The sequence below is a fragment of the Myotis nattereri genome (assembly GCF_964212035.1).
Source record: "Myotis nattereri genome assembly, chromosome: 20".
Classification (NCBI taxonomy): domain Eukaryota; kingdom Metazoa; phylum Chordata; class Mammalia; order Chiroptera; family Vespertilionidae; genus Myotis; species Myotis nattereri.
This window is the reverse complement of record NC_138096.1, coordinates 15,471,561-15,542,475: the sequence shown is the minus strand read 5'-3', so window position 1 is coordinate 15,542,475 and position 70,915 is coordinate 15,471,561. Positions and strand designations below refer to the sequence as shown.

The window sequence follows — 70,915 nt, the reverse complement described above, 5'->3', positions numbered from 1 at the left end:
TAGAGAGAGAGGAAGGGAGAGGAAAGAGAGAAAGAGAAACATCAATGTGAGAGCTAAACATTGATTGGCTGCCACACAACCAACCTCACCACAGAGGCCAGAGCGAGAGATCCTGTTTCTTTAGAATAGCCCAACCCCTAGGAGGGTCATCAAATACCTGTTTTCCTGGAACCCAGGTAAAAGCGTCATTTGATCTAAAAATAACAAAAACAGAGGCGGGAATTCTTAGACCTATTTCCTAAGGTGGTAGTGAGAATTAAATGAGATCACTTATGTAAAATACTTGGTCCAGATCCCTCCCCCTCCCCACCACACACACATAAACACCAGCTCCCTGCCACTCTTTCCTATATCCTATTTCCCTAAATGGTACCTATAACTAAATGTTGTTGATTGTATTTCTAAGACACAGCCTTTAAAAATACTATGCTGCCCTAGTTGGTTTGGCTCAGTGGATAGAGCGTCGGCCTGCGGACTGAAAGGTCCCAGGTTCGATTCCGTTCAAGGGCCTGTACCTGGGTTGTGGGCACATCCCCAGTGGGGAGTGTGCAGGAGGCAGCTGATCGATGTTTCTCTCTCATAGATGTTTCTAACTATCTCTCTCCCTTCCTCTCTGTAAAAAATCAATAAGATATATTTAAAAAAAGAAAAAAAAGATACTATGCTTGGCAAAACTTACCGGTGCATCTCAGGTTACTTGTGGAGGTCTCTGTTTTTCAATCTGCAAAATGGAGCCAACGTTAAGGAAGAACACCACCTCTGTTAGGGAATAATAGCAACCTCTTTCATCAGATATCTTGTGTAATAAAATACGAAAAAGTTATGGTTATCCCATGGAAGGGACGTAGAGAGACACATTTCCCCCATACAGGAACAGACTCAATCACTGTCCAGAATTTTCTAAGTGAATGGGGCACATCAACTAGGGAGCACATGCAAGCAGGCTCCCCAAAGAGCCTTGTCGTCAGAGCTGCCCAAACCAGAAAGATCAGATGGCTCAGCACAGTGGATTTGTGGACTCTAACCCAGAAAGAGCTGGCATACGCCCACATGATCAGCTCACGCTAAGAGAGCCCCACCCCAAGTCCGTTTTGGACTTCTTGGTACTCGTGCCAGTGATCTTTGAGAACAGAAAGACTGTTCCTTCCGGACACATATGTGTCCATTGGAAGTAAGGAAACATTAACAGCCGGATAATAATTGACTTTGCCTTCTCTTCTTAACCTCCAGTATTCTAAGCAACTTAATAGGGTAGAATTACCCAGCAGTTGGTCAGCAAATATTTACCTAGTCTGTGGCAGGCGCTCGGTAAAATTCAATGCAACGTTGCGATTTCATCGTCTAATGCAGGGATGGTGAACCTGTGACACGCGTGTCAGCGGTGACACGCGAACTCATTTTTTTGGTTGATTTTTCTTTGTTAAATGGCATTTAAATATATAAAATAAATATCAAAACTATAAGTCTTTGTTTTACTATGGTTGCAAATATCAAAAAATTTCTAGCCTGACCTTTTGAAATATATTTTTATTGATTTCAGAGAGGAAGGGAGAGGGAGAGAGAAAGAAACATCAATGAGAGAGAATCATTGAATGGCTGCCTCCTGCACGCCCCCTACTGGGGATGGAGCCCAAAATCTAGGTATGGGCCCTTGACCGGAATTGAACCCAGGACTCTTCAGTCCGCAGGCTGGTGCTCTATCCACTGAGCCAAACCGGCTAGGGCTACTGATGTTTCTATGTTTCCTTCTCCATTCCTCTCTGAAATCAATGGGGGGAAAATATATATATATAATTTAAATGCGATATCATATATATATATGTGTGTGTGTGTGTGTGTGTGTGTATATATATATATATATATTTTTTTTTAAATGATATCACATTTCAGATTTGGTTTTTAAGTTTAATGTGGGCAAGTTTTTCAGTACTTGTAAAATCATCCAGCCATGCCTTCACATTTCATGTTCTTTTCATGTTCAACGAACTGATTCAAATAAAGTCATCTCACCATGTAAAGAGAGAAGTCTGTGCAGTCATTTTAAACCATGACGTTATCTTGATTTAACCACTGGCTGCTCTTCTCGGAAGTTCTTCTCCTTCTTCCTCTGACAGGTAAGAATAGCTCTTAATCTCACAGGGATCTCGGCCTGAGGTTAGTCGTCCTCCCAAACACAGTGGAGTCAATGTCATGTTCTCCCCAAATATCATCAGATTGAGCTGGTAGTGAATTTGTGTTAAATAATTAACGTCTTCGGGGGAAGGCTGCTCCCATGGGGATTTTTAATTCACCTTCTAATGGGCTCTGTGCCCCCTTCTGCCTCCAGTTCTGCAGTGGCATTATTTCCTTCAAGTTCTCCTGGAAAACTTAATGAATAACTGCAAATATTGGTGAAACAACCTGAAAAGAAAGTTTTAGCGTCTCACCTCGGCTGCCACAGTAGCTTATTTTCTGTGTTGAATAAGGTGATGCTTCAGGTTCGAGGCAATAGTCGTTTCTCAACGTTTTCATTCAAGTGACAATGTGTTTTGGTTCTAGGTCCAATTTTATTGTTACTTTCGTCAACAGGAACACACATCCCTGCCCGAAACGGGACGGGTTGCACATCAAAGTTGTCAGTAGTTATTTCAGAAATGTTAACTCGGGTCTGTGGTGTCCTAAATGTCCGTGATCTCGCTGCAGCGGAGGGTCCAGGGCCCATCAGACAGCAAGCGCCCAGCAACGCTGCGGCTTACAGTGCGTCTCCCTGGGGCACCCGAGGGTCCGCCCTCACCCTTCCCACAGAGGACGGTTCCGGACAGGGGCCCGTCAGCGCGCCCCTCCTGCAGGGACTGTAGGTGGGGTCACTTTCCAGGCGACTACAAACTAAGGCAGAAATTAGCTTTCCTCTTCCCATGGTTTCTGCTCTGGGGCTAGAAAAGCAGAAGAAGCCAGTCCACAAAGAAAAGAGTGGTGGCCTCACAGGGAGGGACGCTGGGAGCCGAGGAGCGCTGCCACCCGCAGGGATCCCCCCACCCCCTGGTTCCACTACCTCCTGGTTCCACTCCCCCCCTGGTTCCATTCCCCCCCTGGTTCCATTCCCCCCCTGGTTCCACTCCCCTCCTGGTTCCACTCCCCCCCTGGTTCCACTCCCCCCCTGGTTCCACTCCCCCCCTGGTTCCACTCCACCCCTGGTTCCATTACCCCCCTGGTTCCACTCCCCCCCTGGTTCCACTCCCCGCCTGGTTCCACTCCCCCCCTGGTTCCATTACCCCCCTGGTTCCATTCCCCCCCTGGTTCCATTCCCCCCCCCCTGGTTCCACTCCCCTCCTGGTTCCATTACCCCCCTGGTTCCATTCCCTCCCTGGTTCCACTCCCCCCCTGGTTCCACTCCCCCCCTGGTTCCATTCCCCCCCTGGTTCCATTCCCCCCCCTGGTTCCACTCCCCCCCTGGTTCCACTCCCCCCCTGGTTCCACTCCCCGCCTGGTTCCACTCCCCCCCTGGTTCCACTCCCCCCCTGGTTCCACTCCCCCCCTGGTTCCACTCCCCGCCTGGTTCCACTCCCCCCCTGGTTCCACTCCCCCCCTGGTTCCACTCCCCTCCTGGTTCCACTCCCCGCCTGGTTCCACTCCCCCCCTGGTTCCACTCCCCCCCTGGTTCCACTCCCCTCCTGGTTCCACTCCCCTCCTGGTTCCACTCCCCGCCTGGTTCCACTCCCCCCCTGGTTCCACTCCCCCCCTGGTTCCACTCCCCTCCTGGTTCCACTCCCCTCCTGGTTCCACTCCCCCCCTGGTTCCACTCCCCTCCTGGTTCCACTCCCCGCCTGGTTCCACTCCCCCCCTGGTTCCACTCCCCCCCTGGTTCCACTCCCCTCCTGGTTCCACTCCCCCCCTGGTTCCACTCCCCTCCTGGTTCCACTCCCCCCCTGGTTCCACTCCCCTCCTGGTTCCACTCCCCCCCTGGTTCCACTCCCCCCCTGGTTCCATTCCCCCCCTGGTTCCACTCCCCTCCTGGTTCCATTCCCCCCCTGGTTCCACTCCCCTCCTGGTTCCATTCCCCCCCTGGTTCCATTCCCTCCCTGGTTCCACTCCCCCCCTGTTCCACTCCCCCCTGGTTCCACTCCCCGCCTGGTTCCACTCCCCCCCTGGTTCCATTCCCCCCCTGGTTCCATTCCCCCCCTGGTTCCACTCCCCTCCTGGTTCCACTCCCCCCCTGGTTCCATTCCCTCCCTGGTTCCACTCCCCCCCTGTTCCACTCCCCTCCTGTTTCCACTCCCCGCCTGGTTCCACTCCCCTCCTGGTTCCACTCCCCCCCTGGTTCCATTCCCTCCCTGGTTCCACTCCCCCCCTGATTCAACTCCCTCCCCATTTCCGCCCCCCCCCCCCCACCGGTTCCATTCCCAGCCTTCCTGAGGCCTGGCTGCCCAGGTTACATGGAACCCGAGGCCTCACTAACCTGTATTTCTATGCTGTGGTTCAACTAACCTGCATAGGTGCAAAGGGTGGGGGGCCAGGAAGAAAGGTTAGAAGAGCTTAGTTTACTTAAGAGGTCGGATTGTGGGTGAATGTTGGTCTTATTTTTACAAATAGTTTGTACCACAATCAATTTTAAGAATCTTAAATTGGCCGAAGCCAGTTTGGCTCAGTGGATGGAGCGTCGGCCTGCGGACTGAAGGGTCCCAGGTTCGATTCCGGTCAAGGGCATGTGCCTGGGTTGCGGGCATATCCCCAGTGGGAGATGTGCAGGAGGCAGCTGATTGATGTTTCTCTCTCATCGATGTTTCTGGCTCTCTGTCTCTCTCCCTTCCTCTCTGTAAAAAATCAGTAAAAGATATTAAAAAAAAAAAGAATCTTAAATTGAAACATAATATATAGTTAGTAAAGTGCACAAGTCTTAAATATATCACATCTTGGCAATTTTAAGAAAATCAACTTGCCCAGCTGGTGTGGCTCAGTGGTTGAGCATCGACCTATGAACCAGGAGATCATGGTTCAATTCCTGGTCATGGCACATGCCCGGTTGCGGGCTCTGTCCCTGATTGGGGCATGCAGGAGGCAGCTGGTCAGCGATTCTCTCTCATCATTGATGTTTCTAATTCTCTCTCCCTCTCGTTTCCTCTCTGAAATAAAAAAAACAAAACAACAACCCCCCCAACTTTATTGAGGTAAAATTTATAGTTATAAAATGTGCACCTTTTAGGTGTAGTTTGGTGAATTTTGACACCTATGTATACATCCCCATAAGGTACATACATTCCCATCACCAAAAATGTTTCACGCATTCTCCTCTGCCGTCAAATCCAACCCTCCCAGTGCTGGACAGCCACTGAGATGCTTTCTTTATTTTTTCTTTTTTTTTAAAAAAAATATATTTTTATTGACTTCAGAGAGGAAAGGAGAGAAATAGAAACATCACTGATGAGAGAGAACCATCCATCAGCTGCCTCCTGCACGCCCACACCTGGGGTCCAGTCCACACCCTGGGCATGTGCCCCACCAGGAATTGAAGTGTGACCTTCTGGTTCATAGGTCGACACTCAACCACTGAGCCAGGCCGGTGGGCTCATCTGCTTTTCTTTCGGGGTCTTGATGCTTTCGCTCAGCAATATATTTTTGAAATGTATCCATGTAGTCACACGAACCCATTTAATCCTTCTCATTGCCGACTAGCATTCCACTGCGTGGACATACCACACTTTGGTTGTATATGTGCCTGCAGGTGCACGTTTGGATTGTGTCGTGTTGGTGTATTATGAATAAAGCTGCCAGGAATAACAGGTGTGGACAAGTCTTTTTGTGATTATGTGTTTTCATTTCACTTGGGTTAAAAACCTCGGAGTGAAACGTCTAGGTCATATGGTCGGTGTACGTTTAACTTTATAAGAACCTACCGAACAGTTTTCCAGTTGACGCCCCATCAGCAATGTCTGGGAGCTCCGGTTGCTCTGTATCTTTGTCAGCATGTGGTGCTATCATTTTTTGTTTGTTTGCCATTCTGGTAGATGTGTAGTCATATTTCTAGATTCTTTTGTGGTCAAAGAACATACTCTATATTGTTTCTGTCCATTTGTTTATTTATTTATTATCCTCACCTGAGGATATTTTCCCATTGATTTTCAGAGAGAGCGGAAGAGAGAGAGAAAGACAGAGAGAAACATCGACGTGAGAGAAACACATTGATTGGTTGCCTCCTGCATGCGCCCTGACCAGGACCCGGGCCGGGGAGGAGCTTGCAACCAAGGTACGTGCCCTTGACCAGAATCAAACCTGGGACCCTTTGGTCCACAGGCCGAGGCTCTATCCACTGAGCCAAACCGGCCAGGGCTGTTTCTGTCCTTTTAAATGTGAGACTTATTTTATGCCCAGGATATGGACCATCTTGGTGAATGTTACGTTTGCACTTGAAATGAAAGTGTATTTTGCAACTGTTAGGTAGAGTGCTCTATATCAGTTAGGTCAAGGTGATGAATAATGTTCAAATCTTGGCCTATTGATTTTCTCTCTACTGGTTCTGTCAATTACTGAGAGAAGATTGTTGAAATATGCATCTGTAATGGTGAATTTGTCTATTTCTCCTTTCTGCCTATAATTTGAACTTCTGTTATCAGAAAATACAAGTTTAGGACTCTTATCTTCTTTTTTAAAAAAATATATTTTATTGATTTTTTACAGAGAGGAAGGGAGAGGGATAGAGAGCTAGAAACATCAATGAGAGAGAAGCATCTATCAGCTGCCTCCTACCCCCCCCCCCCCCCACTGGGGATGTGCCTGCAACCAAGGTACATGCCCTTGACCAGAATCGAACCTGGGACCCTTCAAGGACTCTTATCTTGTTGATGAATGGCCGCTTTTGTCATTATAAAATGACTAGAGGCCCAGTACACAAATTCGTGCATGGGTGGGGTCCGGCCAGCCTGTCCTGATCAGGCCGATCAGGGTGGCGGGCCAATTGAGGATGGGGCTGGCCGGGGGGAGGGACCGCAGCTGGCTGGGGGGAGGCCCCAGGTTGGCCAGTCAGCCCTGCTCCTTGGTCGAACTCCCAGTTGAGGGGACAATTTGCATATTAGCCTTTTATTATATAGGGTTTTTAAAAAATCTCTGGTAGTATTCCTTAGGTTTACCTTATCTGATATTAACTTAGATGCTTATGATTAGTGTCTGCACAGTACAGCAGTCCCCCTTATCTGCAGGGGATACATTTCAAGACCCCCCAGTGGATGCCTGAAAGTGCACAGGACCAATCCTACATATACGATGCTTTATTTTCCCTATACTTACACACCTTTTCACTCCAAGTGTTTTGTTTTATGGCTTCTCTTCGGCACATCCCAATTCCCAGCATCACTCCTCTTGCACTTTAGGGCCATCACTGAATGAAATAAGGTTCCTTGAAACCAGCACTGTCTACCTCCACAGCCGATCTGATAGCTGAGGTGGCTGGGACGTGACCACCGGGCGGGGCAGCTGGACAAAGGGATGATTCCCCTCCCAGGCAAGTCGGAGCTGGATGGCTCGAGATTCATCACGCTACTCAGAACAGTGGGCAATGTAGCTGAAACTGTGGAAAGCAAAACTTCTGTGTATCTTTTTAAATGGGTGAGAAACTGTGTCTGTATTTCAGAGTACATTTCCTTAGTGCATATTGTGGTCTTGCTCTTTTAATCAGTCTGACAATCTCTGACTTTAGTTGAAATGTTTAGGGCATTTATATTTAACACTAGAGGCCCAGTGCATGAAATTCGTGCACAGGTAGGGTCCCTAGGCCTGGTCAGCAATCAGGACCGATCAGGTTCCCCACCTCCCGGCCTCCCCACCTCCTCCTTCCCTCACTCCCTCAGTGCCCTGAGGCTGCCACTGGTCGCCTGCCATGTTCTACACTGCCCCCTGGTGGTCAGCACGTGTCCCAAGGGGACAATTTATATATTAGCTTTTTATTATATAAGATAATTATCATACGGTTGAATTTTAGTTTGCCATTTGATTGTTTTCTGTATGTCTCATCTATTCTTTGTTTTTTAGTTTTTGTTGCTTTCTTTTGATTATTTTTTTTAAATATATTTATTTTTTATTGATTTTTTACAGAGAGGAAGGGAGAGAGATAGAGAGTCAGAAACATCGATGAGAGAGAAACATCGATCAGCTGCCTCCTGCACATCTCCCACTGGGGATGTGCTCGCAACCCAGGCACATGCCCTCGACCGGAACCGAACCTGGGACCCCCCCCCAGTCGGCAGGCCAACGCTCTATCCACTGAGCCAAACCGGTTTCGGCTTCTTTTGATTATTTTTTATGATTCCATTTTTTTCCTTCTCTACTGACTTATTAACTATACCTCTTTGTTATTTTTTTTCCTCTGATTGGTTGGAACTTGCCATTGACTGAATATTTGTACCTCGCCAGGATTCCGATGTCGAACTGGGTCCTCCGTGTGGGGCATTTGGAGGTGGAGCCTTGTGAACAGCATTGCTGCCCTAGACGGGAACCTTGGAGCGCTCCTGTCCTCCTGCCATGTGCGGACACAGGGAAGACAGGCATTGACGAGCCAGGGAGCAGGCCCTGGCCGGACACCGGATCGCGACACCTCGATCCTGGACTTCTCCGCTTCCAGGCTGTGAGGACTAGATCTGTTGTTTGTAAGCCACCCAGTCGTGGTATTTGGTTATAACAGCATGGGCATCCGAAGACAGAACTCAAATATCTCTCTGTACAGTGTGAGCTCTGGGAACTGTCCAACTCACATCTCCCCATAATTACCATGCCTGGCTTTGTGGAGTTTTATGTTAGGTACACACAGCACAAGACTCAAAGGGTTCTTTCCCCACGCCCCGTTCTCTCCGCTGCTCTGCCTCGCGCATTCGCTTCCAGCCTCCTGGAAGCAGTGTCTGTCCTTCCACACGGGGAAGCTGCCGCGATGGGAACTGCCCGGGTCCTCTCTTCCCGCACCACAGCGGTCTGGGAGCTGTCTCCAGGCAGAAAGCCTCGGTGGCCCTGGCTCGGGGCTCATTTCATTCCTTTTTGTTGCCGACTGTACAATGCAGAAGAACATTTGCTTCTTATGTTTTGCTCCGTTTCCTTACAGCTGGAGAGCATGCCTGGTCCCTGTCATGACGGGAAGCAGAAGTCCCCTCAGTAATTGAGAGCTCGGACGTTTCATGCACTCACATGCCCGCTGAGGCCGGCCTCCCTTCGGCTCCTTTTAATGCTCGATGAGTGAACAAAACAAGAGACCACCCAAGTGGACACTACTTATTTCCTTGGAGATTCCCTTCCAAATGTGTCCATCTGTTCCCTTTGTTGTGATCAGATTCATCTCTGCGTAAACAACCGACCGTGTCAGTTATTCGCTGTCGCCGCGGTGAGCAGGTACACCTGCTTCCACATGAGCAGGCAGCTCAGCTGCTGGTGGACACGGTAAAATGATGGCCTCCATCTGTGCTTTGCTGTCATTCAGAACTGAGGCTCTCAGTGGATGTTTCTATTAGAAGTAAACACAACTATATTGTAATACATCTGATGATCAAATTGTGAGCCCCCGCCCCCCCCCCCCTTTCTCCACACAGGCCTGGTCTCCGCCTCTCATCAGTCGCCAGAGTCCGAACGTGGTGCTCAGGGCTTCCCAGAGCAAGAGCCAGCAGCTCCCAGGCCGCTGGAGGCTCCGGCCTGGGCATGGCCCGGTGCTCACCTCTGCACATCCTCTGGGTAAAGTGAGCCCGAGTCATTGATGCCAGATGAAGGGAGCACACACTGGGAGGATAGTGCATGGGAGCCATCGCACAACAGACGACCACGGTGACCAGGACAAGGAAGACTTTACCTCTGTGCCTCCGTTTCCTCGTGCTAAGGCATGACTATAACGGAACCCACGTTGTCAGACTGTAATGCGGGCAGAAGAATAAGGTGCTTAAGGCCTGCCTGCCTTGCACCTACCGTAAGAGGCGGCTGACGATGTTATTCAACATACAAGACTCCTCTGAGTCTTACTGAGGTCTGACACGCTTGCCCCTCAGTAAATGCCGCCGAGGGAAGACAGCCCTTTCGGCTCCAGGATGCTGGTTCTATGTAACCGCGCTCACGGTTCACATGCCGATTGATTCCTATTCTGCATTCATTCCACTCACCTCCTCTCCTCACTGTCACCAGCATTTCACAGATGGAGACACTGAGGCCCAGAAAGTTTAGTGATTTGCCCAAGATCACATCCGTCTTCATTCACAGAACATCTGGGGGCGTCTCCTAAGTACAGAGCACGGAGGACGAAGTCCCTGCAGCTAGAGGGCTCCAGGCTAGGGAGGGAGGCCTAAGCCAATGGGCAGAATGGGACGCACACAGGATGCACTGCGCGCAGGGCCGGGTGCAGGGTGCAGGGTGCGTCTGGGGTCAGGAAACCCTTCTGGCAGGGACGGTGCTTGAGTGGAGTCTTACAGGAGGACCTAGCTAGTCAATGCAGAGGGGAAGTGCCCCAGGCCCAGGGGAAGAGGCTCGTAAGTGCTGGCCTGGGATGCCAAGCCAGGCCTCCTGATTTCCAGTAGGTTAGTATCCAGAATGTCCATTTTTGAGAGAAGAGTTAAGGTCATGTAAAAATGAGTGTCATGCCCTAGCCCAGCCGTGGGCAAACTACGGCCCGCGGGTCAGATCCGGCCCGTTTGAAATAAATAAAACTATTGAAAAAAAAGACCGTACCCTTTTATGTAATGATGTTTACTTTGAATTTATATTAGTTCACACAAACACTCCATCCATGCTTTTGTTCCGGCCCTCTGGTCCAGTTTAAGAACCCATTGTGGCCCTCGAGTCAAAAAGTTTGCCCACCCCTGCCCTAGCCGGTTTGGTTCAGCATAGAGCATTGGCCTGGGGACTGAAGGGTCCCAGGTTTGATTCCGGTCAAGGGCATGTACCTTGGTTGCGGGCTCATCCCCAGTAGGGGGTGTGCAGGAGGCAGCTGATCGATGTTTCTCTCTCATCGATGTTTCTAACTCTCTCCCTTCCTCTCTGTAAAAAATCAATAAAATATATATTTTTAAAAATGAGTGTCATAATATAGATATGATTCTATTTGGCCACGTGTGCCTAACAATGAGAGAGAGAGAGAGAGAGAGAGAGAGAGAGAGAGAGAGAGAGAGAGAGGAGGGGAGGGAGAGAAAGAACATCTAATTTTGAACAAAGCTGGCCGACCTTAAAACGGTCTCCTTTGTGAGCCTCAAGCAACCAACATCCCTGTCCACTCATGTACTCACCCATTCATTCATCTATTCAGCCGATATTTCCTCAGTGCTGCCCTGATGTCACTCGCTGGTTTGGAGCTAAGAGTGTGAAGTTGAGTCAGGTGGTGCCTGCTGCCATCATGAATCACAGAACAAAGAGCATGAATGCTGACCCTTCAGAGTCCCCAAAGCATGGGCAGGTCCACAAACCAAAGTGTGAGCAACAAGAAAGCTCAGGAGACAGAGCCTGGACAGACCTCAAAGTATACTGCAGAGTGAATTGAAGGTGGTGGATTTTTAGAAACTCCTTCTAGAAAAGTAAATTGCAAAACTGTACGTACAGTAAGGCTACAACCTAAACATCCTCTGTAATAAAGATGTAATATGCAAATGGTTGTTACGCTGTGAAGTGTAACTACCGGATCACAGATCAGCAGGAGGGTGGGGCAGCGAGCTACAAGCAGGCGGTGGGGAGCTGCAGGAGGGGGCAGGGCAGCATGAGGGGGGATGGGGGGGCGGGAGGAGTTACAGAAGGGCAGGGCAGCGGGTGGAGAGCTACTGGAGGGCAGCAGCGAGCTACTGGCGCAGGGATTCATGCACAGGGCTACTAGTTTTATATAAAAACGAGACTGGAAAGAAACATGTCAAAAATATTACTAGTAGCTAGCGTTAGTATTAGATTATTATTTGGTAATTATTGACAACTCTGACTTCTCAACAGCCAGAGCACCAAGCTTCACAGAGGCCTTCAGTTAGGCTTCTAGATGGTGCCCATTCATTAATTTTAAAAATATAAAAACTGTTCTCTGGGGGGTAGGAGTGGCAGGGGGGGTGTCAGTTGGGGAAAAAGGAGACATAGGTAATACTTTAAACAACAAAAAAACCAACCCTGCTAAGATAGGAATGAATGGCACAAGGATTATACTAGCATTAGTCACTCTCAAGCTCACATATTTTCTTTTGCATTTTTCAAATTAAACACTTAGTCACACACAAAATTCTACTGCGTCAATAATGTACTTGTCTTTCGAGCATAACAATAGGAATTAGGGCCTGAAGCCACAGCCAGGCATCTCCCCCTGAGAATTCACCCACCGGGTCCATGTCTCCCCCACTCCCTGTGACCAATAAATGCTCTGCGACTGTCAGACCGGCCCCGCCAGCACATCACAGCCCCGCCAGCCACTGTGCCGTGCCGGCTCCTCTCCACCCTCCAGACACCATAGTCCTGACCCCACAATTTGCTCTCGATCACCCAGTTTGCTAGTTGACTCAGCCAACATTCATGTGCACCTCCTGTGACGGACGGAGTGCTCGCCGACGGCCTTCGAAAGCAAACCCTGGACCGGGGTCGCGAGTGTTCTTGGGTTTATTGTGCCACCTGCACGAGCGGACACAGCAGGCATTTAACCCGTGTGTGCGTTTCCTGGCTCGCACCCCGCGCCGGCGCTTGTCTGTCTCCCACTAACTTAGTTCTTTCATTCTAAGCCTTCCTTGGTCCTTGTGTTCAGGAAATTCCATTACATCTCACTGATCATCAGCATTTTTAACTTCTCAAAGTTATTTAGCACCTTCGCTTACTTAATTTCTTCCTGCATCACCCACTTCCTCTTCTAAAGCATAACGTCCTCCCAAACGACGTATATGAAACGTTGTCGAACTTTATGTCTCTGTCCTCCTCCCCCTCCCGTCCTGTTGTTTGCTCCTCACTGTTGCTGCTATTCCTTCGATGGGAAAACACACCGTCACTGAAGTTTCCACTGAGGAAATCTTTTAAGTCCCTTACGCCCTGGCCGTGTGCTCAGTGGTTAGCGTCGACCCATGCACTGAAAGGTCTTGGGTTCGATTACCGGTCAAGGGCACGTTCCTGTGCTGCAGGTTCGATCCCTGGCTCCCGTCAGGGCACGTGGGGAGATAACCAAACAATGTGTCTCTCACATTGGTGATCTTCTCTCTCTCTCCCTCCCCGTCCCTTCCACTATCTAAAAATTAATTGGAAAAATACCCTTGGGTGAGGATTAAAAAAAAAAGTTGAGGTTTCACAGATTCCAGAGCCCCTTTGAGGAATTCCTACGTTAGATACCTTCAAGTTGCTTCCAGCTACAACAGCTGTGACCTAATAAGCCATGATCAGGAAAAGAGCAAGGCCAGGAAACGCCGGCCGGCAACACACACCGAGGCTCCATGTTCAAGCCCCCGATCCACGCATCTTCCCACTCCTCCCGCTGGGTGTTCAATCCTGTGTCTCTGCAACTCACTCTGTCATGCATTTCATTCTAAAGGGGAGCGAGGGGTGGAGCCCCTGACATTCACAGATTGGGGGGCCGAGACTCCATTTCAGGAGGAAGCCTGGCCGAGGTTTCAAGGCCTCTCTCTCCGTGGGGCTCACTGCAAGGGCTGCTGATGCTACAAGTCCCGACGGTTCCTACTGTCTCGGCAGAGAAAGCGAAGGGCAGCGGGCAGACAGGTGCTCAGGCTCAGGCACTGAGTCCCTGAGACCTTAGGGAACGTGCCCTTTAATCGGCTTGCTTTCTATGAAACATGAATCATTCATGGTGATTCCTAGAGGGTTCCTTGGAATACGAAAGAACGATTTAATTTTTTCCCTTGGTTTTCAAGGTTTTCTCCACAATCGTTTCTTCGTGATGACTTTGTTTTGAACCGGAGAGGGAAGCATCCACAGGCTCTGGGTGTCGAATGGCTCTCGCTCCCGGGCTTGGAGGGGCCCGAGGGGGAGACCATGGCACTTGGCTTGCTCCTCCGCTGAGCACTTGAGGCAAAATACCGACAGAGCGAGGGGCTCTCCGCACAGGTCAGTGTGTTCCTGACCCGGAAAAGCCGGTTTGCTTCTCGCCACCCCTGTGCCGCCTTTGGAACAGGCAGGGCTGTGAGGACGACGCAGCCCCGGCCACGCCGGTTCCCGAGACCCGCGTGTTAATGAAAGGTGCTGGCAAGTGGCATCTGTCCGTGGGGCCTCCCTTCCCGGCCCGTGGATGGGAGTGGACCGTCTGCGGCACGAAGACGCTGCGGAGAGTGACGAGTGAGCCAATTCCCTGGGAGGCAGAGACCACACACCACCCGCAATCTCCCCCCAGGAAACCTAACTCCTCACGGTGGGGCTCACCCACCACTCCTGGCATGGGCACCCATCACCAGCCACCCCATCGCTGGACACCCCGTCACCGGCCACCCCGTCACCGGACACCCTGTCACCAGCCACCCCATCGCCGGCTACCCCATCACCGGCCACCCCATCACCGGACACCCCGTCACCGGACACCCCGTCACCGGCCACTCCATCACCGGACACCCCGTCACCAGCCACGCCATCACCGGACACCCCGTCACGGGCCACCCCATCACCGGCCACCCCGTCACCGGCCACGCCATCACCGGCCACTCCGTCACCGGCCACCAGCGCACAGGACGAGCACACGGCACCCACAGGGAAAGGCCCTGGGTGCTAACAGCCTTCTCAGGGGCGCTGAGGACGCCGATTTAAGCGAAAGGGAGTTTCGCTGGGAACTCCATCCTGCACTTCCCACTGCGCAGGCCCAGGCCCCGGCAGGCCCCCCAGCTTCTGCTCTGAGGGCCTTCGTGGCCACTACTCCTCCACCCGCTGGAGGGCTGAGGAGTAGGGCGACTCCCTTGCCTCCTCTTTCCTGCTGTTAAAGACACATCAACCCCTTTCCACGCCAAGAATTCTCCTGCTCATCACCGTGGGAGCGGGAACTCTCAGCAGTTAGGGCCAACGTGGAGCAGTTCCGAGGTTCCAGAACCTCCCTGTGGTCTCCCAGTGGGGACCTGTCCCCCGTTTTGCTCTTACCCTTAACCAACCGGCAGGGCGCACAGATCCCCTCCCCTTGGGGTCCACCCTTTTCTCTGTAAAACCCAACTTCCCAGTCACAAAGGCGGGCCGTCTGTGGGTGGCTCAGGCAGAAAAGGGAATCCCGTCCCCCGCCCCTCCGTCTCTCTCCAGGGCAACCTCACCCCACAGCGGCTGAGAGCCGAGCCCTTGGTGGGAAAGCGAGGCCAGCAGCTTGCAGGCCTGGTTCTGGAAGTGAAGGCCCCGGGTGCCGGGCAGAAGTGCAGGAGGGGCCGGCAGAAAGCCGCCCTGGGTGCGTGGGCCGTGGGCCTGGCCAGTGCCTTGTGCTGGGCTGAGTGCACCCAGCGTCTGTCAAGGGGAAAGCTGACGGAGACTTCAGAATACTGTACAGTCTGTGCTGAAAGGGAAGGGTGAGAAGAGTTCCAGGACGCGGACTGGCCAGGCTCCTAAGCATGGTCCGGACAAGGGACATGGGTGGCCGGGGGCCTGGCGGCACGAAGCTGGGGGCAAATGCTTGGGTGGTAGGATTTGCACAGGTGACCACACACACCTGCCAGGTTCGAGGAGCCCCGTAGGGACCCCGGAAAAGCTGATGAGAGCATCCCAGGAGCCATGTCACATGCCTGCCAGGGCCAGGCTCCAGGCGACAGTGAGGGGAGACTCCTCCTATTCCCAGCCTTTGCACCCCCACTTCCCCGAGGCCCTGAAACAGGCTAGAAACTTGGACAGGAAGTTGAGAGGCTGAGAAATAGAGAGCAACTGCCTCCCTTTCCCAGGGCAGACCTCCAGGCTGAAGCAGGTCCAACTGAGCCAGGGGAGGGTGGGGTCATGGTAGTGCGACAAGCTCAGGCGTGACTGTCCTCTTGCCCTGGGCAGCCAGCTGCTGAGCTGAAACTGCTTGAATCTTAGTCACGTGGGCGTAGCACAGAAGGGACTGTCGCGGGGCTTGCAGTTTTCGCCAGTGACAGGGGGGTCTCTCACTGAGCAATCGGTAAAGGGCAGTGGGAGAAAGATCGATGGTTTTGATCCCAAGTTGGGCTGTTCAACATAATGCAGGTAAGATGTGTTGTCAAGTGTCCGTTAGTGTGGCAGGCGTGCGAGGCTCCTCCGTTGCTGTCACGGGCCAGGGCCTGCCTGGCACGGGTCCCGCCCCCGGGGAGGCTGTGGGAGGTGCCCCGACCTGGCTGCGGCCCTGGGAGGCCTGAGCTGGGCGCAGTCCTTGGAGCTGCTTCCCGGTGTTCTGGGCACCACCCCAAGGAATGGAATCAGGCAAAGGATTTCGACTCCAGGCAGCAGAGCAGGGCGTCCTCTGGGCAAGGACACGGGTCCCCAACACACCCCAGCTCAGGAGGCAAGGCCGAGCTGCTGTCCCAGGGCGCCCGGCGGCCGCAGGGCGTCGCTGAGCCCGTCTGAGGTCAGCACTCACACGCCACGCAGACTATTCTGGCAACTGCGCCTCCTTCTGGGGTGAGTTACATGGTTCTCCGCAAGAGGGACTGACGGCTGCGGTGGACCCCGCGCCCAGTGGCCGTGCGAAGCTGCATTTCCTCCCAGGAAGTGGCGTGCACTCAGCCTTCCCTGACCCTCGTGGTCCTAAATGGCAGAGCCCATCCCCCCTCCCTCCGGACAGGCTAGAAATCGAGGTATTCCACGCCCAAGCGCCCTTGCGGCTGGGTCACTGGCCTGTCCCAACCCCCAGAGTGGGTCCTGGGAACAATGGAGTGTTTTTCTGGTACAAATGGAAGGACGAGCAGGTAACTCTCTCCTCTCCTGCCTTTGGATGCTGGCCTGGGAGTCCAGGTGCCGTCTTGCACCTGCAGAGGGAGGACCAAGAGGACTGTCGGCCGAATGAGCCGATCCTGCCGCTGCCCACGTCTTGGCAAGGGGTCACCCGTGTCCTTATTGTGGGAGCAGCTGCTGTCGGGTTTTCCTTTTCTCGTGGCTGAACGATTCCCTAGTGACCACCAGCACCTTCCGTGAGTCCACGGACCCAGCTTAGGAAGCGGAGAACTCGGGTCTGGTCTCCTCATTCTACGAATGTCCTCTCTGGTCCTCAGCTTCCTTCAGTGGCTGGTTATCAGCGTGGAGACCGGCAAAGGCGGCCGGGCCCCCAGGGGCTGTCCTTCTGGGAGAATTTCCTATCTGGGGGGTGACGGGTAACAAACACCATTAGGAAATACAGGTCCTGAACCTGCCCAGTTGCCGCCCGTGTTGGGACCTGGGCAGTCTCCTCTGAGCCCGTTTCCACATCTGCCTGCTCCACAGAAGGGCCAGGAGGTTGACTGGCACCTGTGGCCAGTTTCTTCCTGGTCACAGTTCCTCCGCAGCATCGAGTGCCGCCCCTCCTCCCGCCGTGGCTGAGGCTGGCCCCGGAGCTCGGGCCTGGCTCTCCCTTCGAGTTGCTGAAGAGCAATGAGAGGGCAGTGCCCAGGATACGGGGCAGCCACCTGCCTGCGCTGAGCGAGGGCCAGGCGGGAGCCGGGGTCGCCGTCTGCTTCTCCCGGCCTCCACCAGCGCGGCCCCTGGCTGTCCTCGGCACCCTGCGGCCTGCCTGCCCGCTGGCTCTACCGTTTGGGCGCTTGTGGACTCAGGGAAACAAAACCCTTTTTAAAACACGGTATTTCTGGAATCCCTGGAAAGTCTAGGCAGACACAGATCACAACTCAGCCTTGTTACTGGCTCCCAAGCAGAGCTGCGCGCTGGCTCGCTCAAACCTCAGCAGCCCGGCCCGGCCGGGGGAGGACCACGCGCCTAAAATTAGCCCGCACCTGCTGAGGCAGCAGCGGCTATTCTGAGCCCCCGCGGGCCTGCCAGCCAAGTGGGCTGGGCCTGGGGACAGCGCTGGGGAGCTGGGTCCCTTCAGTCAACACGGTGACGGGGAGGAGTGGAAGGAGGAAGCCGCACCGAGGGATGACCAGTGTCACTGCACAGTTCCCCAGGAAGTTAAAGGTGGGGAGCCCCCCCCCCCCCCGACCCCGTTGGGCCGTAGCTCTTGTTTCTTTGCCCTGGTCCCTGGTTTCTCCGTTTTCAGACTCCTGCCCCATCAACACCACCCCCTGGGGTTTTAGCGGTAAGGGCCGAGCATCACTGAGGGATCACCAAGGTCAGGACCAGTGCTAAGTACCTTACGGGGATGAGCACTCATTCTCCACACAACGCAGAGGTAGGTTAGGGACCAAAGAGTTCAGGGATCACAACGGCTTGGTTCACCTTCCTGTAGCCAAGAAGCTTGGCTGAAAGGACCTGACAGTGGGAGCCCTGGCTCAGGTGTCCGGGAATACAGGGGTCACCCCTTAGAGGCCTGACCTTTGCCTGCCCCAGCTGAGCCCATACTGGTTCTGGAGGGTGGGGAGTGGAAGCATGCAGCAGCACCCCCCATAGAGGAACCCCTATCATCTAGGCCACTAGAGACTAGAAAGCCGAGAAGGCGGCACTGCTGACGCCAGAAAAGGGGCAAGAGAGGCTGCTGACCTTCCAGGCAGAGCGTCAGTGGCAGTGGGATGCCATCACTGCACCAGACCCCTGAACCAGCTACTGGCCCCAAACAGGCACCGCGTGAAAGAAGTGAAGACACCATTCCTTAAAACAGAATCTACACTAATAAAAGAGAAACATGGTAATTGGCGTACGACCGCTGCCCTTCCCATTGGCTAATCAGCAAGATATGCAAATTAACTGTCAGCCAAGATGGCGGCCTGCAGCCAGGCAGCTGAGAACAGGAGGCTTGGTTGCCCCAGCGATGGAGGAAGCCAAGGTTCCCTGTCTGCAGCTGCGGGGCTCTGAGCTCCTGAAGCAACAACTCCAAAAGATACAATGTTTCAATTATAGAAGCTAAAAGATGGCGGTTAATTTGCATACTCAGGCTCCAAGCAGAGCGAAGCCAAACAGCCCTGAAGCGGCAGGGCAGAGAGGCCTCAGGGCCCTGGGATCAGCAGAGCCGAGAGGCCTCAGGACCCCCGGATCAGCGGAGTCGAGAGGCGTCCTGGCCCCGGGGTCAGCGGCGCAGCGAGGCCTCCCAGCACCGGGGTCAGTGTGACAGGGGGCAGCGACCAAACCCCTGATCACCCTGCGGGCTCTGGGTGTGACAGGGTGCGGAGCCCCAACCCTCTGATCGGCCCTGCTCTGTGTGTGACAGGGGAGAGCTCCCCAACCCCCTGATGGGCCCTGCTCTGTGTGTGACAGGGTACGGAGCCCCAACCCCCGTGATGGGCCCTGCTCTGTGCGTGACAGGGGGTGGTGCCCCAACCTCCCTATCGACCCTGCCTTGAGTGTGACAGGGGGCGGTGCCCCAACTCCCCAATCGGCCCTGCTCTGAGCCCGACCAGGGGCTGCAACTAGGGATTAGGCCTGCCCTCTGCCACCCGGGAGCAGGCCTAAGCCAGCAGGTCGTTATCTCCCGAGGGGTCCCAGACTGCGAGAGGGCACAGGCCGGGCTGAGGGACCTCCTCTCCCCACCCCGAGTGCACAAATTTTGTGCACCGGGCCTCTAGTCTACACTAATAAGAGAAAAATGGTAATTGGCGTACGACGATACCCTTTTCATTGGCTAATCAGGGCTATATGCAAATTAACTGCCAACTATGATTGGCAGTTAACTGCCAACTAAGATTGGCAGTTAACTGCCAACAAGATGGCGGTTAATTTGCATATGTAGGCACAATGCAGGGAGGCGAAAGGGAAAGCAGGAAGAAGCCCCCTGCCACTGACAGTGATCGGAAACCCAGGGGGGAGCTAAGAGCTGGGGGGCCAGCTTTTGCCCTGCCCCCCAGCCATGATCAGAGAATCAGGCACCTTTGCCGCTCTGGCCAGTGATAGCAGGAAGTAGGGGTGGAGCCAGCGATGGGAGCTGGACACAGTCAAAGCTGGCAGTCCCAGGAGCTAGGGGTCCCTTGCCTGGGCCTAAAGCGAAGCCCACGATCGCGGCGCCCTCCACTGCCACTGCAGGTCCCCTCTGCCTGGGTCGGATGCCTAGGCCAGAGGCGTTAGGCCTGGGCAGGGGCGGAGCCTGCAACCGCGGGGAGCTGGGGGTCCCCTGCCCAGGCCTGACACCTCTGCCGGAGGCCTCAGGCCTGGTCAAGGGGCCGATCCGGTGATTGGTGATCGGAGGGTGATGAGGGTCAACTCCTCTGGCCGAGGCATCAGGCCTGGGCGGGGGGCTGAGCCGGGGATTTGGGGGATATGATGGTCCCCTTGCCTAGGCCTGAAGCCTGGGTCAGAGGCGTCAGGCTTGGGCGGGGGGTGGAGCAAGAGATCAGAGGGAGATGGGGGTCCCCTGCCCAGGCATGATTCCTGGGCCAGAGGCCTCAGGCCTGGGCGGGGGCCAGAACCAGTGATTGGGGGGATATGGGGGTCCCCTGTCCAAGCCTGACACCTCTGGCGGAGGCGTCAGGCCTGGGCAAGGGGCCGATCAGGTGTCAGGGGGTGATGGGGGTCTACGCCATCAGGCCTGGGCAAGGGGCAGAGCCAGCAATCGGAGGGGTCTGGGGGTCCCCTGCCCAGGCCTGATGCCTGGGCCAGAGGCATCAGGCCTGGGCTGGGGGCAGAACCAGTGATGGGGGGAAAATGAGGGTCCCCTGCCCAGGCCTGACACCTCTGTCAGAGGCGTCAGGCCTGGGCAAGGGGCTGATCCTGCGATTGGAGGGTGATGGGGGTCAACGCCTGAGGGCTCCCAGTATGTGAGAGGGGGCAGGCTGGGCTGAGGGACACTCACCCCCCCCCCACACGCCCAGTGCACGAATTTCGTGCACCGGGCCCCTAGTCTATAGATATAAAAGCCTAAGTGACTGAATGACTGGTCGACCGGTTAGTATGACGCACACTGACCACCAGGGGGCAGGTGTTCAATGCTGACCCCTGGTAGTTAATGTGCTCCCACAGCCAACCTCCCGCAGTCCCTCCCCCAAGCCCACCAGCCCCCCCTACCCCCCGCCCCCATCAGCCCTGATCGCTGGCCAGGCCCAGGGACCCCACCTGTGCACGAATTCGTGCACCAGGCCTCTAGTAAATAACTAAATCCCAATCTTTTTGGAATTGAAACACAGAATTTAAGGGAAAGGAAGTGACACCACTTTGGGAAATGTGAAATCCTTACCATATGTGGGGGATATTGGAGTGAAATAAAACCAGCCAGCCCTAGCTGGTTTGGCTCAGTGGACAGTGTTGGCATGCCAACCAAAGGGTCCTGGGTTTGATTCCGGTTAAGGGCACATACCTTGGTTGCAGGCTCCTCCCTGGCCTGGGCCCTGATCAGGGTTCATGCAGGAGGCAACCAATCTATATGTTTCTCTCACATAGATGTCTCTATCTTTCCCTCCCTCTCCACTCTCCCTGAAAATCAATGGAAAAATATCCGTGGGTGAGGATTAACAATAAATAAATTTATAAAACAAAAACAAAGAAACAAGAAAAGCCAGGCCAACAGGTCAAAGATAAGCCATTCCAGATACTCAGACCTCCAGTGAGAAGATACACAGCCAGTGCGCGCCCTGACCAGGCAGGTGCTGGTTGGAGCGCTGCCCGTATACCAGAAGGTTGCAGCTCGGTCTCCAGTTGGGGTGCCTCCCACACTGATCAATGTTTCTCTCTCCCCCTTCCTCTCTCTAAAATCAATGAAAAACAAACAAACAAAAAGGCCAGTGCACCATTGGCTTTCCGTGTGAAGACTTCACAGAGCTCACACACACTGTGTGAACACACGGTACAACACTGGGGCCAGGCTGCCACTGGCCTTCCCTCCGGGGACTGCCTCACCGTGCTGAGGGTCATGGGAGCTCCACGCAGAGCGCTCTGCTGCAGCCTGGGATGCGGAAGGAGCGGCTATTTCCTCTTTCAAAAAATACTCATTGATTTCGGAGAGGGAGGAGAGAATCATTGATTGGCTGCCTCCTGCTCGCCCCACACTGGGGATGGAGCCCACAACCCGGACATGTGCCCCAACCAGGGATCAAACTGTGACCTCCTGGTTCATAGGTCGACACTCAACCACTGAGGCACACCAGCCAGGCAGGACTCGAAGTTTTTTAAGGTTTAAAGTTTTAACGTGTAAATACTGGAACGTAACATGGCAGCTCCCACGTTTAGAAGGGAAGCGAAACAAGAATCTCCTTGAAGTCAGTTTTGATTACAGGGACCCCTTTAAGCAATCACTCCATCCTAAAAAGACTGTTTAATCGGGAGCTGTGAGAGTGATTGCCTCTCTCTGTGCTGATAAAACGGGCAAAGGATACAGAACATTCAGGGAGCCCGAGAGCCTTGGGGAATGGCTGGCTGATTGGGGGTGAGGGGTGGGGGCTCAGGTCAAAGGTGCTAAGGGTTCCTACACGCCAAGGACACCGAGAAAGACAAGAACTGCACTGTGGCCAAGCTGACCCGCTGTGCTTCTGCACTGGAGACTGAACGCCTCACGTGGGCTTGCCTGGCCTTCGTACCAACTGCATGCGGCACAGACACGGCTCCCCGCAGAGCCGACGTTCAGAAATGCCGCTGTTATCACTGCTCACTAGCACATAACGCTCAGTTCAGAGAAAACGGAGCTGCTGCCCCTCTTTCCCCTCGTAAGCGCCATGTCCGTGTCTCCCTTGTCAGCAAGCCCAGGGCAGCTTTGGGGTTCGAGACGACGGCTCACGCTGCCGCCTCCTCTGCCTGTGACCCCACCTTCAGGCCCACACTCCCCCGCCTCCCGTAAAAGGCCGAAAGCGCCACGGGCAGCGCCCACGCGTTCGAGGACGTAGGGTGAACCGCTGTGGTGTCGTCACGGCAGTAGCGCGAGGCCATCCTGTGCGCGTGCGTCACAGCCTCCGCAGGACCCTGTGCCGCGGGGTCCATCCCACAGCGCGTCCGACCGGCCGACGCAGTGCTTTCCAGGGTGGTGGCTGCCGTTCTCCACTCGGCAGGGCAGTGTGCCTGCCCCCGGCACTCTCTGGGGATCCACAGGCGCCGGCACAGCCTCCCTGTCGTCTTTGTGGACCTGGCACCACGAGCACTAACTAGACCTCGGGGCAGGATGAGACCACACACCCAGCTCACAGAAGCACTGAGCCACTTTCACAGTGACGGAGACCCGCCCTCAGCCCCGGGAAACCGGTGACGGAGTTTAATCGGGAAGACAAGGTGCTCACAGGGACGTCAGGGCTCACATGCAGCCTTAACTGACTCTGCTTCCCCCCGAGGGTGCCCAGCCAGGACAGGCAGCACCTTGTTTCTAAGGAGAAACGGATACTGGTCTCCTCACACCCTTCCCCAGACAAGCACCCCCCAAAGCTGGAAGGGTGACAACAAACGCAAAAGGAAAAACCTAAATATTATGAAATTAGTTTTTATTGTTACCTCAAAATAAATGCTTAACATTTTTTCAAAACTAAAAAGAACACTTGAGTGTAAGGTGGAAGACTGGTTTTTCCTGCCCTGGGGAACCAGGACCGTGGCCTGGCTCTCCCCGCAGGACTAGTCTAGACAAACCCTGCCCCTCCCCCTTCTCCACTGTCAGTTACCCACAGGGCGCCGGCTGGCAGGAAATCCCAACCAACCTGAACAACGGATTTGAAAAGTTTGGAAAAATCGGTGACCATGTGACCAGTGTTCAATCGCTGAGGGGTTCAGTGAAGGCACGAGGCCCTCGGCACCCCAGCTGCAGCCTCTGCCCGGCCGTCAGCGCCGCGCACACCAGGCAAGTTCATGCCGGCGGCGGGCTGCACCTCGGCCGCGCGTCAGCTCACCACAGGGACGTCTTAAAGTTGAACTTCAGCTTCAGCAGGTACTTCAGGTTCACCTGAGCCGTGTCGTAGACAATGTACCTGGAGGGAAGTGTGTCAAGGAGGCAATGGTTCCGAGTGCAGAGTGCGCGCCCCAATCGGCAGCTCAGGCGGGCGTCAGGCCTCCCTCGGTGTCGGGAGACCAGCGAGGGGACCATCGCCAGGCGGCCATCCGAGGGCAGCCTCAGCAGCCTCAGCAGCCAACCGGCTGCACAGGGGGCTACACGTAAAGGATACTCGTTGTACAGCAGGGACGTGTCATCCACGCCAGACGAGACCCCAGTCCCCAGAGGAACCTCCACCCCATCCAGGGTGATACTAGCGGAAGGGTCAGGGGTCGTCTTGCCCAAACCTGCGAAACAGAAGGCATGAGTGAGGTGAACTGTGAGCAGATGCTGAGAACGTCCCAGGGCGCCGAGTTCGCTTATGTTCGCTCTGTGTTCATTTTAAAGACACACACATTTCATGCTCTATCTTCCTCCAGACAGGAAACGGCCGGCGATAATCACGTTCCCAGGGCACCAGCCGTGGGTGATTCTGATGAGAAGAGTGCACACTGCGCCCGCCCCCAATTACACTAGTATTGTAAGCAGAATTCCAAAGCACTCCCTCTAACCGGGGGCCGGGGCTCCCGACTCCTCAGGTGCCACCAGCTCCTCCATCCACGATGCGCAGGGACCACCGGCCCCGAGGGGCCCTCGGCGCTGGAGCGAGGAATCGGGCTAAATCGCCCCGCCAACGCACCTCGCTGCCGGTGCTCACAGACCCCCCGGGCAGCCGCAGCGAGGGAAGCCACAGCGAGGGAAGCTTCTGAAATGGGCCTCCGGCTGTCAGAGCCGAGCCAGGAACTCGGCTTCCAGGGAAAAAGCTCCGCCTGTGCGTCCACGGGGCGGGGCCAGAGCCAGAGCCGCTGCTTTGGCAACACTCACCTTTGACACTGTGCTTGCCCTTGGGCAACTTGCTGACGTGCAAAGCGTGCTTCAGCTCATACCTGTGAGAGAGAGAGAGAGAGAGAGAGAGAGAGAGAGAGAGAGAGAGAGAACCGTCTCAGAGGGCCTCTGGGGCCGGCTCTGACTTGCAGACGAGGTCGAGGGAGGAAGGGAGATGAGCCCAAGAACCAAGCCCATGCATGGCCGGGCGCTCCGTCCTGTGGGTCCACGCCGGCTGCAGACACGAAGGCTCTTCTGCACGGCTCGTGCCAGCGATCTGCTCTGCGGCCACGTGCACAGGACGGTCCTGCACAGAACCGTGGCCGCCACGCGGGGGTTGTTCTGTCCCCCACCCCTGGGCCCACAGGTGTTCTCTGTGGGTCTCAGAACCGGACCGGCGCACTTTAGTCCGAGCTGGTCTCTGAACAGCAGTGGGAGGGGCACGGGCGACCCTCCTCTGTGTAGCAACCTCTCTGCTTCCCAGCTCCCGCCTCGGGCTTGGAGGCCTTCCTCCCCCTCCCCCGTTCACTTCCCTCCATAGCAGTGGTTCTCAACCTTCCTGATGCCGCGACCCTTTAATACAGCTCCTCATGTGGTGGTGACCCCCAATTTCATTGTGACAAATTGAACATCATGAAAGCATCGTGATTAATCACAAAAACAATATGTAATTATGTTTTCCGATGGTCTTAGGCGACCCCTGTGAAAGGGTCGTTGGACCCACAGGTTGAGAACCGCTGCTTCATAGGTTTCTGCTACCCCCCTGCCCGCCCATCCGTGGGTCCTGTAATTGTGGAGGGGAATGTCCAGGGTCACCTCCCCGCCAGGGGACCCTGCTCCCTGGAGCCCCCCCCCCTCCCCACCAAGCCCCCAGCCCCCATGCCAGGCAACTCACATGTTCCCCAGGGCAACCTCTCCCAGGAGGACCAAGCCCACCGGGTCTCCCTGGGACGTGTGGCAGTAGTTGGCGCTCTTGGAGACCATGTCGGCGAAGTAGATCCCTTTGCCGAACATGTAGCCCGTCTGCAAGGGGGAAGGGTCAACGGAGAGACTTCAGCGGGCAGTTAGCCAGCAGCACCACCCGGTACCGGTGCCAGCGAGCCGAGCCAGGCCGAGTGCTGCAGCACCACCCGGTACCGGTGCCAGCGAGCCGAGCCAGGCCGAGTGCTGCAGCACCACCCGGTACCGGTGCCAGTGAGCCGAGCCAGGCCGAGTGCTGCAGCACCACCCGGTACCGGTGCCAGCGAGCCGAGCCGAGTGCTGCAGCACCACCCGGTACCGGTGCCAGCTTGCCGAGCCAGGCCGAGTGCTGCAGCACCACCCGGTACCGGTGCCAGCTTGCCGAGCCAGGCCGAGTGCTGCAGCACCACCCGGTACCGGTGCCAGCGAGCCAAGCCAGGCCGAGTGCTGCAGCACCATCCGGTACCGGTGCCAGTGAGCCGAGCCAGGCCGAGTGCTGCAGCGCCACCCGGTACCGGTGCCAGCTTGCCGAGCCAGGCCGAGTGCTGCAGCACCACCCGGTACCGGTGCCAGCGAGCCAAGCCAGGCCGAGTGCTGCAGCGCCACCCGGTACCGGTGCCAGCGAGCTGAGCCAGGCCGAGTGCTGCAGCGCCACCCGGTACCGGTGCCAGCGAGCCGAGTGCTGCAGCACCACCCAGTACCGGTGCCAGCGAGCCAGGCCAAGTGCTGCAGCGCCACCTGGTACTGGTGCCAGCGAGCTGAGTGCTGCAGCGCCACCCAGTACCGGTGCCAGTGAGCCGAGCCAGGCCAGAGTGCTGCAGCGCCACCCGGTACCGGTGCCAGCGAGCCGAGTGCTGCAGCGCCACCCGGTACCGGTGCCAGCGAGCCGAGTGCTGCAGCACCACCCAGTACCGGTGCCAGCGAGCCAGGCTGAGTGCTGCAGCGCCACCCGGTACTGGTGCCAGCGAGCCAGGCTGAGTGCTGCAGCGCCACCCGGTACCGGTGCCAGCGAGCCGAGCCAGGCCAGAGTGCTGCAGTACCACTTCCCACTCTCCCCACGCCCCTTGCAGGGTGCTGAGCCCGAGCTCCCAACAGCCTGCTCCGACCCGGATCTGCCCGGCTCTGAGCGGCCTCAACAAGTGCTTCATCTCTCTGGACCCACGTCCTCCTCCCTCGAACAGAGGAAAGACCCGCCCGGGGCTGCTGTGAGCGTTACGTGAGTCAATAGGCCAGTGATGGCGAACCTTTTGAGCTCTGCGTGTCAGCATTTTCAAAAACCCTAACTTAACTCTGGTGCCGTGTCACATATAGAAATTTTTTGAAACTTGCAACCATAGTAAAACAAAGACTTATATTTTTGATATTTACTTTATATATTTAAATACCATTTAAAAAAGAAAAATCAACCAAAAAAATGAGTTCGCGTGTCACCTCTGACACACGTGTCATAGGTTCGCCATCACTGCAATAGATGCTCCACTGGAACCTGGCACATGTGGACACCCACTAACACTGCCTAGTATTTCCATTCCCTCTTGTAAGTGAAACGTGAGGTTCAAAAAGGTTAGGTCGCTCGCCCAAGTCACGTGCGGTGGCTCAGTGCTAGCAAGTCCTTAACCCGCTTCCCCCCACTTCCTACAACCCTGAAACCAGAGGCTCGGAGGACCCCCGCTGAGCCCTGTCCAGCAGCCCTTCCGCCATCAACAGGTGACATGACCACCCTGTGTCTGGGCAGGGCTTTCCTCATAATCACCGCACCCCCGAGGGAGACAGGGAGCTCCACGGAGCTCACCCAGCTGGGAGGGGTGCAGGCAGGTGGGAGCTCGGCTTGGCTCTCGGCCAAGGTCTGTTCTCTGCACGGCAACACCCCAATCAGCACTCACAGCAGGGCCTGGATGCTTCACACATGTGTAGCCACACCACACAGTTTGGGTCAGGAGAACGGGGGCGAAGGTCCTACTCAGGGGCTGTGCTAAGGGTCTGGCAATAGCCACCTGTCAGCCACAGCCGAGCCAAAACCTTCATCTTTACACCAGGCCCCTACTCACTGGGATGTGCATGTCTCACCCAAGTCCCTGTTAAAGCTCTCTGGGGCCAGCGGCAGAGACAGGTACTGCCCACCCCTCTCTCCAGGCCAGGCACGTACCACAGGCGCTTCCGGCGGGGCGATCCGGAGACCCTGGGACAGAATCCCAGCGAAATTGGTGGTTCTGGACCCGTGCCACAGCAACCTCCGGTTATGCAGCTGCTTGAAGGGCTTGTAGCGCTGGTTTTCCCCTTCACGCTCGATCTTAAAGATCTGGTTGGGGCATTCAGTAAAGGAGAGAGGTGACAGAAACCACGTTACTCTGGTTAACACAGGGACCTGACTCGATACAGGAGGGCTGAGCCAGGAAACCTAACAGATCTTAACATAAGTAAGGCGTTTCAATCATTGGGAGAGAGCAGCCTGGCTAGTCAATGTGCCATCTAGCAGAGACTAGCTACGAAACGAGTAATAGGTGGAGGACAGTGGTCGGCAAACGGCGGCTCGCGAGCCACATGTGGCTCTTTGGCCCCTTGAGTGTGGCCACGAAGTTTCAATCGCACTGTACGTGTGCGCCCACACGCGGTATTTTGTGGAAGAGCCACACTCAAGGGGCCGCAGTTTGCCGACCACTGGTGTAGGAGATGTATGACTAAGGCACTTCATTAAAAAAACCCTCATCAGAGGCTATTTTTCCCACGGATTTCTAGACAGAGTGGAAGGGAGCAGGGGGAGGAAGGGAGGAAGAAAAGAGAGAGCCACATCGATTGGATGCCTCCCACAGGTGCCCCAACTGGGGCTGGGACTGAACCTGCAACTGACTGGGAATCGAACCAAGACCCTTCAGTCTGCGGGCTGACGCTCTAACCACTGAGCAAAACCGGCCAGGGCAAAGCACTTCATTTTGAATCTCTGGTAATATTTCCTGATTCTAAAACCAGGTTTTAGAATAAACCCACCCCCAAACCAGGAGACTGCTCATTTTTCAGCTCAACAAATTAATGAAATTTCCCCCTGGTTACTTCAAGCAAAGTTAACTGCTTGTTTCTACCCAGGCCCAGGCTGGAAGGAGGAGCAGGAAGAGCCGGCAGAGGGCGGAGGGGGAGCCTTACCTCGAGGACTTTCAGGTCATAGGCGTTGTGTGTGGTCGCGTGAGTGTTCTTAACGTATTTCCTGATGATCTTGGCTTCCTCGGAATCTTTGTCCACCACCTGGGAGAAGGGCATCTCGGTATCAGAGCAAACACAGGTGGGAGAGCAGCACAGGCTCAGGGGATGCACAGATCACATGACCATGGCCTTCATGAAGCCCAGATGGGACTGAGCCCCGGTCCCAGGCCCACAGCTGGGGGGTCCCAGGCCCACAGCTGGGGGGTCCCAGGCCCACAGCTGGGGGGTCCCAGGCCAGCGGCCCCACTTCCTTGGACGTGCCTTCTTTGGGCTACGAGGAAACCAGAGGCCTGGGGCTCGGTCAACAGAGCCTTTAGAACAGGGAGCCAGCTCCCAGGTCCAGTCCAGTCCACGGAGGTAAGACATATGGGCCAGGAGGGGGCGCCCCAAAGCCAAGACTTGCACTCCAATGCGGCAACAGCCATGAGGCGCTGGAGGGCGGGGCTCTGGACTCCTCAGGGCCATGCACACCATGGCTCAGGGCACCCGCCCACCACCTACTGTCACTGAGTTAAGAGAATCCGTGCAAAACAAGAGCGTTATGAGACATGCTCTGTGTCCCAAATTCATGTTCGTACCCAGTGTTCAGAAAAATAGGAATTCTGCTCTTCTCCCAGCCTCTTAGCACAGCAGCCCCTCACACAGAACCAACCCAGAGCATCCCTGCTCGGACCCACAGTCCTATGCTTTGTCCCAAGCAAGGAGCAAGGGCTCTTTTCAGTGACGCAGACCCGCCCTCCCAGGCTCAGCAGACTCTAGGGAACGCGGACCCTGTCATTCTGCAGGGAGGGACACGGGGCTGAGTGGAGAGGCACCGGGGCGAGCCAGGAGCGGAGGCTGACATTCCCCTCGGTCAGCCCCAGGGCAGAGGCCAAGGACTCCGGGTGTCATGTGGGGATATGGCCAGGCACTGTTTTACTGCGGCCCCTCAGGTACTTCCACTTCTGAAACGGACACAGTAACTGACCTCCTAGGGCTCCGGCCGCAAAAGTCTCCAAAACAGACCCCCCTCTAGATAAGGAACGACCGTCCGGTAAGGCCCTCAGACCCAGTCTCTACAGCAAACAGGCCTGGGCGTGGACGCTTGCCCTGCACCCAGGTGCTCAGCTGTCGGGGAAACGGCCAGTGGCTCTCCAAGGACAGCACCTGGGACGCGACAGCCAGTCGGGGTTCGGGCCCAGCCCCTGTGCTGAGAAGCTCTCCAGGAGACCCCGGCACACATGGAGGTCTGGGGACCACGCACTTGGGGCGAGCGCGGAAGATGCTTCAGAAAGGGCGGGCCCTGTTACCTTAATGTCGGTTTTGAGTTTCTCATAGTTGACATCGATGGGGTCCTTGCTGCTGTCATCAGACCCTCCCCTGAGCAAACTGTAGGCCACCTCGATGTCCAGCAGGTTGTCCAGCATTTCCACCTTGGCCTGGAGGGACAAAGAAAACCCGAGGGAGGTGCCACACGAGGGAGGAGGACTCGCCCACTTTTGGGACAGAAAACCGAATGCAGGTAACAGCCTGAGTGGACAGTGAGGGGGGGACTCCCAGCTGACCGGGCGGCCTGTCGTCCATCGGGTGCACACCATGGAGGGCCCCTTGGAAAGCAAGGAGGGCCCCTGTGGCAGGGAGGCAGGGAGGCGGAAGCCGTGAGGCTGTGGGAAGGCCGTCTCTCCTCTCGCACACACTGGTGACAGGTGGCACGCACACTGGCTGCCTTGCTCGGACCCACAGGGAGGCTCTCCCACTCCCGGCTCTGTCCCCAGACAGATGAGGGGGAGCACCACATCCGCTCTGCCCATGGTGTCCCCACACTGTGGGCAGATCCCCACTTCACAATGACGACACCAAGTGGCCTTCCCAGAGCTGGCCCTGCCCGAGGGACCATAACATGGACCGGGAGTCGCGGGGCAGCACCACAGCCCAGCAGGCCCAGCGCTACCTGCACGCTGTCTGCGTTGCTCAGGAGCGGCGGCTTCTTCATCCCGAAGTCGTGGGGGATCAGGGTGTAGAAGCGATTGGAGAGATCCAGGATCTGGGAGTCGCTGCTGCCCTGGGACAAGGCCTTTGGGGGAGGGACAGACGGAACACAGGCTGAGGTAGCCAGCGAGGCCCCGTGCGGGGCTGGGCTTCTCCTCCAGAAGGTGGTGCGGTGGGTCCGAGGGTCCTGGTGAGCGCAGAGCCTGCCTGCTGGCGTCACAGCCCCGCAGCGCGGGACCTCCAGCCTCAAGCCCTGAGGCTCAGCACACAGCCTCCCACAGGCTTCATCTGTACAGGAGCCGTGGAGGTACAGACCCGCGGTGGGAACTGTGGTGTCTAGGTGGTGGGCTCATGGGAATTGCTGTAAAATCCTTTCAACCTTCTGTATGCTCTGAAAACTTTCCATAACGAAATAAAAGGGAAAAATCCCTTTGCGATAAAATTCAGCCTGTCCTCCTTCACCCACTGAACGTCACCTTAAGACCGGGATTTACTTTCGGGAGGTGCCGGTTCCCCGGCACAGAGGGCCGCGGTCCCCTTTCTGCCACAGCAGCAATTAGTGCCCCGGATGCACAAGCAGCTGGAGGAGCTGGACATGGGGTCCTGCACCTTGGCAGACACCGAGGTGGACCAAGGATGCCCGGGGGGCAGCAAGCTGGCATCCTGCAGGCCTGAGGCCAGTCTGCTTCTCACAGGGACATCGGCGTCTCTAGGTCGTAAACCTTCGGTCTGCAGCCATGTGCCTGCTCTGTGCAGTGGGTAGGTACACCGTCCCAGCTGGTGGGGACACTGCTTGAGACCAGCTCTATGGGATTTAACTGCTACATGTCAGGGCCTCTACCCCAGCTCCAGCCAGAAAGCATTTGCCTGGCCCCACTGCCTGTGTGCTTTTCTACTCTCACAAGCCAAGCCTGCCCACCCCCCCATTCCCTCCTCCCCATAAGTGGAACCCCCAGAGCACTCACTGCTTGAAGGATCTGTGGAGGGGGGGAGGGGATATGAATGAAAGTAAGACATTACTTAGCTCTCTACTTGATAACCTCCTAGTAACTGCAAAAGAAATTCAGCCCAATTCTCAAGTATTTTATGAAGCAGGAGAACCAAATTCCTCATCAAGTTTACAGGAAGTTTACCACCTAGCTCATCCTGGAAACACTGCTAATTCATTGGTTCTGTGATCATCTTTCGCAGGAGCACTTGTCAAACTGAAAAAAAATCTCCATCATCACGAACTGTGGCCAGTACACCCACTGACCTTGAGTAAACGTACCGCGCACCCCGAGACCAGCGGCTGGCCGGGGGCTGGCCCAGGAGAGCCACTGGCAGCTGGACAGAGCCGGGCTGGCCCCTCGCTTACCTGCTGGACCTCACTGAGGATCGAGTAGGCGGCCTGGATCTGCCTTTTGCTCAGCTTCCCCAAGGGCATCTTCTGAAGGTCGATCTGAGGAGACAGGGGATCCCCCTTGAAAGGCAGGCTCCGTGCAGCATGGCGCTGGGCGAGGGGACGGGTCACCTTCCCAGGCCTCCTGGGCCCTGACGGACGCACCCAGAGCTGCCCATCTTCCTGGGAGATGCAGGCACCCAACTCCGCAGACTTTGCAGTCCGACCCCCACTCAGGGGCCGAGAGTCTATGAGAAGATTCTCGCTACTCATGTGTCAGGGAGAAGCTAGCCAGGCTCCCCACCCTGTGTTAGAGGTGAAAGAGCCACACACTTCGGGAAGACGCAGCGCATTCCCAGCTGATTCCCGGGAGGACGAGGGAGCCACGGCAGTTCCCGGGAGGAAAACGACTACAAAGCGACTGTTCAGAGCGGCTCCCGAACATACGCATTTACAGCAGGTCGCCAGCGTCTCTCCGCATCAGCCACAACGGGGCCAACGTTCATTCGCGCTGACGACACTGCTACTGCGCACACCCCCCGGGAGCACCACCACGAGAGGGAGAAGCTGACGTGGACAACGGCAGACCTGCAGCCAGAAGGCCTGGTCCCCAGCTACCAGTTGTGCACCCACTGTTCAGCCTTGGGCTCCTGTTTGTAAACGGGGCCCATATCCACCGTGAGTGACCTGCCTGGACTGCTCACCGGCCCCCCCACATCTGTGCGCAGGGGACCCCACTCTGTATCCTCAGACACTGTCTCTGGGCTATTCCCAACGGGTCCTCTGTTCCAGGGCCCAGACCCCACCTCACCCATCTCTGCATCCCGGCACCTGCAGGGCCCGGGACACAGATGGAGCCAACAAGCACCCGAGACATGGAACCACTGTGGGGAGTAAATGAAACAAGCCACGGACGTGATCACAGTTCACCGGGGGCCAGCGGGGCCGGCGTCTAATGGCTACCAGCCCCGGCGTACGTGTGTCGCTGCACCCGCAGTGCTGCCGATCCTGAGGGGCCTGGCTGGTGGGGACAGTTAAGTAATTGGAGCTAAAAACTCCGGGGAAGAAGGTGGATAATCTGCTTTGAACCAAGGAGATGTGATAAAAGCCGATCTTTAGCATGAAGTACAAAGTGGTTCTGAAAGCAATTCTAAAGGAGGAACTCAGTAGACGTCCTGACCCAGGGCAGCGTGACCGGAGCCGAGAGCAGGCTCCCCAAGCGGTGCATTTCAATGTTTATTTTAAAAAGACCATTCTCTCTAATCTGCACCCTCAAAACACACACACACACAGGCCCCAGGAACAAGAGGCGGAGTCAGCACCAGCCGCCCCCACGCCTGGCAAGCAGACTCGAGGCACAGCCCTGCTGGGCAGCGGCTCCGGCAGCTCAGCTTTGGGAGGAACTGCGAGTGGGAGATGCCTGGGGCCCAGGAGCCGCCCCTGCAGCACAAGGAGGCTTCCGGGCGTAGCGGGGCTCTGGGTGTAGCATCCTCCGTCCCCTGGCACCACTCTGCTCTGGGCTCAGAATTCACCTCCTCACAGGGAGCACCAGCTGCCCCTCCTGGGCATAAAGCTCCCAGGGTTGTTACCATGTTCACTATCCACCCGGTTACCCGACCCCACGGGAACCTGCCAGGCAAGGGGCGGGCACCCTCCTCTCCACCTCTCACAGGCTGCTTCTAGCCTGTTCCAGGCAGGCCCAGCCCTTTTCCTCCTGCAAAACTAGTTGCTCATCTGAGTGAAAAACAGTATCATGGTGTTTCTGTAAATCACAGAAAAACCAGAGTACAGGAAGCTGGGAATGACATGTGGGACAGTCCACCCGGGACCGAGAGAGGGGCTCAACCCTCCCCCCATCCCAGCCCCTCACTCAGCCTGGGCCCAACCTCTTCCTCAAACAGCTGGAATGAATTTCATCTGCGAGCAAGAGTCAGAAGCTCCCTGCACTTTTGTCAACAGTGACCACAGCAGCTCTTCTACTGGAGTGGGCTGCGCCCTGGACTGCCTGCTTGCTGGGCCACAGGGAAGATGCTCCTGACGCTACCATGGCAACAAGGAGGAGCAAAGTGCAGGGGGACCAGGAACCCAGGGGACACTCTCCAACACACGTCTGCAAGCACCCAGGCCTCAGTACACCTCCTCTACCTCAGGCTTAAGAACAGGCAGAGATGCCGAATCCAGTAAGAGCTACTGAGCGCGTCACCAGCTCAGCACTCCACTGCCCCCGGCAAAGGCTCACAGACCGGACCCTCAGTGCACGCACCTCATATTCCACCATGGCTTTCTTCATGCTTTCCACATCGAAGATCATCTTGATGAGGTTCTGCACCGGCTTGGGGAGCTTGGACTTGGTTCCAGGGTTCACTGTCAGTTTCTTCACCGCCTCTTCATCCTTTGGGGGAACAGGTATGTTACAGAGGAGAAGACAATCAGTAAGAGACCCCATTAAACCAAAGTGGTGGTGGTGTTTGGGCAGCAGGTAGAGTACCCAGGACGATGCCACCAGCAAAAGGGCTAGGCATCCATCCACAGGGCTTGGGCGGCAGCTACCAGGAAGGGTGTGAGTCTGCAGAGGGATCGGACACTTCCAGGGCACCCCCAAGTCCTCTGGACTGCCCCATATTCTTACCCAGCTGGCACTGCAGCCTCACACTCCCCTTACCCCCTCACCCCTTCCTGCTCACTGTCTCCTGCCCTTGGGCTGCTGGTGTCCCGCATGGGAATCTCTTCAGTGCCCACTTGTGCCCGACCCAGAAGAGCTTGGCAGCTAGGAGGGCACACCCTGGATCGAGGGACCTCCTTGGACCAGTGGACAGATGCTCCCCCACTTCTCTTGCTCCGCCTCATCCCAGGGCCAACTACGTGAGTGATTAAGTCTATACAGCTTTCTCCATCCCAATGCCTCAAGCCAGGCAGCCTGACAGTGCTCAGTGCATCCACTTTAGCCACCCGCCCCCCAAACCCCACCCCTCCTGATAAACTAAGCATGAGGCTCGGCCCCACTTCCTGACCACCCAGCTAAGCCAAGACCACACTGTAATGGAAATGCCTGAGCTTTTCTTACTTTTGAACCACATGAGGGCAGGGCCTATGCTGTTCATCTGCTTACATGTGCTTCAGGGAAGGGAACTGGCATTGGGCACGGCTGGGCTGACCCCAGATGCAGACAGAAATCTGTGCCATGCTGTGCTCACGGCTGTTGGGGATGTACTTTTTTTTTTTTTTTTTTTTGATGTACTCTTAACATGGAAACACCCAGCTTCTGGTTCCAACCTCACCGAGGAACAAACTGTTAACGTGTCAAAAAGCCTCTGGCCCTGGCTGGTTTGGCACAGTGGACAGTGTGTCGGCCTGTGGACTGAAGGGTCCCAGGTTCGATTTTAGTCAAGGGCATATGACCAGTTGCGGGCCAATCCCCAGTGCAGGAGGCAGCCGATCAGTGATTTTCTGTCATCACTGATGTTCCTCTCTCCCTCCTCCTTCCCTCACCCTTCCTTGCTGAAATCAATAAAAATATATTACAAAATAAATGAATAAATGCCCATACTCTACAACTCAGGAACTCCACCTCCATGGTAATAATCAGAGGCATGGGTATTTATGTCTATCAGCACTGCTCTATCAAATACCTGCAACTAACCTAAACCCCAATCGGGGGAGGCACATTATATTGTTTGGTAAATTATGAATCACGGCCACCCACAGGATGGGATTCTATACGGCCTGAAGAAATGACTCTGTAGATCAGCTTAATACAGTAGTCACTAGTTTTGAAATGCGGCCAGTCTGAGATGTACAGTAAGGGTTAAAAATACACCAGATTTCAAAGGAAAAAACAGCAAAACCTCTCCACCTCACACTTCATGGTGAGGAGCCCACCCATGAAGGGCCCTGGGTCTTACTGAATGCTTTTCCTGGTCTGTTATGACGATCATGTGGCTTGTAGCCTCTATTCTATTCACGTGTATTACACTGATTTTCGTGTGGTGAACCAACCTTGCATTCCTCGGATAAATTCCTTCTGTGCTGCTAGACTGCTAGCATTCTGTTGAGGGCTTTGCACCTAGACTCACAGTGATACTGGTCATCAGTTTTCCTGTGATGTCTCTATCTGGCTTTGGTATCGGGGTGACACTGGCCTCATAATGAGTTGGGAGTGTCCTTCCCATTCTGTTCTTTGGAAGAGTTTGTGAAGGACTTGTATTAATCCTTTAAACATTTGGTAGCATTCACCAGTGATGCCATCCGATTCGTGGAATGTTTTTAAAAGCGTATGGTAACCCTTCCCTTTTACAAAGACTAGATGGCGTGAGAGTATTACGCGTTACCTGGCCATAGTCGATCTCCAGGGGGTAGAACTTCTTCGGATACTTGGTGAAGTTCTCGGAGTGCCAGGCATTCCCGGTTTTCTCTTCATACAGTTTCATAAAGTGCTCAACGGCATCCTCCTTGGACGGCATCTGCTCCAGCTTGTTACTGCCGATCACCGTGCCCACGCGGCCCCAGGACCTGAATATCCAGTACCTACGGGGGCAGCAAGGGCGGGAGAGGAGCAGCAATTACAAATCTGTGGGTCAGCTGGTCACATCGCTGGAGGAGGTTCCCTTCCCGGACAGTCCACTGGGTGAGAAGGAACTCAAACACCCTAAAATGACGAGTGACAGCGGAACGAAGGGAACTGACATTACAATAAAGAACATTTATTTTACTTTTACTGAATTGACGGTTATAGCAAGTTTAAATAAAAAAAAAACCGCCTTTCAAATTGCCTATAAAAAGTGCCGAAAGAAACGCAGCAAGTGTCATTTAGAAGTCACGTGTTTAGATGCAGCCACTAACGACACAGCCTGAAGACAACATGGAACTTGGTTCGGCTCAGACGCTGAGGCGATGAAATGGCAGGCGTGGGAAAGTGGCATACAGGGCTAGCCACCGTCAGACCCAGGCTACCACCTGCTTCCACCTCGGTTTAGGGCACACACCATGGGTACCCTCTAGCTCCCGTGTTGCCTAGCTTTGGCTAAGTTAAGTTTTCTTAGTGGAAGTAATGGATAAGTTAAGTTTTACATCACTGTAAATATAAATATATTAGAAACCCAAATATAAAACTTGTATGCGTTTTACAGTAAAGCCAGAGTTCAAAGGCTCGGCCAGTGTGGCTCAGTAGTTAAGCATCAACTTATGAACTTATGGTTCAATTCCCAGTCAGGGCACATGCCTGGGTTGCAGGCTCGATCCCCAGTGTGGGGCGTGCAGGAGGCAGCTGATCAATGATTCTCTCTCATCACTGATGTTTCTATCTCTCTCTCCCTCTCCCCTCGTCTCTGAAATCAATAAAAATATATTTTTAAAAAAGAAAGATAATTTGGGGCTTCCTGTTTTCCTGGGCTGTTGCCCCAAAGCATATAAATGTATTCTATTTGGTTCTTTCGCCTGGAAATGTGTGGAAGACACCGCACTGACCTATCCTGAGAAACATTTTCTGACCCTAAGAACCCACACAACGCTTTCACTCTACAGCCCAGTACATCCAGGCTCCCAGGAAACGCACACATCCACAACCACCTTTAGAATTTCTGGTTGGTGGTGGGAAATGTTACTCTCATTGCCTGTCCTTTAACAGACCACGACTATTTCTACAAAAAGCCTACTCCTCCTCCTGCGGGACAATATACATCTAGCTTTCGAAGGTGTATTTCTACGAGCAAGAAACCATTTTTGACTTTCAAATCTCTGGCCAGAGTAGGTAATGAACTGAATGACAGTTGAGGTGTATTTCTTTAGGAAATGTTCAGTAGCCAACCAAGTACTTTGTATTCTTTATGGTCACCTCTGACGTTCACGTTTTATTTTATTTATTTTTTTAAAACATATCTTACTCATTTTTTACAGAGAGGAAGGGAGAGGGATAGAGAGTTAGAAACATTGATGAGAGAGAAACATCAATCAGCTGCCTCCTGCACACCCCCTACTGGGGATGTGCTTGCAACCAAGGTACATGCCCTTGACCGGAATCGAACCCGGGTCCCTTCATTCCGCAGGCCGACGCTCTATCCACTGAGCCAAACCGGCCAGGGCATGACGTTCACGTTTTAAATGCAGGGTCGGTGAAAGGTGAAGAGGTGGGAGGAACTAAGCTTACACACGGAGCCAGCAGGGTTTAGCTGCAGCGGCACTGGCTTTTCCTTTCCTGGGCTCCCCACCATGGGGTTGCCTTCCCACCAGGAAACCTTTGCATCTCCTGGAGTTACAGTGAGTAAATGGTTTCCATGAGCTAAAACAGTTTAACACATGAAAGTAATTTTTAAAGTATTTTCACCGTGAGAATTCAATGAGTTCCTTCCACACAACGTTCCACCCACACACAGCCCCACTCCACGCTGGCTGTAATAGGGAGACCGACCAGTGGTGTGGACGCAGAAAGCAGCCCAGCCCCTCAGCACCCCAGAACTGGCCCTCGCCTTGTTCTATCAGGTTTAAAAAATAACAGCAAAAAAGGCAAATGTAAACATCTTTAGTAACCAGAGTTTGAAGTAAAATTTAGAAGTTCAGTTCTTGCCGAACTTTACTTGCTGCAGAAGTTTAGAAACACGAGTGAGGGTATGAGAAACTAGAATCTTCAAGGGAATGTAAGAAAGGAGTTGGGAGATTATGTGACCCCCCCTAAGATGGCCCGCCTGGACCCAGGAGAGCCAGGCTGTCAGGACAGGGGGCGTCCTTCCTCTCTCACCGAAAGCCTCACTACACCCCACGCTCTTTGTGAGGGGACAGAGGCCCAGGCACTGAGAACACGCGGGTCCGGAGGCTGACGGCACAGCAGAGCGGGCCCACCCTCTGCTGGAGCACAGCTCCCCGAACACCCCGCCCCAGAGCACACCTGCTTCCTTTGTCGTCCTCCAGGAGCTGCAGCTTGTAATAGGAGTTGGTTCCTTTAACAATGTCCACCAGGCCCAGCGTGGCGCTGAAGACCTTCCCGCCTTTCTCCAGGACGTGCGCAGAGCGTTCCAGACCTGCCAGGAGGCAGGGCCCTTAGCTCCTCCTCCAGGAGGGGCCAGGGTGCTCGGGGGTAAGCGTCTGCACAGAGTCCACACCTGCTTGAACACCCTAGCGCCACCCCTGGAGGTTCCCCACAAGCGTGCGTGCTCTCAGGACAGGGTGGTGGTGGTGGGAGCCCGAGGGCAAAGGCGGGCCCCACTCTGCTCCCATCAGCCCTGTTTGCTTACCAGAATCAGGATCAACAGCAGCCCCTCCTTTAAGAGTTAATTTCACTGTCTTTTCAGATTTGTTGTTTCCTTGGAAGGGGAGAGAGAAATGTGAACATTAAATTAAAAGTAAATTTAAAAACAAAACAAAAAACAGTAAATTTAAAAGGGGAAGCAGGACAAGTGGGTCATTTCCACTTGTATCATATGCCAACACGGGACCCGTGCGCCTTCCACCACCCAGGCCGTCTCAGGGGCACATGCAGACGGAGACAGACCGTGACCTAGGACCCAACGGGCCACTGGCATCCCTGGCTCAGTCCCCAGAGGGCAGCTCAGGCCTCACCTTCCTCTTTGACGGGGGCTTTGCTCTTTTTGGAGACCGCAGCCCCCGACTTTGCTTTTGGGGCCACGACTTCGACAGGCTCCTCCTTCACCGCGGCGCCCCAGGGGGACAAGAGGTGGGCTGAGACCAGCTCCTGGAAGCTCTTGGTTGAGGCAGCAACATCCTGGAGGAAATCCTCAGACACCACTCGAATGTTGCCCTCTTTTACTTCCTCCATCTTTTTATTCATCTTTTCCACCTCCTCTGTTCAAATCAGGAGGAAAAAGGAAGAATAAACAAGTTTAAAACTGATGTCAAATCTCAAATTTCTAGAGTCATACTTACTCCCAGACCCTCATCACCCACAGCTCGCCTGTCCTCCCAGCCTCGTGCTCTGGGGCTATTTCCACAACTGCCTTTCCCAGCAACACCCCTTCTCTACAGCATGATGCGCTAATGCCTCTAGACCAGCCGTGGGCAAACTACAGCCCGTTTGAAATGAATAAAACTAAAAAGACCGTACCCTTTTATGTAATGATGTTTACTTTGAATTTATATTAGTTCACACAAACACTCCATCCATGCTTTTGTTCTGGCCTCCGGTCCAGTTTAAGAACCCATTGTGGCCCTCGAGTCAAAAAGTTTGCCCACCCCTGCTCTAGACCATTCTACAGAATGAGAAGTTAGTAACATTCACAGAAAAAGGACCCGGAAGGCAGTATGTTTGGAAAATGCTGCATGCTGTCTCTCTGACTCAGAGACTTATTACAGTGGTTGTCAGTGTAATAATGCTGCAAAGAAACCGATTTACCTTTGTTTAACTGCATTTCCCAAATGTACTTCAGCTGCAAACTTTTGTTTTGGCAGCAAACCTACTAACCCCTGTGGCAGAGCGCCGGGTGACAGGAGTCGGAACAGCAGCCTCAGTCCTTAGCGGGAGCAGAAGGGCCTGAACCCGCTCCAGTCGGAGCAGCGGCACCAGGTGCACACGCTGGCCGCCCTTCCTGAGAGCAGAGCAACCTGCTGTCCGCGACACGCTGCGTGCCCTCAGCCCGCCCCCATTCAACCCTCAGCACGATCCCCAAAGGCAGAGCGCGCCGTCTCGGGCTGCAATGAGGCTGCACTCACTCTTGGTGCTGATGCACAGCGAGGCCTTGTTGGCCGTCCCCGTCAGCTTCCCCCCGAGTTTCTCGACGGTGGCCTTCACTTCGTCCTTGTTCCGGGAGAGCTTCCCGAGAGCCAGGATCTTCATGTTGGACAGCGGCTTATCTGGGACGGAGAACAGAGCCGTGAGGCAGGGCTGCTATTCAGGAGGGGGCGGGGGCAGGAAGCCAGCAGCACGCTCTCAGGAAGAAGCCTCTCAGGAGCAGGCTGCAGGGCCCCTGGACAGCCCCGGCGTCTCCCGAGGGAAGTCTACGCAAACGGAAGTAAAGGCACCAGGAAAGCAGGACAGCCAGCCAAGTGCCGCCTGAGACCCTGCACTCATCCCTGGGCAGAGGCTGGACTTGGGAGCCCCGGGGACCAGGGACAGGAAGCCGGCAGAGGATGGGAAGCAGAGAGGTAGGTTGCGTGAACGCCCAATTACTTTTATTCTTCTTCTCCCATTTACAACCAAACTGCAATTTCTTATGCAATACTTAGTAATTGACCCCATTAAAAAACTGGACAAGTCCATGACAACGCAAAGCTTCGTTCACAACGACTGGAGACAACTGATTCCGGGGAAAGCACTTGGCCTGGCCAGAGAGCCCTGCACGGGGTGCGCCACGGCTGATGGGGGGGCAGTGCTGGCGACATCCTGGACAGGAGGTGCCGCAGGGAAAAGTCCTGCCAGCCCTCGTGTCCCTGAGTACACAAAGGCAGCGGGGCTTTCTCCCGAGAAAAACACAAACTGATCTCACTGCTCGCTGCTGGTGCGAGCATCTCTCACTAACGCTGACCAGCACACAGGGGCCTCTGCGTGCACAGGAGCCCAGCGTCACGGCAGCTCTGGATGCCTGGTGGGTGCAGGGCTGCTGGAGGCAGGACAGCGAGACCGGAGATGCTCTGTCGTAGTTGGGCAGGGTAGGCCATTCCAGATAAGGCTATCTGCCTGGCCTCCCTGCTCCTGCTGGGTGCGGGGGGGAGGAGGGGCACCCAAGATAGGGCTTCCTCATAGGACCAGCAACAGTGAACAGAGAGAGACAGCCTGTTCCCCCAAAGAACAGGACCTCAGCCCCCCACCCCCATGCCCCCCGCCCTGGAGCTCTACCTGGTGGGGCAGAAGAGTTCACAGTAGTGGGCGCCGAGGCTGTGGAAGGCGGCGGTGCTGCTGCCACTGGGGCACTGGTCTCAGGGGGGAATATACGGTCCTGCTTTTTGACCTTCAGTTTCTTGAGGTAAGGGATTTCTCGGAATTCCTGAGGAATTTAAGTTTCAGTTAAGAAGCCAGTTCTCCTTGAAATAATCACCTGATAGAGCCAAGATCATTTCTGTTGTCCAGATAAAAAAAAATCTTTTTATAATCCTATATAATAAAAGAGAAAGATGCAAATTGACTGTCCCTCCACAATAACCACCACCCAATCAGGAGTGAGTATGCAAATTAACCCAACAAAGATGGCAGGCCTAAGCCGTCAGTAGGACATCCCCTGAGGGCGGTTCCCAGCCTGTGAGAGGGTACAGGCTGGGCTAAGGGACCCCACTCCCAGTGCATGAATTTCGTGCAACGGGCCCCTAATAAATAATAATATTAAGGCCCTGGCTGGTTTGGCTCAGTGGATAGAGCATCGGCCTTCGGAATGAAGGGTCGCAGGTTCGATTCTAGTGAAGGGCACATGCCAGGGTTGTGGGCTTGAACACCAGAGTGGGGCGTGCAGGAGGCAGCCAAGCAGTGATTCTCATTCATCATTGATGTTTCTCTCTCTCGCCCCCTTCCATTCTGAAATCAATAAAAATATATTTTAAAAAAAGAATAACATTAAGAAAATGTGAGGCTTTTAGTATGAAGTAATTATTACAGATATGGTAGTTATTTCTAGCACCCAGAGAGATTGACTCTGGAGGGGAACAACTTGAGAATGAAGCCTGGAGTTGGTAGTCTGGGTTCAACAGTGGTTCACAGATGGCAAACTCAATTCTGTTAGAGCTTGTACTGTGGAAGTGGTAAAAAATGCTTTAAAAAACAAGTTTGCTATCCGTGAACCACTGTTGAACCCAGACTACCACCCCCAGGCCTCCTTCTCAAGTTTTTCTCCTCCAGAGTCAATCTCTCTGGGTTCACATGCCCATCCCATGACGAAAAGCCCCCAAAGACTGCACACACTGGGAGAGATCACGCAGATGGAAATCAGGGCAATTCCCTACACTCCTTAGAAAAAACACACAGCAGAGAGCCCAGGCACGGTCAATGTTCAATGCAGATTCTAGCATCAACATAGTTATCTTCATCCCATGCGATCTACAATGGGCTGTGCTGAGTGGTCACAACATCAAATACAGTAGGTCCCCACTTAGCCATGTTGTTTTTGAAATATTTTTATTGATTTCAGAGAGAAAGGGAAAGGGAGAGAGAGATAGAAACATCAATGATGAGAGCAAATCATGGAATCATTGACTGGCTGCCTCCTGCACATCCCCTACTGGGGATCAAGCCTGCAACCTGGGCGTGTGCTCTGCCGGGAAATCAAACTGCAACCCCCTGGGTTCACACTCCAGGGTCTAGCTGCAGTTTTTGAAGTTTTAAAGCTCACACCATATGAATAATCCCTTTGTCCAGCCTCGCCTCACTGTATACGCTACCTGCCCACTAGTCATTTAATAGCCATTCCAGTTATGGGGTCGAGTGTCATGATATCGCAGTGCTGTGTTTAAAGTCATCCTTATTTTACTTAACATGTATAGGGCTTGGCATTATCCACGGTCTTAGTCATCCACTGGGCCTATGCCCTGCAGATAAGGGGGGCTACTGTACGTGAAGTTCAGGGAACACTATAGATCTTACGCACCTAAGTCTTCATCCAATCAAGAAGCAGCCCTCCCTACTGTAACCACGTTCACTGAACGCCTGCTGGATGAAAGAGGCAACAGCCTCATTCCCAACATATGCCGAGCACCTATCGTGTCACATGTCACAGTGAGGCTAAAGAGACAGTTTCTGCCCTTGGGGAAGTTCCACCAAGGCAAGCGGTAACCCAGGAGCCAAGTTCTAGCCAGCGGCGTGCTCTGGGGCTGCAAGACGAGGAATGCTGGAAGGGTCCTCAGAGGCAGTGACCGCACAGCAGCCTCTAACAGGGCTAAGCAAAGGCATGAGACTGACTTACCGTGGTTGCTGGGAACCATGGGTAGTTAGCTCCCTGTGGCTGGAAGTGCAAAGGATTAGAGGTTTGTGTGTACACAGGGGTAGTGAGAGTGGTATGTAAGGAGGAAAGGGTGGCAGAAAAGGGCCACAGAAGGCCAACACAGCCAGATCACGAAGGGCTTTGGGTAGGGCTGGGAGTTCCAAGTTAAGGAGCCGACCTTGACTCTGTGGGCCAAGACCCTGGGGACAGCAGAGGGACTACATGAAGTCTACAAATCCACGAACTTGCATGGACAACAAGCAAGCTGTGGACCTGAGAAAACTGCCTCACACATACAGATACCTTTTAAAAAATATATTTTTATTGATTTTAGAGAGGGGAAGGGAGAAAGAGAGAAACATCGATTGGCTGCCTCCCGCATGCCTCCTACCAGGGATCAAGCCTGCAACCCTGGCATGTGCCCTGAAGGGGAATCAAACTGGGGACCTCTTAGTACATGGGGTGATGCTCAACCAATTGAGCCACATTGGTCAGGGTTGCAGATACCCTTTTAAAATACTCCTTTAAAAATATAGGTAGAGGCTAGTCCTGGCTGGGTGGCTTGGATGGAGTGCTGTCCAATACATTAAAAGGTTGTGGGCTTGATTCCCGGTCAGGGCATAAGTAGGAGGCAACTGATGGATGTTTCTCCGCAGCCCCCCCCCCCCCCCCGCCGGCCTAAAAAAATCAATAAACGTATCCTTGGGAAAAAAGTATATATTCACATGTATATATATGCTGTGCAATCTAAGCAACCGTCCAACCAGTAGCTACGATGCGCAATGACCACCAGGGGGCAGGTGCTCAATGCAGGAGCTGCTGAGAGACAGCAACTTTGCAGAGTGCCCTCTCGCACTCCGGGGCCCCTCAGGGGATGTCGGACTGCTGGTTTCAGCTGATCCCCACAGGCCAGCCCGAGGGACCCTCCACACACACCCCACGGATGCCCTTCGAGCCCCGGCACTGCCCCAGGTGCGGCCAGCCAGGGAGGGACCACAGGAGGTCGGCTACAGGGCGTGTCTGGCCAGTCTCGCCCACGTCCGCCCCGCTGGCCACCTTCTAATTAATTTACTTTCAAGGTGCACAAATCCATGCACCAGGCCTCTGGTTAATACATAAAGCACAAAATAGTTCACGTTACTTACTTTATTATTTTCTCAAAGATAAAAGGAATACAAATACCACACAAGGGCCCGTTACACCTGCATATTCAGAAAAACTGAAAATACTAGTATTTCTATAGGAACTGAGGAATCACTGTAAGACATTAAGGGTGCGGGAGGCAACAAGACCAAATTTGCTGAGTGATCCTCAAGAAAACGTACAGAGAAAGGACTGAGAGGGAGGGAGTAAATTATGGTCGCGGGCAGAGGAGGCCGGAAACGAATGAGCCCGGGCAGGAGGGCCGGCGGAACCATGGAGTCCTGTTCCAGATGCTGGGTTAGCAGTGCCCATGGGGCACTCAAGTCCCAACGACCAAGTGCTTCCTACAGAGCACCATTCCAATGCTCGCCCCCCCAGAAGTATGCACAGGGAGAGATAACTGGATGATCAAACCCCAAATCCTAGTTAGTGGCGTCCCACCTCTGCCCCAGGCAGCTGGGTGCCAGCTCAACCTGAGTTTGAGGACACAGGTGGAGTCCTTCCAGCAGCCAAGCCCCCAAAGATCCTGTCAACACCCCCCCAACCCCGTCCACAATTCCAAATGAGGTTCCTCAATTGAGATTTTGCACCTGAGAATTCAACATGTAGTTCCATTATAAGAGGTCAAAATAGAAGATAACTGAACCCTGGAGCCAGTTCCCCCTTTAGCATAAAAGCAAAAAAAATATTCTTAAGAAAAAGTCTCCTGACATAAAGGCAGGAATGATCCACTTACTCGCCATCTGTCCCCTGAGCTTAGAGCAGTGCCTGGCACTGAGTAAGCACTTGCTGAGCAGGAACAGAAATGATCCAGTCTGCCAGCAGGAGGACTTTACTCCGATTGGACAAACCTGCACTCCAGCACGAAGTGCTGTGGTTCTACATTTGTGAAGTTTTTAAACCATGGAGCCAATAATATAATTTTATATTCTAATTATGAGGATGGATCAGCTGTAAGAAGTCTGCAGAATGCTGCCCTGCCGGCGTGGCAGCTTGGAGTGAGGGGACCATGTTTTTCTGGCGACAGACCCCAGGGCCCCCCACTTACCTTTGGAGTCACCCACTCCTTCCGGCTGGGCGTCTGGGTCCTAACCATACACTTGGTCCAGGCAGTGATGTCCCCCGTGCAGTAGTAGGCGTCACTCTTGAAGACCAGCTGGCCCGAGCACGCCTCGCAGGGCAGGAGGGCACCGAACACGATGCCGTCAGCCACGCGGTCCAAGATCTGCCAGTGGAGACGCGTGTCAGAGACAAAGGAGGGGCTACAGAGTGACGTTCCCCGCGTGAAATGAAGACTCTGCACAAACTGCACTCACCAACGCAGAAGAGGGCTGGCCCCCAGGCTCACTAACTGCCCACCCCCTGGCCGGCTGGTTGACAGGTGGAGCTTAGATTTTTGTACTTTTAAGTCCATGCACGTTCCTGCAGTTCCCACTGCCCTCGGGGATTTAGACGTAAAGGGAGAGCCAGAGCACCCACTGCTTCTGCACAGAACAGTGCCCCCTCTCCCCAGAGACGGCAGGGCAGGCCTGCTGGGGAGGCTGGTCTCACGAGGTGGTGGTCCTGCTCCCTCCACAGCCTCACAGCCCGGGCAGTTCGGGCAGAAGGCAGCAGAGGGCTCCTCAGGCCAGTGTGGCGTGAATATACAAGGCCAGAGGCCCCGTCAGTCCTCACCCAAATCCTAACCACGGGCTGCCTTGGGGAGGAGCCCGCCCCTCCCTGCCCCTGGGAAATGGTGACCACGACGATATGATGATGACCATGCAACACAACCACGGACTGTCACTCGCCCAGTAATACCGGCAGGCGTTCAACCGAGGGCCTCCCACCGTCCGAGAGGACAGTCACTCCACAGTCCCACACGGCTCACGTAACACAAGGGCAGCTCACCGCCGACTCCCCGGAGGGCACTTGCTGCTTGTTGAAGATGAGCAGCTCTTTCAGGTCATTGGTCGAGCACGCTTTCTTGAGCTCATCCTTGGTGTTCCAGATCAGGTCGTTCTGGGCCTGAGGACAAGACCCAGCCGCTGAGAGACCAGCTCTTCAGAGAGAGAAACCCACCACCAGGGGATCCCATTGGCCTTGCTCGTCTCCAACCACATGCTAACTGAGCTGCACCCCAACGTCAGTCTCAGCAACAGGGAAGTGTGCGCCCAGTGCCTCCTGTGGACGCCAAGGCAAGCCCAGAGCGCAGCCTCTCACCACCTGGGAAGGTGGGGAGGAGACCACGGGGGGGACGCGGGGCGGGGGGGGCTGCTGTCCGGGAACCAGGGTCCCTGGAATCGGCCCCCCAGAAACCAACACCGGAGACTCAGGAAGGAGCCTGGAAGCTCCCAGGGTTGTCAGCCCGACATCCGGCGCAGGGAGGCGGGCGTGGCCGGCCCCCCAATCTGAGAGTGCACGGGGAGGGGGTGTCCAACCACCTATTTCCTCAGTGCCAACAGCACCGCCACTCTACTGCAGCCAGCTGTGGGCCACAGCAAACGTTTTTTACGAAGGGCAACCACACCACATTGTCCTTCTGCTCCAACAACTGGAACAAGATGAGAAATTGCTTCTAATGCTCACACCACAGGGAAAAACTGAGTGCTTATGTACGAGAGCCAAGCAGATGGTTTCTCATGGAAACCGGGTTCCTGAGAGAGACGGCGTGTTCTCCCCTAGATCCCCGACAGCTGGCATTTTCTGATTAGTTATCTGTACTTCGCTTCAATGCATGTGTAACCAACAGTGATGACTCTCTGGTCAGTGACCACTGATTGGACGGGTAGTCCTCCTTCCACTATGCTGACTTCTCTTCCTTTTTCTTTTAAACAAGAGAGCTTCATCTGATGTACTGTGTGGCTGAAGCAGGAATCTGCCAGCTCAGTGAGGCCGGTGCCTGGGGCCTGACTCAGCTCCTGCCTGAGCCTGGGTGCTGGTCTGGCACCTGGAGCCCAAGGGGAGTTCTCCTCAAATAGGAACTATCCCTTTGGGAGGAAGGAAGGAAGCCACGGGGGGGTGGGGGTGGGGGTGGGGGGGAACCAGCCCTTTTAACAGCAGCTATCCACTTGGGAATTCCTAAAGGTCTGGGTAAGGGACACGCACACCTCCTTGAGCTCTCTTCCCAGAGCGAGGGAAGAACTGGGCAGAATGGCCAAGGACACAGCTCAGAACTCACCTTGAGAGCCTTTTCAAGCTTGTCTTTCTCTTTCTTAGGTTTCTTCTTGGGCACTTGGTCTAGCCCATCAACCTCGTCGCCTTTCCTCTTTCTGAAAGAGACACAGAATGTAAGAGAGAACCAGAGCCACGAGAACGCAGACATCCAATGACATATCTTGTTATCTCAACTCTTCTCTGCAGGCCCAGCTGGCCGCCTCTCAGGGAGTGTTTGCATGGACTTCATCCCCTTCAGAACATACTCAGTTGCCAAGGAGCAATCGCGGGGTTGCTCCAGAGCCTCAGGGCAACCCCGTACGGAGGCACTGCCCATCCTAATGTTAGCACCATATGACACCTGTGCCATTCCAAACCTTAAACCAGGGAACTGCTCCCCTCCCAACTCATTAAAAACCTGTGACGATCCTCCCAGCACCATTTCTCAGGGACACCCAGGCACAAAGGAACATGTCCACAGGAGGCCACGGGGACAGGAAACTGGGTCACGCAGGGGCCCCAGGATCAGACACCAGGAGCACCCTACGGCCCTTCCTGCGCTGAGCCGTCACCGCCCCTCAGTCGGCACCCGGGCTTTCTCAAGGTTAGCCGGGGGACACACAGGACTGGTATGCACCTGTGGGAGCTCTGGGCCTCCACCAAGCCCCTCACTGAACCCCCACCCCCTCCCCTGGGCCCTCCACCCACACTTCGCTCTTGACTCCCGGGAGCTGCTTCTCCAGCGCTTCCTTATCCTCGGGAGCCAGCAGGCTGAAGCCCTTGAGCAGGCTCGCACTGTATTCGGGCCGGAAGCCCAGCTCCTCCCTGTGCTCAACAAAGCACTCTGGGTGGTACCAGCGGTCAATCATGCCCAGCTGGGGCTTCTCCGGGTCCAGCATCTTCTTGGACAGGCGCACCTGGCCCTACAGGAGAAACCACATGTGGGGCTGAGACGAGGGCGGCCGGGCGACACAGGACCGGGCGACCAAGCCAGCCCCTGCCCCAGCCAGCGAGGCCTCAGGCCGCCTCAAGGGCCACGTGCGGCCTGCTGGGGGTCCTGGCACTGTTATCCCACCAGTGACTGTGTTACCCTCAAGCCCCTGCTCCCCCATTTTAAACGGACTCAACTTCAACTAGTTATCTATTTGCCCGGGCAAGTCAAGGACGGGGTAACTGTCAACCCTGAGAAAGACACCTACTGAGAAGGGCCCCTGGTGGTAACTAGGCTCCAGTTAAAACAGAGCAAAACAGGGCCCAGCAGCGCTTTCTACAGAAGGGCCTCTCACGCCAACTGCACTGCAGGGAGAGGCCTGCACTGTTTCCGCCACCTGAGTCAGCCCCCATAAAGGAGTTCCTGGAATCTTATTTCATCTTCCCCATCCAGAGCTGCATAGCTCTGGCCAATCAGAGTGGCTCTATTTGGACTAATCAGGACAGTGCCTCTGGACCAATCAGAGAATCTGGAGTCCTCATTTGCATGAGGATGGAACACCTTGGAACCACCCCGGACCAGGGGCGGGGATTTCTGCCCACATAAGCCATCTCCGCTCTGGCTAGGAGACCCCCCCTCCCCAGGATGGGACTGCATTTCCCTAGTGTGAGTCACAGCTGTGCTCTAGCACCACCACTGAGACTATCTGCACGGAATGAAGTCTCCTTCTTCACCGCACCCCAAACTGGAGGTTCCTGTACCGCAGACGGGGCAGCGCCAAGGACCCCACCCGCACCCGGACGCTACACTGCAGGCCCAAGAGCCTGAGGCAGGCCTCCAGTCCCAGCAGGGGTTTCCTGGCCGCCCCCCCCTCCCCCCACTCCCCTTCCTCCTGTTGACCTAGTCCTTCCATCCTGCCAGCTTCACAATTCCAGGCCTGACACTCCTAGGAGAGTTCCATGACCATGAGCCCCAGACCCGGGCAACACAGCTGAGGGGTGCTGACACTTTGCAGAACTCCACTTCAGGGCAAGCATCACTCCACACACACAACTCCTCACATTCCCCTCAGAACCTAAACTTTTGCCTCAAATTTGTAGTGACTGAAGGAAGCTGGAGATCTTTTAATAATGTCATGATTTTCCTTTCTAAAGCCCACTGCCCATCTCCAAATTTCTGGCACAGCACTCCAAGGAGCAAAAACCTCAAACTAATCAAACGGAATTGTCCAGGTGGCGTCCCCAGTCGGCTGTCTTTCTTCAGGGACAACTGGGAGGAAAGGGTGGTTAATGAAGTTGCTCTGATGAAGTCGAAGAAACCTGGAGGCTCGCACCAGGGAACAAACTCACTCCTTAAACTTAATGCTCCCATAAAACAGACCCACAGCCTTCTCGGCCACTGCCAAACCCAGAAGAGACCCCTCATGTAAACCCTTTAACTCCCCCTCCCCCCAAAACCTGATCTTCTAAAAGTGGATACAGTTACAGACATGGGGCTGGACCCGGAGTAATTAGGGCCAGGCCGGACTGGAAGTCACCGTAACCGCCTGCCTGTTAAGATCTTCCCTTTATTTTTAAGCAGGAGCGCTGAGCGAGCACTCACAGCCCGTACTTCTCTCTCCCTTTGGGAGATCCAGCGACACCCCGTGGAAGGACCCCGAGCCAGGACTGGAGCCAGGCCTCACCTTGTCGATCCTCTCCAGGCAGCCCTTGCAGGTGCTCCGGTTGGACTTGGCGTACTCGGCCGCAAAGTCGCCCAGCGTCTTCTCCGGCTTGCCGCCCGCTCCGCCTTGGCCTTTGCCTGAAGAATCAAACACAGCCACGCTCAGCTCACAGCCGCGTCCCGGCCTCCCCGCCACACCCCTGGGGCTCTTCCACGAGGACACGGACGTTCTGGGTGGCTGCAGTCGGCCCGTTTCCTCTACGCCACTTCTAACCACTGTGGCTGGTGAACACAGCTTCTTTTCGGGCAATAAAATAAAATCTTTCTCAGACAGGCTCTTGGAAACAGCTCCATGTTAGCTGGTGGCCGTCTCACCTTCCACCTCTCTCCACTTCCTCTGGCATCCCCCACCCCCCCCACTGTTGGAGATGCAGCAAGTGCTGCCAGAACAAGTGAAACTCACAAGAACACGGTAACTATGGTGACCACTACCTTGTTTACCTCTGGCTATAAAATAAAGGCTCAGTTTTCGCCTGGGTCTCTCTCTGTGGCCTCAGCCAGGCACAGGAGATCCCCCTAGACCCAGCTCATTCTCTTTGTCTGTCATTTCTTCGTACTTCACCACCCTCACTCAGGCTTGCGGGACCCTTGGCTGAGCTGGCTGGGCACACTTTTCAACCAGTGGTGCTGGGATAATTGGACATCCACATGCAAAACACTGAGCAAGACAGACTTCATACCCACTGCGGAAATTAACTCAAAATGGACCACAGACTTAAATGTCATGTGTAACACAAAACCATAGAACTCATGACAACAGAGGAGAAACTCTAGCAGAGCTCGGGTATGATGATGACTTTTTAGATACAGTACCAGACACAATCCATGGAAGACATTGTAGAGAATGAGAAAGACAAGCTACAGACCGGGAAAAATGTATTTTCAAGCACAGTTATTTAAAATATACAAAGAGCTCTTAAAACTCAAAACAAACAAAAAATGGGGAAAATATCTGAACAGCCTTCTTACTACAAATTAAAACAAGACACTACTACACACCTATTAGAAAGGTCAAAATACAAAACACCGACAACACCAAACGCTGGCGGAGATGTGGAGCCACAGAAATTGTCACTCGTTGCTGATGGAAATTCTAAAAATGCTACGGCCATCTGAGAGATTGGCAGCTTCTCACAAACTAAACACACAACCTAGAAATCACGTTCCTCAATATTTACCCAAACAAGCTGAAAAACTTAGGTCCACATAAAACCTTCATATGAGGGTGCAAATAAACTCATAAAAACTCAAAAACCAACAAAAACCCTACATGTTTATACTTATTAATAACTGCCCAAACTTGGAAGCAACCAAGATGTCCTTCAGTATAAATAAACTAGTTACCAGTATGGATATATTACTACATCTAGATAAGAGAATATTATTCAGCATTAAAAAGAAATGAGCTAAAAGAAAGAAAAATGAGCTATCAGACCATGAAGAGACCGGCCAGAGTGGCTCAGTGGGATGAGTGTTGTCCTGTGCGCCGAAAGGTTGTCGGTTTGGTTCCGAGTCGGGGCACATCCCTGGGTTGTGGCCCCAGTCGAGGCGCATACGGAAGGCAACCTGTCTGTTTCTCTCTCACTCTGATGTCTCCCTCTCCCCCTCTCTCTAAGCATGTACTCGGGAGAGGATTAACAACCGCCACCCGGAAAAGGCAGGCAGGAACCTTAAATGCATACTGACGTGAAGTAAGCCAATCTGGGAAGCTCCCTGTGATTCCAACTGTAGGACCTCCTGAGCAAAGAGAGCCACGGAGACAGTATGATCAGTGCTGGCCAGAGGGTAGGGGAGAGGAAAGACGAACAGAGGAAGCGCAGAGGACTTAGGGCAGTGAGAAATACTCTGTTATAAGGATAGATACAGGCCATTGTGCACTGTCCACAGACTGTCCACCACGAGCGAATGCGACCGGAACTATGGAGGGTGCTGACGATGGGGAGGCCAGGCTTCTGTGGGTCGGGAGGAATACGGGAACTCTCTACTTTTTCTGTTTCATTTTGCTATGAACCTAAAACTGCTCTACAAAGTGAAGTCTATTAAAACAACAACTTCTAAAGACCACAGTTCCAGCATCGGTCCTGCAGCAGGCCGCGGTTCTCTGCGGGCACGGGTGAGAAAGGAGGGCGGAGCTCCTCTGGGAAAGGCCCCGGAAGCTCTGGGTTGGGAGTCCCAGGCGCGGCCTCCCCGGTGTGTGTGTGTGCGGACCTGCCACTCCTCCGGCCTCTGCCGTCTTCTTCACTTTCTGCTGGTCGTCCCAGCGGAGCTCCGAGAAGCCGTCCACCTCGACATCAGGCTGCCAGATGGAGTGGCCGACCTTCCAGAAGCAGGAGAAGTGGTACCAGTGCGGAACCTTGCCGTCGAACATGGGCGACTGGAAGGAGAATCAGAGGGGAAAGGACAGTTAGTTGGCCTCCGAGCAGCCTCGAGCCCAACCCTCAGCACGAAACCGATCGCGCCCGGGTTTCCTGATCTGTGAACCCGGGCAGCCTTGCCCGTGCCCCCCACGGCCCCGGGAGGGTGCCAACGCACGGGAAACAGCAGCAGCGCATTCCGCACGGCTCTTCAGGCTCCTCCCCAACAGCCGAGAGCTGCTGCCGGCCGAGCCGCGCCCAGACGCGGGACCCTGTGGGAATGGTGGCATTCTGTACAGGACCGTGCCCATGTACCTGTGCAGCCACGCCGCGTCCCAGCGACACGCTCCACCTCTGAGCACAGGAACACGCACACAAGACGCGTGTCCATGTCCTGGCTCTGCGGGGTCTGCCCAGGAGCCAGGCCGGACTCCGAGGGCCTGCGCGGCCCCAAAAGGGCCCGGAAGAGCCGCTGCAGTTAGAGTGACAAGGAGCTGGGCCAGTGATGGCGAACCTTTTGAGCTCAGCGTGTCAGCATTTTGGAAAACCCTACCTTAACTCTGGTGCGTGTCACATACAGAAATTTTTTGATCTTTGCAACCACAGTAAAACAAAGACTTATATTTTTGATATTTATTTTATATATTTAAATGCCGTTTAACAAAGAAAAATCAACCAAAAAAAATGAGTTCGAGTGTCCCCTCTGACACGCGTGTCATAGGTTCGCCATCACTGAGCTAGGCCCAGGCAACAGCAAGGCGGAGAGGATGTGTCAGAAAAGGAGCAGCCACAGAGATGGGAATGGAATGAATTAACTTCCATGGGGGGGTGGGGGGGGGGGGAGAGAATGGATCAGGGGAGCAGGCCAGCCAGGGCCGACAACAGAACTCCTGGGCTTGTCACCACCTTCGGGAAGAACCATTTCCCGCCGCAGGAACTGGGAAGTCGGGCCCCGCGGGAAAGGGGGTCACCTCTCCTGGAGGCTCTTCCTGGAGGCTCTCCTTCCTGGAAGCCTCACAGTTGGGTTGGTACCGTCAGTGCCACAGTGCCAGGCACTCCCAGCCTCACAGAGCGCGGTGACAGTGCCCGGCAGAGTGCACAAACACTGGCATTTATCTGGCCTGGCACACTCAACTGCGTCTGGGTGGACACCAGCACCCCCACTGGTCCCAGGGGAGGTGGTGCCCACAGGGCAGGTCTGGCACCACGGTTCTTTCCTCTATGAGGCTGGGTGGGAAGAGCTACTTAAAAATACACCCCGGTCTGACAAAGCAAGGGAGCCCGCAAGCACCTGCTGCTGCAGACGAACCGAAGGCCAAATGTCACGCAGATGAAATAGAGACATTAAGAGCTTTAAAAGTAAATACCACAGAGAACTTTAGGATGGAGTGTGGGGACAGCGGAAATACTGTGAAGAGCAGTGGCAGGGTCTCCCAACTAGCCCTCGCCTCCTATGGGAGTGGCCCCTTTCCAGATTTAATAGATTAAAACGGAAGGTTAGGGCTGGGCAGTGAGGGGCCTCTTTCCAGACTTAACAGATTAAAATGGAAGGTGGAGGTGGGCACATCAAGGACTTCTCAGCATCAGTCTGGTTTACAGCAACGTCAGCTGATTCCTCGGCCCAGAGCTCACCCCGTCCGATGCAGGGAAACGGCACTTTCTGCTCCAGCCGTGGCACCTTGCCTACCCCTCCTGTGCGATGTCCACGCAGGGGAGGACCGCGCGCAGTGGCTTTGCCCCACACTGGAACCCGTGCCTGCGCCCCATCTTCTAGGCTCGGCCAGGGCCTCATCCTGCCCTTTAACCTTGGTCTGGGTGCTGTGGCCCCCGCGTGGGTGACTGGGCCCCATCTCCCTCAAGAGGAAGAATCTTTGACCAAAGGAAAGCCTCACCCAGACCTTAGGACTGAGAATGACCGGACAGGAAGTGAGCTGGACCAAGGTCACGGACGGTGGCTATCACTCCACTCGGCAGCCGCATGGCTCTCACCAGTGGCAGAATCTTTGTGTGCGGAGCACCGATCCCAGACCAGGGTCCTCGCCTGGCCACTCCACTGCCCACCCACTCCAGAGAGCAATGGGTGGAGCGGGCCCTAACCCCACAGGACAGATAAATTACTCACCACCGCCTCCTCCCAGCCCAGCCCCTCACGGCTGCCTCCGGGCACACCAGCTGAAGTATCAGGTATTTGATACTCCCAGAACACCCTCCCATACAAATGCAAAAGAGGCTTTTAAGTACAAGAGCCCGAAGAATGGCTTCTTTCTTCCTGCCCCCACCCCCGACCACCAGTCAGCCCAGAGGACCAACTTGACATTTGGAATTAAAACTCCACTCCCTCATTACAATTAGGGACGAACACACTTACTTTTAATAACAAAGGCTCCTTCACAATCAAGTTCACCCACGGAGCCATCCTCCAGGCAGAGCTGCCCTGCCTCAAGGGCTTGCCCAGCACACCGGCTCACTGAGGTCTCCTGTCTGCACTCAACCAGGCCGAGTCCTCTCTCCCTGCCTGGTGAAGCCTAGTGTCCCTTCTCAGAATAACATTTAAAAATGCAGCCCTGGCTGGTTTGGCTCAGTGGATAGAGCGTCGGCATGTGGACTGAAGGGTCCCAGGTTCAATTCCAATCAAGGGCACAGTCCTGGGTCGTGGGCTTGACCCCTAGTGTGGGGCATGCAGGAGGCAGCTGATCAATGATTCTCTCATCATTGAGGTTTCTATTCCCCCCACCTGTGAAATCAATAAAAATATATTTAAAATAATAAAATAAAATAAAAATGCAAGCACAGAAGACAGATTCACACATGGGACCCAATGCACTGAAAGAGTTACCAAGACATTGGAAAAGCTTACTGGACCGTGGTAACCATTGCGCCCCCACAGGAATAACTACTGTTATCTTGAGGCAGTGAGAAGGGTAAATTCTCAGAGAAATCCCCACAGATGTAAAGCGATGTGAAAAGATCTGTAATCACCAACTGTGACAATAGCCACAGGCGCTGCTAGCACGCCTTCCTGGCTGTGCTCCTAGCGGGAGGAAGTGACGACTCCATCTAGCTCAGTGGTTCTCAACCTTGGCTGCACATTAGAATCACCTGGGAATCTTCCTAAAATCCTGATTTCTGGGCCTCATCCTCCGGAAATTCTGTTTCTTTGTTGTGGGGTGGGGCCACAACGTTAGTCACAAAGAAACAGAATTTCCGGAGGATGAGGCCAAGAAATCAGGATTTTAGGAAGATTCCCAGGTGATTCTAATGTGCAGCCAAGGTTGAGAACCACGGACCTAGAGGCTGAGGATGCAGATGCAAATCTGTTCTCCTCTAAACTCACAGACCTTCCGCCCAGACAGGAGCCCCAGCGTCGAGGAGACCTTAGGATCAGCGCCCGTGCATCAGGAAAAGCTCAGCTGCTCAGTGGGGATGCGGCTCCTCTGACGGCAGGTCTGCCGCTCCACCCTCAGCGGCCAGCCACTCTGGGAACAGGACCCCGGACCAGCCCCGCTGGGCACACATGCCCGGGCAAAGCGCCATCAAGGGCACCCACCCCTGACACTGTGCACCATCACCTTCCTTTTATCCACACTGGCTCTTCGTGCCCCTGGGAGCCAGCGCAGTGCGTAGAACAGCGGTTCTCAACCTGTGGGTCGCGACCCCTTTGGGGGGTCGAACGACCCTTTCACAGGGGTCGCCTAAGACCACTGGAAAACACATATATAACTACATATTGTTTTTGTGGTTAATCACTATGCTTTCATTATGTTCAATTTGTAACAATGAAATTGGGGGTCACCACAACATGAGGAACTGTATTAAAGGGTCGCCGCATTAGGAAGGTTGAGAACCACTGGCCTAGAACCTACCAGGTGCTCGGCCAGTTTAAGTGATTAGGTGCTGTCAGGTGCGGAGCTGGGGAAGCCCCGAGGACACCCCAGTCATGAGATGAGATAACCTAACTCCTCACACCCACTCCCCCCGCGCCCCCAGCACTAAAGACCCACCGAGGACCCTGCGGCCACTCCACATACCAGGCCTCACTAGGGAATGAACCCAGGTCCCCTGGACCCCGGGCCCCGCGCAGGGAGGGAAACCGGGTTCCCTGGACCCCGAGCCCCGCGCAGGGAGGGAACCCAGGTCCCCTGGACCCCGAGCCCCGCGCAGGGAGGGAAACCGGGTTCCCTGGACCCCGAGCCCCGCGCAGGTAGGGAAACCAGGTTCCCTGGACCCCGAGCCCCGCGCAGGTAGGGAAACCGGGTTCTCTGGACCCTGAGCCCCGCGCAGAGCCTCCAGGCAGCTTTATGTTGAGGTGGGGAGACAGGGGGGGCGAGAACCACGACCACCTGCGCAAAACGGAAGCGGGAGGAGGCAGGAACCCCTGGGGGGCCTGCAGACACCACCTCGGAGCCCTCCCACCCCATGGGCGTCCTCGAAGCCCCAGGGAACCCGGGAAGGGGGATCCCCAATCTGCCAAGAAGTCCCCAGGAGGAACCCTGAGGCCACGCTTACTCAAGGCGGACAGCTGCACATGCATCGAGAGAACCCCACTAGGAGCCTGGGAAGTTTGGGGGAATGTTCTTTTACACAAAAAGATCAGGCCAGAGTGAACGCGTTGTGCAGAAACGACACCAAGGTGCGCAGCTTTGCATAATTAAAAAAATGAGGGTGAGCGGGTGTTGAAACGACAGCCAAAAATAGCTTAAACAACCCTCATGCGGGCCGTCGCCACCGAAGTGGGACAAAATCCGCCAGAACCAGGTCGCTCCAGTCGGACCCGCCTCGCGAGACCCGCACGCGCCCCGCCCCGCCCCGCCCCGCCCCCGGGGCGAACGGGGACAGAAACGGTTCCTCCTTTTCACGAAGCAAACGGCACCCAGTTCCAGGCGATTTCCCGGGCTTTTCCTGCAAGATGGGCAAAACCCCGCGGCGGGGGCCCCGGCGGGCTCCACGCCGGCCGCGAGCGGCGACGCCCGGGCCCGGCCGCCCCGCCGCCTGCCCTCCCGTCCGGCCGCCGAGGCCCCCGCGCACAAAGCGGCCTCCGCACCTGCACCATGATGGCCATGCGGAGCGCGTCCTTGGGGATGCTCTCGCTGCACTTCTTGCAGGAGGCGCGCCCGCTCTTGGCGTACTCCACCCGGTAGAGCTTGTCCGAGGCCTCCGCCATCCTCCCGCGTGCTGCTGCCGGTCCCGGAGCCCGCCGCCGCCGCCGCCGCCTGAGGACACGCCGCCGCCGCCCGCCCCCTCGCGTGCGTACGTCCGGCCGTCAGTCCGCTCCGCTCTGGAGCGCGAGCGCCCGGAAGCACCGCCCACCCGCCGCTCGCCGATAGATTGCTGATGCCTGGCGGCGGGCACGCCCCGCGCACGCGTCCCAGGGGCGGGGCCTCGGCGCGCGCGCGCCCCCTGCCGGCCGCGGAGGGCGGAGCTCCCCGGCGCCTGCGGCGGCGTGCGCTGGGCGGGCGGCGGCGCTGCGGGCGGAGCTGCGGGTGGCTGGGCGCCAGGAGCTCCCGTTCACGGTGCTGTCGCTGGAGGCTGGCACGCTCTCCCCGTGAAGCCTGCTTCACCCCCTTTCACGCGCGGGTCCCTCTCCCCGAGGGCGGCCAGGCTGGACGGCTCGGGAATGTGGTTGACCTGCCTGGCCCTGGGGGGAGAGGGGGGTGCTACCTGCGGCCTGCAGACCTTGGGGGACGACGACTAACTGAAATCCAGCACCGCCTTCATGATGCGCTTTTTTTTTTTTTTTTTATTGCTTAAAGTATTACAAAGGGTATTACTTATGTCTCCTTTTTCCCCCTCCCCCTTGACATTCCCCCGGCCCCTACCCACCAATGACGGGCTTTAAGCGAATGAATACAAACCCCGGGAGTGTGAATAGTGCCGTGACTTAGGCAGCAAGTCGTCGCCCGTGTGTTCATGTCCCTTTACACGTGTTGGAGGCAGCTCAGTACGGTCACGCTCACCACGACTCGAAGTTGCGGGCGTGCAGACCTGCTGCTACCAGGTCTTGTTATTTAACGTGGAGCTGTATTTTATTATTATTTTTTTAGTTTATAGAACTATATTCTTATATAATTGATTTCTCTTTCAGCCCTATGCAATTTATTCTATTTGTTTTAAGCGCAGTGTGCTGTGTTTGAAAGTATTCAACCCTGTGATAGAAGACGAGAAAATAAACAGGACGAATGGAACTCATAACACTTGTTAAGCCCTAGCGGTTTGGCTCAGTGGACAGAGCATCAGCCTGCAGACTAAAGGCAAGGGCACATGCCTGGGTTGCAGGCTCCATCCCCTGTGTGGGGCGTGCAAGAGGCAGCCAATCAATGATTCTCTCTCATCATTGATGTTTCCATCTCTCTTTCCCTCTCCCTTCCTCTCTGAAATCAATTTAAAAAAAAAAACTTGGTCAAAGCACAGAGAGGAAGAAGGCTAGCACCATAAGAGTAGGGGATGTTGAGTAGGCAAGCAGATTATGAGAGGTGGGCCAAGAATCCTAAATTCGGATTCAGAAGATAAATAGAATAAGTGGATTATGTCATGGAACAGATAAGAGCACTTAGAGAGCAACCAAATCAGGCAGACCGTTCAGCCTCTGGCTTAGCAACCCTGGCATCCCTAAATGCCACCTGGTTACCGTCAGCTGTGCCCACAGCTGGCCTCCTCTCTAGGTTTCAGTTCTTGGCAGAAACTTCGTTTGATTCAACTTTCCCCCCTTATGCTTGCTTGATGCCTGTCATTTAGTTGGCCCTCAGAACATAAGTGTTTATTCAAATTCCTGTTTTTAAAGCATATCTTCAATTTTCTCTGAATGTTTTTGGTGCCTGTTACTCTCAGTTGTCCATGCAGCTCTGAAGGAACCCCAGTTCCTGGTGTGGTGAGGGGTGGGGGGCCGAGCAGGAGCAAGGAAATGTCCCCGGGATCACTGTATCTGGGGACATTCACAGGTGCCTGAGGAACCCCTGAGCCCCAATACTGTTGTCTTGCTGGGGACAGGATGTGAGAGAGAGACACAGTCAGGAGCTTAAGGATTTTATTGTGGTTTCCTTGATAAAAGCAAACAAACACAAACAAAGCAATTAAATAACATAGGCATAAATCAAATAAAGGGTGAAAGTTTTTTCCCCTCTCAATTTCTCCCGGAGGCCATCACTCCTCAGTTTATAGTTTGGCCTATATCTTGCCGGATTCTTCACACACACAAACACACACACACACACACACACACACACACACAGTTTGAGATCTTACCTTAATTTTTTGAGTATCCCAGAGATATCTATTCCTGTCAGAAACGGGGTCATTCATTCCTTTTAACAGCTGTATACAAGTTCACAATAGAGATGAACCATACTTTGTTGTTTTATTTGAAGGGATGATAGTGTCATTTACATTTATTTTATTTATATAGACTTTTCATATTTCTGTAAAATATTGAGACCTGCTCTGTTCAATACAGCAGTCACTAGCAATATGGCTACTGAGCACTGCTGAGGGATGAATTTGACTTGGGATGGGCTGTAAGTATAAATTCACATTGAACTTTGAAGACTTTGTATGAAAAAAGTAAAGTAAAATATCTCATTAGTAATTTCTTTACATCAGTTACATGTTGAAATGATACTATTTTGGAAACATTGGTTAAATATTGGATTAAATAAAATGTATTATTAAAATACTAGAGGCCCAGTGCACGAAATTCATGCATGGGTAGGGTCCCTAGGCCTAGCCTGCAATCAGGGCTGATCTGCCTTCCCGCATGCCCACCAGGGCCTCCCTTGGTTCTGCGCTGCTCCCTGGTGATCAGCGCATGTCATAGCGATCATTGAACTCCTGGTCGAATTCCCAAGGGGACACTTTGCATATTAGCCATATATATATACTTTATATGTATGTATGTATATATACTTTATTTATATTTATATGTATATATATACTTTATTTTAAAGTATATATATGTATATATATACTTTATATGTATATATGTATATATATACTTTATTTAAACATTGTGGGAAATATGTTTAAATGGGCAAAAAGGTAGTATGGGAAATTAACAGAAGAAAAAATTAAAATCGCCCATGGAATTTGAAAGCAAACAAAGCAAAGTACAACACGCATTCAAAATCTGAAGACTACAGTCAAAGCTTAACTCAGGATAAAGTATATAGCCTTAAATACACATTGGAAAAATAATAATAAAAGACAACTCAGGGTGGGGGAGTGGAGGTAGATAATGAAATAGAACTTTCATCTTTTGCTCTGCACATTTATGTCTTATCTAAATATAAAAGTAAATATGTATATATTTACTTTTTAAATATGACTAATAAAAATTCAAAATTATATATCTTGCTTGTGTTTCTTTCAGGCAGAGCTAATTTAGATAAGACATAAATGTGCAGAGCAAAAGATGAAAGTTCTATTTCATTATCTACCTCCACTCCCCCACCCTGAGTTGTCTTTTATTATTATTTTTCCAATGTGTATTTAAGGCTATATACTTTATCCTGAGTTAAGCTTTGACTGTAGTCTTCAGAGTGTTGTACTTTGCTTTGTTTGCTATCAAATTCCATGGGCGATTTTAATTTTTTCTTCTGTTAATTTCCCATACTACCTTTTTGCCCATTTAAACATATTTCCCACAATGTTTAAGCTCTGTAGGTTTGTTTTTTAAATGATGTAAACATGTCTTACTTTATTTCCCTGTTTGCTCCTAACTTCCAAATGCTCTTTACCATGCATTATGTTGCCTGGTTTATTAACAGAGTGAGACTCCAGGACACATGCTGGTGCTGAGGGGAGACTGTGGTGGGCGGTTGGAGCCGGTCTGTACGAGGGTGAGAGGCAGAAAGGCTGTTTCCATGGCCGCCTCCACCCACGTCGACTTGCCCTCCTTTCCATTTTCCTTTGAAAAAACCCCCACAATATAAACATCAGCCTCCTTTCCCCTCCCCCTGATTATATAATACCTCCAGCCTGTAAAAACAAACAAAAAAAAACACATTACTTTTGAGTATGAGGAAGAATGTAAGATGCCTGCAATTCTGTTCTGTCAACATTTTGGTGATGATCCCAGGAAGCAGGTGGCCCGCAGGCAGGGCTGTTGGCACGAATGTGGCCCATGAATGATTATGGCTCTCCCTTGCTTGGAGGACCGCCACCCAGGCCTCATGCAAGGGGAAGACATGTGGTTTGAGCTGAAGGAGCACCTTGAACATGAAGACGGAATGAATGACGAGGAGGTTCTAGCTGTTTAGTTCAAAACCAAGGCCATGGTTGTGCTGGAGCCAGGACCTCCCCTCCCCCAGCAGTATGAGCCCTGGAATCTTTGGGGTCTCAGGCCATCGTTGCCCATGGACCTCAGATGGAACCATTTTAATCAATCAGAGACGTTCTGGTTGGTGGATGGAGAGGGCTCCCGCTTTTAAAAAAATATATGTTTTTATTGATTTCAGAGAGAGGAAGGGAGAGGGATAGAGAGATAGAAACATCGATGAGAGAGAGACATTGAGAGGATTCCAAGGTGGTGACCGACAGGACGGCAGTAAGAAAGAGGGTGTGAGTGAGTGAGGGGGTGAAAGGGGCGTGTGTGGACATCTGGTGTGTGTGTCTGAGTGAGGGACAGCTAGATCTTGCAGGACCTTCAGGAGCTGGCAGACCGGGCTCGCATAGCCGGGCAACCTCTGCTACTGCTGTAATCTCTCCTGGAGCACCGGCTCTGCTGCAGAGGCCACGCCACCTTGAAGGGGAGAGTGGCTGTGACTGGGATCCCAGCCTCGCCTCCACCCAGGATGCTCTCAGACACCACCCAGGATCCTACAGCCCCTCAACCAGAGACCTGCTGCCGACCCACGGATACCGGAACTTCATCCCACCCCCAGCTGAGGGCTCCTGTGAGTTCTGGAGGGCGCACCCCCCCCCCCCCACAGCCAGAGGCTGTAGCCCCAGGCACTGCAACTGCACATGTAAACAGTTGAGTCTTACACAGCAGCCCCAGGCACCATGACTGTTCCAGCAGCCATGTGAGCAGCCGCTGCCCACAACCACCGGAGGAGCAGATGCCCTGTGACACTCCCCCCAGGAGTAACTGCTGACCGCAACCACACGAGGAGCAGACACTCCACGACCACTCAAGGAGTGGCTGCCACGCAAGCAGCCACTGCCCGCGATCGCCTGAGGAACAGCTGCCACCAGTGACTGAGGAGCAGCCGCCCTATGCCCCATGAAGGAGCAGCTGCCCCGCAACTATCCGAGGAGCAGCCGCCCCCTGAGCAGCCACTGCCCCACGACTGTGCAAGGAGTGGCTACACCGTGACAGCCTGAGGAGCAGCCACCACCTGCGACCACTCAAGGAGCAGACACTGCCAAGACCGCCTGAGGAGCAGCTGCCCCGCGAGCACACAACCCACCACCAAGCTCACCGCTATAGCCACAGGCCCTGCACGACTTGACACCTAGATCCTTTGGTGAGAGCAAAAATGGGGAGACAGAAGAACCCCCAAAGGAAAGAAAAGGAGGAAGCACCAGGAAAGGCAATAAATGAAACAGCGGCATGCAATATGTCAGAAAAATAATTCAGAATAAGGGTCATATAGTTCATAAACTGGATGGATGAGAAAATCACCAACCTATGTAAGAATTAGGAGGAAATAAAGAGTGATATAGCTACAATAAAAAAACAATATGGAAGCTTTCAATAGTAGACTAGGAGAAGCAGAGGACTGAATTAGCGAATTAGAAGACAGGGAAGCAAAACACACCCAATCTGAACTGCAATTGGAGAAAAAAATCAAAAGGAGGAGAGCCTGAGGGAGCTTTGGGACAACATGAAATGAAGCAACATACCTATAATAGGGGTTCCAGAATGACAAGAAGAGGAGCAAGGGTTAGAAAACCTATTTGAAGAAATAATGTCAGAAAACCCTGATTTGGGGAAGAAAAAGTCACACAAGCACAGAGAGGCCCAAACAAGATGAACCCCAAAAGACCCATACCAAGACATGTCATAATTATGATGGCAAATGTTAACACATTGCATGCGGGAAACGTATTTATACGTTTTACATTGACTGTAGTAGTAGAGCGTGGGACACGTATTAATACGTTTTTTATAGACTAGCGGTAGAATGCGGGTAACATATAAATACATAAACTAAAGTTATCGTAATTTTACTGAACGTTGCCATTTGCACAAAAAATTAGCAAAAATGGCCCGTGCCACCTGTTAGCGCGCGATAAAAACTACCCGCAAATAATGTGTTAACAATAAAGAGAGAATCTTAAAGGCAGCAAGAGAGAGAGAGAGAGAAAGTTACATACAAGGGCTCTCCCATTAGATTATCAAATGATTTCTCAACGGAAACACATCAGGCCAGAGGAAAAAATGGAAGAAAGTATACAAAATGATGCAAAGCAAGGGATTGAATTCAAGAATACTCTATCCAGTTATCTTTCAAAATTGAAGGGGAAATCATGAGCTTCACAGACAAAAAAAAGTCTGAGGGAGTTTATCACCACCAAGCCAGCAATGCAAGAAATGCTAAAGGGACTGTTGTAAAAAGAAGAAATAGAAAGGGAAGAAGGAACACAGGCACAAAAAATAAAAATGGCTACAAACAAGTAACTATCCTATATGATAAAGAGGTAATATGCAAATTAACCCTCACATCCTCTCAAGATGGCTGCCTATGACCAGGCTGGCAGGGCAGTTAGTGAAGGACGACCAAATGGCTGAACAAGCAGGCTGCGTGGGGTGACCAGGCCAGTGGGAGGGCCATGAGGGGCGACCAGGCTGGCGGAGGGGGCAGTTTGGGTGACCAGGTCAGCAGTGGGGGTGGTTGGGGGTGACCAGGCCAGCAGCAGGAGCAGTAAGAGGCAATCAGGCTGGTGGGAATGGGAGGGAGATAGAAGTGACCAGGATGGCAGAGGCAGCAGTTGGGGGTGATTAGGCTGGCAGGGGGGGCAGTGAGCGGTGACTAGGCTGGCTGGGGGGAGCCAGTTGAGGGCTACCAGGCCAGCAGAGGGGGACAGTTGTGGGTGACCAGGCCAGCAGGGGGGCAGTAAGGGGTGACCAGGCAGGCAGTGGGGCAGTTAGGAGCAACCAGGCTGGCAGGGAGGGGGCAGTTGGGGGAGACCTGGCCAGCAGGGGGCGGGCAGTTAGGGGCGACCAGGCAGGTAGGTGAGTGATTAGGAACCAGTGGTCTAGGATTATGAGAGGGATGTCTGACTGCCAGTTTAAGTCCGATCCCCGAGATTGGGCCTAAACTGGCAGTCAAACATCCGCCAAGGGGTCCTGGATTGGAGAGGGTGCAGGCTGGGCTGAGGGGAACCGCTCCCACCGGCATGAATTTTGTGCACTGGGCCTCTAGTCCATATATATATATATATATATATATCTATATCTATATCTATATCTATAGATATATATATATATATATATCCTATCTAATAATAGACAAACATGGTAATTGACCATACCTTCGCTACGCCTCCCATGGGCTAATCAGCGAGATATGCAAATTAACTGCCAACAAAGATGGCGGTTAATTTGCATACGTGGGCGCAAAGAGGCAGAGCGAAGACTGAAGGCGGCTCCGGCCAGAGCAGCAAGGGCTCTGATGGCAGCTCCGGCTGGAGCAGGGAGGGCTCTGAAGGTGGCTCCGGCCGGAGCTAAGGCCTCGGTCCCGGGTGCCAGAGGAAAACCAGTGCCAGCAGCTAGGGGAAGGGAAGGCCTATTTCACGAATCTTTTCGTGCAATAGGCTCCTAGTATATATATAAAAAGCCAGGGGCAGTGACGACCAAAACAAACAACCCGTCACTATGAGGTGGCATTGACTGGCAAACAGGCTGAACTCCTGACCTCTCAGTCCCTACTCCGCACCTCCCATGGGCGGCAGCAGCTTTCTCCCACCTCCCGCGAGCCAGGGGCTCCCTCCCGCCTCCCACAGGTGCCAGCGGCTCCCACCCGCCTCTAGCGAACCATTGCTGCCCACTGCAGCCAGTGAACCAGCCTGATCAGGGGGTGGGACCAGCCAACCTTGTGGCCCCTCCCCCCGCTGGCCTGCCCCTGATTGGAGTCTCCCATCCCAATCAAGAGCGCTGCACAGAGCCTGGACCCTTCCTGGCAGCCCTGAGTCCCTGGGGTCGAGAATTCTACTGGCCCTGCCCAAAGAGTAGAGGCACCTGATGGGCAGGGACAGGGAACACAGGCCTCCAGGGAGCACCGCAGAGTTGGCAAGGGGAGGAGAGGGCCTGCAGAGGCAGGAGGAGGCAAAGCCAGTGGACATCAGCCCAGAATTCAGCCCTTCCCCCCGGAGGCAGTGGGCCCTCAAGACAGAACCCCAGCTCAAATCGGAAAAGCCCAAGGGAGGCTTCAGGAAGCTCTATGACGAGAGACTTCGTGAGGGCCTGACCGAAACCACGCTGCTGGCTGGCGCAGCTCAAGGTGGAGCTGAAGTGTGACATGCAGAGGTAGGCGCGCTTTGCAGAGAGGCCGGTACTCCTGGAGCTGGAGAGATTTGAGCTCAGGGCCCTGGAGCACAAGGCCGCTGAGCTGAAAGAGGACCTGAAGGGCCTGTCCCACCTCGGGGCTGGATGAGAACGCGACCCTGATCCGCATCATCAGCAAACTGTCCAAGTGACCCCTGCACCTGCACTTATTCAGCTGCTTCTGCCACACGCACCCCTTCCCCTGTATGAACATGAGTGACAGGGCTGCCGGGAGTCTCTGAGAATCCATAACCTCCCCTCTGGACCTCCAGACTGGGAGGGGAGGACAGAGCCCCCAGGAGCCAAGGAGGCCATCTGGGGCCAGGATGGAGAGGGGAGGCTGAGCCAGGTAGGGGAACCAAGGCTGCAGGCAGGACTAAGAAGGAACTGAGGACCAGGAAGTGCCAGGACCAGTAGCCAGGACAAGAGTGGCCACCTAGAGGTCCCCTTTCACGTGTGCTGCCACCAGTCACCCCTCTAGTCCCTGAGCAGGGATCTGAGAATTTGCCAAGCATCCCGCTGGCCTGGGCCAGGTGGGCCTGTATATAGGGTCCATGTGCAATAGGGAGGGATGTCTTTTATTGTTTGCTGCCCCCTCCCCAACGCTGGGGGAGAAGGTATTTTTAGCTTAGTGGGGCAGTAGGTGGGGCTGTGAGCAGCAGCAGGCTACTGCACGAGTGATTTCACACGCTGGGCCCCTAATCTATAATAATAAAAGCATAATATGCTAATTAGACCAGACGTCCTTCCGGGCGGCCTTCTGGATGAAGTTGGGGCTGCTAGAGAAGCCCGGGTCCCTGGTGCCTGCCAGTGGCTGGAGGGAAGCCCAGGTCCTGGGTGTCAGAGGGAAGCCAATGCCAGCAGCTGGGGGAAGAAAGACCTACTTTTGCATGAATTTCATGCATCGGGCCTCTAGTCAATAATAACTTTAAATAACTTTGGCCTAAATTCTCCAATCAAAAGACATCGAGTGGCTGAATGGATAAGAAAACATGACCCATAAATATGCTGTCTACAAGAGACCCACCTTAGAACAAGAGACCCACACAGACTGAAAGTGAAGGGGTGGAAAAATATCTTTCTGGCAAATGGAAATGAAAAAAAAAAAAAAAAGCTGCGGTAGCAATACTTATATCTGACAAAATAGGCCTCAGAGTGAAGGCCATAACAAGAGATAAGGAAGGCCACTTCATAATACTAAAGGGATTGATACAACAAGAGGATACAACTCTGGTAAACATATATGCACCCAATGCAGGAACACCCAAATACATAAAATTACTTCTGGAAGATATCAAGGGAGAAATATACATCAATATGATCATAGTAGGGGACTTTAATACCTCATGACATCACTGGATAAATCCTCTAGACAAACAATCAGAAACAGCAATCCTAAATGACTCACTAGATCAGATGGACTTAATTGACATCTTCAGAAGATTTCACCCACAGAATATACATTCTTCTCAAGTGCACATGGCACATTTTCAAAGATAGACCATTATTAGGACATAGGCAAAGTCTCTCCAAATTCAAGAGGATTGAAATCATATCAAGCATCTTCTCAGACCACAATGGCATAATATTAGAAAGCAACTACAATAACAACAATAAAAAAAATCTAAACACTTGGAGGCTGAATAGCATACTATTAAGCAATGATTGGGTTACCAAAGAGATCAAAGAAGAAATTAAAAACATCCTGGAAATGAATGAAAATGAAAACACAACAATCCAAAATCTATGGGATACAGTGAAAGCAGTCCTGAGAAGAAAGTTCATAGCATTACAGGCCTACTTCAAAAAAACAAGAAACAATGGTAATAAATTATTGAACTCTACAACTTAAGAATTAGAAAGAGAGCAACAAGAAAAGCCCAGAGTGATCAGAAGGAAGGAGATAATAAAGATTAGAGCAGAAATAAATGACATAGAGACTAAAAACACAATACAAAAGATCAATGAAAGCAAGAGCTGGTTCTTTGAAAGGATAAACAAGATTGATGAACCTCTAGCGAGACTCACCAAGAAGCAAAGAGAGAGGACCCAAATAAACAAAATCAGAAATGAAAGAGATGAAATAACAATAGACCCCACAGAAATACAAAAGGTTATAAAGAAATACTATGAACAACTCTACTCCAACAAACTAAACAACCTAGAGGAAATGGACATATTCCTAGAAAAATATGACCTTCCAAAACTCAATCAAGAAGAATAAAAAAAAACTCAACAGGTCGATAACTAAGGAGGAAATTGAAGCAGTCATCAAAAAGCTTCCATCAAACAAAAGCCCGGGGCCAGACAGCTTCACAGGAGAGTTTTACCAAACATTCAGAGAAGAACTAAAACCTATTCTCCTCAGACTAGTCCAAAAAATTCAAGAAGAAGGCACACTTCCAAGCTTTTTCTATGAAGCCAGCATTACCTTAATCCCCAAACCAGATAAAGACACTGCAAAGAAAGAGAATTACAGGACAATATCCCTGATGAACATAGATGCTAAAATCCTCAACAAAAGTCTAGCAAACCGGATCCAGCATTACATTAGAAAGATCATACACCATGACCAAGTGGGATTTATTCCAGGGATGCAAGGATGGTACAATATCTGCAAATCAATAAATGTGATACATCACATAAACAAATTGAGAGACAAAAATCACATAATCATATCAATTGATGCAGAAGGCATTTGACAAAATCCAACACCCTTTCCTGATAAAAACTCTCAGCAAAGTGGGAATAGAGGGATCATACCTCAACATAATAAAAGCCATATATGACAAACCTACAGCCAACATCATACTCAATGGGTAAAAACTAAAACCATTTCCCCTAAGAATAGGAACAAGACAGGGATGCCCACTCTCACCACTCCTGTTCGACATAGTACTGGAAGTATTAGCCATTGCGATTAGACAAGAAGAAGAAATAAAAGGCATCCAAATTGGAAAAGAAGTAAAACTGTCCTTATTCACAGAGGACATGATATTATACATAGAAAAACCCTAAAGACTCCATCAAAAAACTACTAGAACTAATAAATGAATTCGGCAATGTAGCAGGATACAAAATTAACACCCAGAAATCCATGGCTTTTTAAAAAAATATATTTTTATTGATTTCAGAGAGGAAGGCAGAAGTAGAGACAGATAGAAACATCAATGATGAGAGAGAATTACCGATTGACCGCCTCCCTCAGGCCCCCCACTGGGGATCGAGCCCGGGCATGTGCCCTTGATCAGAATCAAACCTGGGACTCCTCAGTCCATAGGCCGACACTCTATCCACTGAGCCAAACCAGCTAGGGCGGTCCATGGCTTTTTTATACACCAATAATGAACTCAGAAAGATAAACTTAAAAAAATCCCATTTACCATTGCAACAAAAAACAAGATACCTAGGAATAAATTTAACCAAGGAGGTAAAGGACCTGTACTCAGAAAATTACAGGACGCTGAAAAAAGAGATAGAGGAAGATATAAATAAATGGAAGAATATACCGTGTTCATGGATTGGTAGAATCAACATCATTACAATGTCCATGCTACCCAAAGCAATCTACAGATTCAATGCAATCCCCATTAAAATACCAATGGCATATTTCACAGACCTAGAACAAACTCTCCAAAAATTCATCTGGAATAAAAAAAGATCCAAAATAGCTGTGGCAATCTTGAGAATGAATAAAGTTGGAGGGATCACAATACCAGATATCAAGCTATACTACAAAGCTACTGTTCTCAAAACTGCCTGGTACTGGCACAAGAACAGACATATAGACCAAGGGAACAGAACAGAGAACTCAGAGTTCAATCCAAGCCATTATGCTCAATTAATATTTGACAAAGGAGGCAAGGACATACAATGGAGTCAAGATAGTCTCTTCAATAAATGGTGCTGGGGAAATTAGACAGATACATGCAAAAAAATGAAACTAGACCACCAACTTACACCATACACAAAAACAAACTCAAAATGGATAAAGGACTTAAACGTAAGATGGGAAATCATAAAAATTCTAGAAGAAGCCACAGGCAGCAAAATAGCAGAAATTTGTCATAGCAATATCTTTACTGAAACAGCTCCTAGGGCAATGGAAACTAAGG

General features: G+C 53.4%; 1 protein-coding gene across 1 annotated transcript; it reads right to left on the bottom strand.

The window, feature by feature from the left end:
• Positions 1-23,304: 23,304 nt before the first annotated feature.
• On the bottom strand, positions 23,305-58,597 carry PARP1 (poly(ADP-ribose) polymerase 1). Its single transcript, XM_081114454.1, has 23 exons — positions 58,362-58,597; positions 53,175-53,340; positions 50,929-51,044; positions 49,022-49,236; positions 48,339-48,429; positions 47,069-47,185; positions 46,227-46,403; positions 41,968-42,115; positions 40,845-40,985; positions 39,738-39,980; positions 39,413-39,481; positions 39,067-39,199; positions 36,518-36,713; positions 34,453-34,581; positions 32,166-32,249; positions 30,771-30,893; positions 30,130-30,258; positions 28,784-28,882; positions 27,792-27,944; positions 25,581-25,708; positions 24,686-24,747; positions 23,994-24,108; positions 23,305-23,798 (listed from the first exon to the last, which is right to left on the bottom strand). The coding sequence occupies exons 1-23, from the start codon at positions 58,479-58,481 to the stop codon at positions 23,717-23,719; spliced, it is 3,036 nt and encodes a 1,011-aa protein (XP_080970580.1). The 5' UTR covers positions 58,482-58,597; the 3' UTR covers positions 23,305-23,716.
• Positions 58,598-70,915: the final 12,318 nt, after the last annotated feature.

What these genes read in the sequence shown, in the direction of transcription:
- PARP1 (XM_081114454.1), bottom strand. Translation starts at nt 58,481, where the DNA reads ATGGCGGAGGCCTCGGACAAGCTCTACCGGGTGGAGTACGCCAAGAGC. An exon ending in TGCTGTTGATCCTGATTCTG is followed by an intron (nt 39,200 to 39,412) that starts GTAAGCAAACAG and finishes GCCTCCTGGCAG; the next exon opens with GTCTGGAACGCTCTGCGCAC. An exon ending in GCAACGCAGACAGCGTGCAG is followed by an intron (nt 30,259 to 30,770) that starts GTAGCGCTGGGC and finishes TTGTCCCTCCAG; the next exon opens with GCCAAGGTGGAAATGCTGGA.